The sequence below is a fragment of the Micromys minutus genome, assembly GCF_963924665.1.
Source record: "Micromys minutus genome assembly, chromosome: 28".
Taxonomy (NCBI): domain Eukaryota; kingdom Metazoa; phylum Chordata; class Mammalia; order Rodentia; family Muridae; genus Micromys; species Micromys minutus.
This window is the reverse complement of record NC_137963.1, coordinates 17,309,206-17,370,153: the sequence shown is the minus strand read 5'-3', so window position 1 is coordinate 17,370,153 and position 60,948 is coordinate 17,309,206. Positions and strand designations below refer to the sequence as shown.

The following is a 60,948-nucleotide window of genomic DNA, read 5'->3' as shown; positions in this document are numbered from 1 at the left end:
CTTTTGTAACAAATGGAAAGAGGAATCTGAGGGACCCAGGACATTAAACCTTTCAAGAGTAAGGAACACTTTAGACGCAGGGAAGAGATGTCATCTCATCACCAATAATTCTGTTACCAGACAAATATACAGACCATTCAGTAAAAGCAGCCAAGGGCCAATGCAGCATTTCATCTGTTTCTAGCTTTGTGAAACATCTGGAATTTACAAAGGCAAACTGGCTACTCACACCTCCTATGTAAGGACAGAGTTTTTGTACTTTTCTACCTGCTGTGTTTCTCAAGTCACTTAAGAGGCACTAATATTTGTTGAATAAATACATTCTTCTAGAATCGTTAAGAATCATTATCATAGGTCACGTGTCAATAGATGATGGTCAAGGTGATAAAAGAGTAAACAGCCACAAGTTAATAATAGTTTGACCGCCGCGGGTTAACGGTAATTAATACAAATTTTTAATTTGAAGATTTAATTTAGGGCTAGAAAGATGGTTCAGTGTTTAAGAACACTGACTGCTCTTCCAAAAGATCCAGGGTTCGACAAATAGGAGGGTACATGTCTTGTTCTTCTGAACTAGACTTTAGATAACAACCTCTTCAGCATCTTTTCCTACCGCTACAAAATACAAAACAATTTCCAGGGTATCTCAATTAGGTATAACTCCAAGAACGACACTGAATCCCAGAATCGACCTCATTCCAGCATTCATTCCAGGACTGAGGATCCCTCCTCCAAATTTGATTTCTGTGGCCCAGATATACGATGAATTCCTGTGGGAGACCTTTGCAAAAATCTCTTCTTCCAGAAGCTCACCGACCGTCTCCAGACGCTGGAGGTCAGGCTAAGTTCGGATTCAGTGGCAGCGAAAACGCGACGCTTACCGGCTTCTGCAAAGGCATTTTTCAGATGTCTGCAAGTATTCTTCGGAGCGAGAGCCTTGGCTCGGGGACAGATGGGGGGAAACGACGCCCAGCACCCTCAAGACAGTCCCCGGAGCGCCCCTCGATCCGCCATCCTGCTGGCCCGGAGCCGCCCACGCGCCGAACCTAGGCTGGCAAGGAAAAGCCTACGTAGTGCTGATGCCCTAGACACGCCAGTGGCCCACGGGAGAGACTGATTGTCACCGACAGACCCGGGAAAGGGGCGGGGCGGAGGAGTCTTCCAAAGCGCCTGCGCAGCGAGTCGGTTTCCCGGGTGTCGTTTGTGGAACTGCGGGAAGACCCGCCCAGAGCCTGGTGTGCGCAGGCTCACACCGTCTCGTAGGGTCTCCGTCTCGGGTAGGAGGGCGGGTTCCCGAGCGGGTCTTGGGGAGGGGCCGGGGGCGCGGCTAAATGCGGAGGGAAGGTTCTCCTGTCACTCACAGCTCGCGGCTGTTCCACTGCCACCGAGTTCTCTGAACTGCGAGGGACATGCTGCCCAACACCGGGTAAGAGGACCGGGCTGGGGTGGGGTCAAGGGCCAGTCGGCAGGTCGCCCGCGCTACCTAGAGCGCGCGGGGAGGATCGGTGAAGCCGCCGCGCGCTCTGGAACTCCGGTTCGCGAGAAGATAGCGTTCCGGGGACCTGCGCGTGCACGGGAAGCCAAAGTTGTGTACTACAGGGACTCCAAAGTTGTACACTACAGGGGGCAACGGTGTCAGATACCCCACAGGGAAGGGTCGCGAGGGTAGGTGTCCCCGACGCCCCAATGTGACCCCCTCCTTGTACTTAGCTTGGCCTGGTGACAATGTGGCTTTCAGCTTCTGGGTGAAAGGTCACTTGGGACAGTGACTTCAGATTTAATGTCTGTATGCTTGATTGTAGAATGATAAAAAGAGTGCTGTTTTCAGAATGCTTTTGAAGTTAATCGTGAGTTAGTGTTACAATACGAATATCTGGGGATGGGGTTTTTCTTTCTTTTTTGTATGTGTATGTATTGTGTATTTTGAAGTGTATGTACCCCTGCTTTTTTAATTCCAGCACTCGGAGGCAGGTTCAGAAGGATCTATTGAGTTCAAAGCTGTTCTGGTCTATATAGTGAGTGTGCTAGGTCAGAAAAGGCTACAGAGAGAGAACCTATCTACTTCCCCCATCTCCCCAAGTCCACTTACATATTGGCACGTTTGTGCAGCCAGTCGACGGGACTTTACAAGATCAAAACAAATACCCATTAAACAAACTTCTTCCCATTTCTTTTTGCTCTCAGTTCCTGCTAAACTCAGCTCGGTCCACTATGGTCTATAAAGTTTGAGTATCTTTAAACTGAGTGAGAAGCGAAGTAGCCATTCTGTGATTAGTTTGACACGTATAGACAGCTAAAACACATAAATAGCTCAAGAGGGTATAACCCAGTTTCTTTCTATTTGTATGTATTCTTTGCACTTATAAACATATTTAGTACACCTTACAGGGACAACCTCTTTTTAGAAACTAGTAGCAAACTCTGTTTTGGGCTTGCTGTTTTTACCTGACATGTTTTGAAGTATACTTAGGTTTTCAGAACATGCATCTTGTCCTTGTCCTCTCTTTATTTTGTTGTTTTTGGTTTTGTTGTTGTTTTGAGACAAGGTTTGTCTGTGCCCTAGCTGTCCTGGAACTCTAAACCAGGCTGGTCTTGAACTCAGGGAGTTCCTCCTGTGCTGGGATTAAAGGCATGGGCCTATCCTTGTCCTCTTTAATGGCTGCAAATTATTACTGAAGACTTAACCTGTTCCCTAGTGTTGGATATTTTTTTATTCCATCTTTGCTTCCATTATTATTCCTTTTTTTTGCTTTGGTTTGGTTTGAGTGTGACCCTGGCTGTCTTTGAACTTGTTATATAGACCAGGCTGGCCTTGAACTCACGGATATTTGCCCGCCTTTGCTCCCAGGTGCTGGGATTAAAGGTCTGTGCCACCATACCTCTATGTCTGTTTGCACAGTATCCCTCTATTGTCCCTCTACGTGTCTGTTTACACATAGATGCATGTCCGTACCATCTAGGATAAATTCTTGAAAGTGAAATTGCTAGAACCAAGGGAATATATTTTTTTTTAATTTTGATATTGCAAGACAGGTATTCACCACCAAAAGAATTGCGCCATCAATAGCGTGACTGAACTTAGTCTAGCCAGTCTCAAGTTCTAAAGCTTGAAAAACAAAAGACTCAAGAGTGGCTAGAAAGAAAGAAAGGGGGAAAAAAAACACAAACAAATGAAGTGAACTGGCTTTTCCAGATGTTAAAGTAGTTTATATAACAGGAGTAATTTAAAATAGTTCTAATACAGATTAAATAAATAAAGTATTTGGTAACACAGATCCGATGGCAGGGTGGGAGGCTCTTCATTATAGTTAAAATTTATATTATTTTCTCACTAGCGAAGGTGAGACAGTTTGGCCTCCAGAAGACATTTGACAGTATCTGAGAAGACTGAGTAAAGGGGGGATGCTAAGGGGTGGAGCCCCTAGATGGATGTAAACTACTTACAAGTCAACAAACTAACCCTGACAGTGGAGCTGTCCAGCCAAAGGGTCAGCTCTGTGGAGACTGAGAAAGGGAGGCTTAGAGCCTTTTTCTGTATCTTTTCACTGACCTGGTTTAACCAGGGAGGTGTTTTTGGCGTTGTGTTGTGAGACCTGGGACAGAATCCAGGGCCACGTGCATGTTTAGACAAGCGCCTTTCTAGTCTCTTGGTCCCAGCAGAGCTAGCACCACCAAGATTCTCCATCTCTAAGAACTTGCATATTTATTTGAGAAACTTTATCCTTTATCACGTTTCACACGTATGGCGATTGTATATACATATTTACTGTATTCGCCTTTTCTCATCTACCTGAGACTTATTTTGGCCTAGGAAGTGAGTTAGGAAGCCCACTTCATTTTGTTTAGATGGCTTCTCCACCCTCACAAGCACACTGACCTAACCATTGGGTCTCTTTTTCCTGTTTGTACCACTATTATAAATGAAGATTTTGCGTGCATAGGGATCTGTGTCTAGACTCTGTCCTATGTTACCTAGTCTGTCTACCCGTGTATTAGAATCAAGTCATTCAATTACTCTAGCTTTATAAACCTTTAAAGTCTAGAAAAGCCAAGTCTACGCTTTAGACTCTTCTTGTCTGTTCTTGGATATTTGGTTTTTGAAATTTGAGAGCTAGAGACTTGCTTATATATATTTTTAATTAAATTTTTAATGGTTTAATTTTTCATCACATTTCCTCTAATTTTGAGAGGATCTTAGTAAATCAAAGTATGGGTTGTCTCTGGTCACCTACCAGTGGCATTGAGAAGAATGCCCTTCCATTGTCATTCTGATCCTCACATTACAGGGCCTTCTTAGTAGGACAGATCTGGCTGCTGCTGCCACTCCTGCTTCCAATGCCCTGGACTCTGGGCGAGGAGGAGAACGCCCTTTATCCCACTGGGATTCAGTCCAGCTGTATACCAGGCAAAGGGACAAAGCCCTGCAAGTCGATAGTTGGCAGACATTTTCATGTGACTACTTACCATTAAAGACCTCTGTGTTTGCATTTTTTAAATTTTATTTTCATGTGTGTGTGTGTGTGTCGCAGGTGTTCAGTGCCCTTGGAGGCTGTAAGAGGGTGTCAGGTCCCCTGGAGCTAGAATAATGGATGATTATAAGCTGTCTGATTTGGTTGCCCAGTATTGAACTCTGGTCCTCTGCAAGAGCACAGAGCTCTCTTAAGCTCTGAACCATCTCTTTGGCTTCTAAACATCTCTTTAGTAGTGTGTGTGTGTAAATATATAAATAGATAGGTAGGTAGATAGAGATAGATCGATAGATAGATAAATTGATTGATTGATTCAGGGTCTCATTGCTAGCCTGGGACTCAATATGTCGGTGTGAGGTATGGGGAGATGGCTCAGACATGTACAGCGTGTTGAGGTCAAATGTGTAAACACGCTTCTCAGCACATGGTTTGCCACACACAGGCCTTGCACTTTAGCCCTGCAGCTACAGTGTCCAGCTTCTCGGAGAGAGGCGGTTGAGACCATTGCCATAGTTAAAGTTCCTGTTTCTCCAGACGGAAAGCTCCACAGTGCGGCCCATCACCGGGGGAGTCATAGGGCAGGAGCTGGAGAGGACTGCTGCTGTCTGGCTTGCCCTTCATGGTCCGCTCACCATGCTTTCTTATAGCGCTCTGGACCACCAGCCCAGAAGAGGGGGCACTTTCTCAACTGAGGTTTCCTCTTCCTAACTGACTGTACCTGGTGTCCAGTTGACTTACACCAGCCCCACGTCTGTCGACGTTGTGTCTTGTGTCTGAGAGTTGGATGGCACTTATGTCAGGGTCTTTGATCCACGACAGCTGGACAAGCCAGAATCCAGGGAGGAGAAGACACGCTCGTTTTCCCGATGGAAAGCGTGTCTCGGAATTTGTGGTCACCTTTGAGACTTTCGTTTGACCCATAACAGTGCCGTAGAAGCTCTGGTGGTTGACGTGTGAAGGAAGGATCATGTCAGCAGCACACTCCTCCCCTTTCCAAAGGCGGAGGGTGAACACGGGGTCCTGTGCATCTGAGGCAATCACCGCCATGGGCTGTGGGCAACCCGTCCCCCACCCCCACTTCAGTTATTTGATTGGATTTAGAATCACCTAGGCGGCATGCCTCTGGTGTGTCTGGAGGGGCTAAAGAAGGGCTTAACTGAAGATGGAGACGCACCATAGCACAGGCTGAGGCCTGAGCTAACAAAAGGGGGAAAGGAAGAGTCAAGCCAATTGGCAACAGTGTTTTCGTCTCTGCAGTCACACTGTGTGCAGTCACACTGTGACCATGGTGGTGGGAAAGTGTGGTCACACTTTCCCACCACCATGCGTTCCCTGCCATGAGTCTCCTCAAACTGGAAGCCGAAATAAAGTCTTCAATGATTTAAAACATTTTTAAATTTTTTATGTGCGTATAGCTGTGTTTCTATGCGACTGTGTCCCCACAGAGGCCAGAAGAGGGAGTAGGATCCTTTGAGCCTGGAGTTAAAGGCACTTATGAGCTTCCTGAAGTGAAGGTTTAGGGATCCAAATTCTAGTCCCCTGATAGAACACTCGGTGCTCTTAACTTCTGAGCCAACTCTCCAACACCCCTCATTGCTCTAGTTGCACCAATGAGACCAGAAACCAGTGTCTAATGAGGAGTTTCACTGGTGATGTGTTTTATAGATACCCTGACACGCGTGACTGGGAGACAGGTTTAGCAACACATGACGCCCCACTCCTCCTAAATAGTCGAATGGGTAACTTACAATGTGTTCATGTGTGGATTTTCTTGGACTGGTGAAAAATAAATATAGTTACTTGAATCAATGTAGGTAACTCTCAGCAGAACCACATACTTTATGAATCTATTATATAGAGTTCAAAATTAGGCAAAAACAAAACAAAACAAAAAAAAAAAATACCAACCCTAAACAGTGCATTGTTCAGTACATAGACAGGATTTTTCTGTAAAGGGCCAGCTAGTACATACTTGGTTTCATGAGCCAAAGGCACTGTGGAGAGGACCAGACCAAGATAAAAGACATAAAAATCAACCTCCATAAAATTTTTGTGGTGGGTATTCAAAATAATTTGGGCATGAGAAGTTTTGAGGGATTACTAGAGTAGTGTAACTCTCTAGGATATCAGAACAAAATACCACACGCTGGGGCTTAGGATCAATGTTTTCTGTCATTAAGTTGGTTACAAACAAATGTTTGTTTGTAAAGGTCATTCTTAGCTCTAGGTCTTCCCCCTACATTCATAGGTAATAATTTGGACTTGACTTGTGGGCTGTAATTGGCTGACCCTTAGTTAGACACAGACACACAGATACTATGAGTAATTTTAAAAGAATGATAATATTTAAGGTCATTTTTACTTTGTGGGGTAGGAAAAGGAAGCGTGTAGAATGGAGAATGCCTCAGTTATTCTTGCTTTGCTATGACCAAAAGACCTCTCAGAAACAAGGGAGGGAAGGTTTATTTTGACTCATAATTTCAGAGAATCTCAGTCCATCATGGGGGTTGGGGACAGCAGGGACATGTGAAGGTTCTGTATCATAGTGGGACAAAATGTAGAGAAAGGGGCAGGAAGTGGGGCCAGGTATAACCTTCAAGGGCCTGCCCCCAGTGACCTTTCTCTAGCCAGTCTCCTCCTAAAGGAGCACCCCCCAAAAACTCCACAGTTAGGAACAAGTGTTAAAAATGCAGGAATGTAGAGGACGTTTTGTTTTCAAACCATAGCAGAAGTGGGCTGTCGGCTTCTGGAGCATTTGTTCTCCCTCTCCCTCTCCCTCTCCCTCTCCCTCGACTTGGATAGTAAGCACATCATTGTTTTTATTTAAGCTGTATATGCTCATTTTACATGCTTTTTGCATGTTTACTATATTTTACTAAAAACCACTTTTCTGCCTCTTTCCCACGTCCCTATGTTGTCTCCTTCCCATCAAAGTGACAAAGCAGTGTCTCCATGAGCTCAGATGTCTGGCTCTTTGGTTCCCTGTTGCTAGTGCTGTCTGAGTAGGCTCAGATATGTGTCCGTAGTGGAAGAAGTGTGAAGCCTCAAAGCCAGGCCGCTGGTCCCCCTTTGAGCTCTCTGCTTCCTGCTCATAGCTAAGATTCCTGTTCACCAGGCCTGCCTGCCGCCTCTCCATCCCTTCTGGGATGGAGATGGAGTTTCTCTGGTACCACAAGACCAAATAAACCCTTTGTCTTCTATCAGTTGCTTTGGTCATGGTATTTTGTCACAGCAATAGAGAAGTAACTAAGACATGATTGTTCCTTATTTCTGCCTGCACCTGCGTTGATTGCCCTACTTCAGGGTAACCCTGGAGGGCCGGCAGGAATCTTCCATTCATTTGTTAACCAAGTCGCCTACCTACCTTATGATCATCTGACAGCAGTGTGGGTAGGAAATTTAAAGTTAAGATGGAAGGTGTAATAGTTAGGGTTTCTGTTGTGTGAAGAGACACCACGACCATGGCAACTCTTATAAAGGAAAACATTTAACTGGGCTTGGCTTATAGTTTCAGAGGTTTAGTCCATCGTGGGAAGGATGGCCACTTTGCAGGTAGACATGGTGCTGGAGGAGGAGCTGAGAGTTCTACATCTGGATTGGCAGGAAGAGAATGGGACACACTAGGCCTGGCTTGAGCATCTGAGACCTCAAAGCCCACCCACAGTGATACATTCTTCCTGCAAGGCCACACCTACCAACAGTGCCAGTCCCTCTGAGCCTGTGAGGCGTTTGCATTCCAACTACCACAGAGTGAAATGAGATGTAGAGATGGCAGGATCTTGGAATCAGCGCCATTTCTAGCTAGCCTATTCCTTTAGGCTTGTTTGGCAGCTTTACCCAGACGTAATTTGTACAGCAGTCAGTGGCTCTGAGTGTGCACAGAAAGTCCTGTCACCACACCCACCACACCCATAAAACCTTTTGCCTTTTTTTGTTGTTGTTTGGTTGGTTGGTTGGTTTTTCAAGACAGGGTTTCTCTCTGTAGCCTGGCAGACTTGGACCTCTGTAGGCCAGGCTGGCCTCAAATTTAGAGATTCATCTGCCTCCGCCTCCCGAGTGCTGGGATTCTTGCATTTTAAAACCTTTTCAGCCCAGAAAGAAGCTTCTACCTGAACTGTCAACTTCCAGACTCTCCCACTCCCTCTCCAGGGAGCCGCTGTCTCGAGTTTCTATGGGCTTGACTGTTCTGTCTGCGCCGTGTGATCTAGTCCTAATCATGTGGTCTGTGTGCCCGCTTTCTTCTTCTTAGAGCATTTATCCGTACTGTACCATGTCTTAGTAAGTCATCCCATTTCATTGCTGAACACTTTTTCCATTTTGAGGGTAAACCACATAAATTTATCCACTCGTTAGTTGATCCATACTTGGGATTTTTCCACTCCAGCTACTATTTTTAGAGACATTTTAAAAGATCAAGTGTTGTGTGTTTATTGCAGAAAATGCGAAATGTACAATAGAATGTGAAGGATAAGAAACATCCACATATAAGTCTGCTACTCAGAAACACACCTTACTAACAGACGCCGTGGTAAGTGCCTGTCATCCTAGCACTTGGAAGGCAGAAGCCGTAGGTTAGGGGATCGAGGCTGGCCTGTGCTGGCTTCTCTCCAAACAACAACAAATCCAAACTTCCAGGGCTGGGTCTCCAGCTCCACTGTAAGAAAAGCTAGATTATAGCTATGCTAACCTGTAACCCTGATAACCCTGTCGTGGGTAGAAGCAGAGGATCCCTAAGGTTACAGCTACAGCCTAGGTCACAGCTTAGCTCCAGGCTCATTAGACCCTGTCTCTGGAGGCTTGGGCCAGAGAGTGGTTAGCGAAGGGGACCTGGTCCTCTCTGCTCTCTGTGCATCTTAGGTACACCCCCCCCCCATACATCTTATATACCACAAAACCTTCTTAATACTTTTTCTGTGGAGAAAAAACTTACGTATCGTCACCTTAAGATTTACTTTGTGGGCTGGAAAGATAGCTCAGTGGTTAAGAGCACTGACTGCTCTTCCAGAGACCCTGAGTTCAAATCCCAGCAACCACGTGATGGCTGACAACCATCTGTAATGAGATCTGATGCCCTCTTCTGGTGTGTCTGAAGACAGTGGAGTCATATATAATAAATAAATAAACTTTCTTTTCTTTTTTTTTTAAGATTTATTTATTTATTATATATAGTGCACTGTACCCGTCTTCAAACACACAAGAAGAGGGCATCAAATCTTATTACAGATGGTTGTGAGCCACCATGTGGTTGCTGGGATTTGAACTCAGGACCTCTGGAAGAGCAGTCAGTGAGTGCTCTTAACCACTGAGCCATCTCTCCAGCCCATAAACTTTCTTTACTTTGCATTTGAGCAGATTCTGTTTTGTTAGATCTCGGTGAGATTGGCGAACTGCAGTTGTCAATAATTTATCGGTCATGTGCAGTGGCCGTATAGTGAGTGGAGGTCTAGAGGAAGCCATGGCGATGTGTGCGAGCTGGGATAAATAAAGCAGCGACGTTGCTAATAAGGCCACCTTTGCTGTGTTTAGGAAGCTCGCGGGATGCACAGTTTTCATCACAGGTGCAAGCCGGGGCATTGGCAAAGCAATTGCACTGAAAGCGGCAAAGGACGGGGCAAACATTGTCATTGCTGCGAAGACCGCCCAGAGACACCCAAAACTCCTTGGCACGATCTACACAGCTGCTGAAGAAAGTGAGTGTGGCCACCTCCGCCCGGTGGGCTGTCCTCACAGTGGTTTCAGTACGTAATTTGCCATAGAGTTAGGTTTAAGCTATTTGAAAGTTACTCTAAAAATAATTGCATTTATGGCCAGCGAGATGGCCCAGAAGGTAAAGAAAGGACCCTGCTGCCAAACCTGACAACCTGAGCGAGGTTCCTAAACCCTTACTGTAGAAAAAAAAAAGGCTTTTGCAAATTGTCCTCCAGCCTCAACATGCATGCTGTGGCATGTACTTGTACATTAAACTAAACTAAACAAATGGTGGCACACGTTTTTAATTCCAGCCCTCTGGAGGCAAGGGCAGGTGGACATCTGTGAGTCCCAGGCCAGCCTGGTTTACAGGGCGAGAGCCAGACCAACCAAGATTACATAGACCCTGTCTCAAAAAATAAAATATTGTACGTTTAAAGAAGTATTTATTTTGTTACTCGAGAGAGGGAGTTCGGACCATTTTTCGCCTCTAGTCTTTTGATCAATACGAGAGGTCCTAATTGAATCATATCTTACGGCTGGGACTGTAAGTTGCAGATATAAAGGCCCTGGGTTTCATTCCCAGCAGGAGAATTTCTTCTTTTCATTCCTGGCGTCAGAATGAAGGTGTAATTGTAAGCACTTGGTGCTTTCTGTTTGCTTCCCTTTAGTTGAAGCGGCTGGAGGGAAGGCCTTGCCGTGTGTGGTTGATGTGAGAGACGAGGAGCAAATCAGCAGTGCTGTGGAGAAGGCTGTGGAGAGATTCGGAGGTAGTCCCTTGATTCTGACAGTTACATATACATATACATGTAACAATGTAACAACTTCCAGCTGATGCCTGAAACTATGGCCAGCACCCAGCCCCAACCCTGCATCCCTGTGTAACTGTCACACAAACTAGGCTCCCGTTAGATCGGTACTGTGAGCAGTGGAGGGACGGTCACGTGACTGTGGCCTCTTCCTCTCTGTTGCCACCTACAGTGTGGGGTACATAACTCACTAGAGCACACTGGTTTGTAGCGAGTCACAAACAGCTGTTCCCGTCCTAGAGCTAATAGCTAGCCAGCAGTACTTGCACTCAGGTAGAGAAGGTTTACCTTCTCACTGTTTTCATTTAATCTTATTCTTGTGAAGCCTATAACTAAAAACGAGACATATTACATTTACATAGAAACTGGATAGAGTACACAGAAATCGGGATTAGGTTAGGCGTGTGTGTGTGTGCGTGTGTGCACGCGCATGTTTGTGTGTTATATACCTTTATGGCTTTATGTGTGTGTGTGTGTGTGTGTGTGTGTGTGTGTGTGTGTGTGTGTGTATTTGTGAATCAACTGAGGGGCCAACCATACCAAGGAAATGCTTTGTGCATGTGATAGGACGAGCGGGGAGGAGAGAAGGGGAGGGGGAGGGAGAGAGAACAGAGACAAAGATAGAAACTGTGACTTGCATTAAAATGGAGCGTTCCCTCTGGAAACAGGAATTGACATTTTGGTGAACAATGCCAGTGCCATCAGCTTGACCAACACGTTGGAAACTCCGACAAAGAGAGTGGACTTGATGATGAGTGTGAACACCAGGGGCACCTACCTCACGTGAGTCGCAGCAGGAGCTGTGCCCCAGAGAACCGGCTCCACAGAAACAGCAGTTGAAAGTCTACTTGGCACATTCACCTGTCCGATTAAGCTAATAATAGCGTCTGTCCTAGTTAGGGCCCCATTTCCGCTATGAAACACCATGACCAAAAGCAAGTTGGACCAAAAGAGTTTATTGGGCTTACACTTCCACATCATACTCCATCACTGAGGAAGTACAAGAACTCAAACAGGGCAAGAATGTGGAGGCAGGAAGTGATTCAGAGGCCATTTAAGGGTGTTGCTTACTGGCTTTCTCAGTCTCTGCTTTCTTATAGAACCAAGACCATCAGCCCAGGGGTGGCCCCACCCACAAAGAACTAGGTTCTTCCACACCAGTCACTAATTAAGAAAAGGCTCTATAGGCTTGCCTACCTCCTAATCTTGTGGAGGCATTTTTTTTTTTTAAACTTAGGTTCCCTCCTCTCAGATGACTTTAGCTTGTGTTAGGTTGACATAAAACTAGCCAGCACAATACCTAAGTGTTGTGCTGGGAGCGCTCAATACGATGTATAAGACAGCTTGTTTTTATGAAAAGTGGGATGGGGTTTGTAATGCTGATGGCCCAGCTCACTAGCAGAGTGCGCTGGCTAGGCCTTGTCCAGTAGGCCTCAGGAAAGCTGGTGCTTGCGCTGTGAGAGAGGGGACTTCCTTCCTCTGAGGGCAAACTTTGGTCTTATTGCCAGAAGAGACTCAGTTTCTCCTTTTGATTGGTTGAGGCAGTTTCGGTTTTAAGGTAAACCGGCTATGATATAGTTTGCCTGTCCTGATTTCATCCTGAAAGAGAAACACCTTTGGGAGAGAGAGACAGCTTACACAGAAACTCGGTTGTGGGGTTGACTATTTGATGTGTGGAGTTAAAATATGCTGAGGTGGCCAGGCATGGTGGCACTCCTTTAACCCCAGTACTCGGAAGGAAGAGGCAGGTGGATCGCTGAGTTCAGGGCAGCCTGGTCTACAGAGTAAGTCACAAAACAGCCATGGTGACACAGAAAAAAAAAAAAAACCTGTCTCAAAAAACCAAAAAGGAGAGATGTTAGAATTGGTAACAGTTTAGTATTTGGGAATAGTAATAATAATAATAATAATAATAATAATAATAATAATAACAACAATAATAATGATAATAATAATAATAATAGTAATAATAATAATAATAATAGTAATAGTAATAATAGTAATAATAATAATAATAGTAATAATAATGGAGTGATAGAGGCTGGAGAGATGGCTCAGTGGTTAGAGCTCTGACTGCTCTACCAGAGGTCCTGAGCTCAAATTCTAGCTACCACATGGTGGCTCACAACCATCTGCAATGGAATCTGATGCTTTCTTTCGGTGTCTGAAGACAGCTACAGTGTACTTATATACATAAAATAAACAATTATTTTATTATTGTTGTTATTAATATATCAATAGGTATATTTTTATTATTACTGATAATAATCAAACCTAAGAGAAGAATGGCTTAGTACATAATCCTCTTTTTTTTTTTACTCCAGCGCCGGGGCTCAACCCTTATGCTACGCGGCATAGTCAGATGTTCTGCTGCTGAAATATAGCCCCAACCTCAAAAAGTCTAATTCCCAGTAACCACATGGTGGCTCACAACCATCTGTAATGGGATCCAATGTCCTCTTCTGCTGTGTCTGAAGACAGTGACAGTGTGCTTATATATAATAAATAAATAAATCTTTAAAAAAGTAAACTAAACAATAAATAAATAAATATAAAATTAGCCATCACGGGGGCAGATAAGCACCGAGAACGCCCCACATTCAAGGCCAACTTGACCAATGTAGTAAGACTTTTGTCTCAAAAAAAGCAAAACAAAAGCGCAGTAACCAACAGCAAACCTCTAAGTTACTTACTGTTTTCAAAGGCATACTGCACTCTGTACTGATAAAATATCTAGTATGTTTGATGGTGTCCATAGCAACTTCTTATTTCATGGCCGTGCACAGTCTGAGCATCTCAACTAAAGCCTTGGATCAGCCCTAGACGGCAGTGGGTACCACCCATTTCACAGTAACAATCCTGAGAGCTAGGAGGCTATGACATACAAAGGGGCAGAAGCAGGATTTGAACCTGTGACTGCCTCACAAGTCTATTAACTGCTTCTGGAAATTATGAGTGTGTGTTGGGGTGGGAGAATTTGGGACAGTTATGGTTGAAGAGATTGTGATGGTTTGCATAGGGTTGGCCCAGGAAGTGGCACTATTAGAAGGTGTGTGTGGCCTTGCTGGAGGAAGTGTGTCACTGTGGGGGTGGGCTTGGAGACCCTCCTCCTAGCTGCCTGAGGATGCTGCCATGCTCCTGCCTTGGTGATGATAGACTGAATCTCTGAACCTGTAAGCCAGCCCCAATTAAGTGTGGTCCTTATAAGACTTGCCTTGGCCATGGTATCTGTTCACAGCAGTAAAACCGTAACCAAGACAGATGTCCTCAGTTGAACTTAAAGCTAATATAGAAAAAGATTTGATTTTTTTTTCCATCCAGCAGATCATGGGGTCAGGACATGAAACATGATTCCAAAGCATAAAAATTAGTTCCTTTTATTACCTTCGTTCTAGAAAACAAAAGCACTCCACAAACAAGTTATACCAGACAGATCACTGAGCAAGTTCCGTCCTCTGTAGAGGACCTTTATCACATAAGCTATTATAACTTGTGCTTCTTTTCTTTTCAGATCCAAAGCTTGTATTCCTTTTCTAAAGAAGAGCAAAGTAGCTCATATCCTCAACCTCAGCCCACCCTTGAACCTAAATCCACTGTGGTTCAAACAGCACTGTGGTAAGTGCTAGCCAGGGAGACATTTTGTCTGGCCTCAGTAGGAGAGGACACGCCTAGCCCTGCAGAGACTTAATGTACCGGGGTGGGGGGTGCCCAGGACTCCCCATGCTCTCAGAGGAGAAGGGGCTAGGGGAAGGATTGTGAGAGGGGTTGACTCTGGAGCGGGGCAGTGGGCAGGATGTAAAGTGAATAAAAAAATGTATCGGGGCAAAAACCCAAACAGAAAATGGGTTGTTTCTTCTCAAAAAATTAGTTTCTTAACGAGATTATTACTCTTTGTTGTCTCTTTTAGCTTATACCATAGCCAAATACGGCATGTCGATGTGCGTGCTCGGAATGGCAGAAGAATTTAGAGGTGAAATCGCAGTCAATGCCTTATGGCCTAGAACAGGTTTGTACTTAGAGGAATCACTTAGACCTGCCTTCCTTCTCCGTGCCACGCTCATACCCAGTGTCTTCGTCATGTTAGCCGAGCCCCCTACCAGTGAGCTCGTTCCCAGCCCTATCCTTGACCCCTGTGAAGTGTCACAGGTCACCTGAATCTTTTGGGGAACAAGGCCAACTGTTCACTGTGTAAGACAGCAGCCTTGCTGTCCGGCCCCCCCACCTTTACCTGGCCTAGTGGCTGACACTCTGGCAGCAGTCATGATGGGAGAGCATCACACTCGGACATACGGAGCGTCTCATGAAAGCCAACGGAAGTGTTTCCAGCAAGCTCTGTTGGATTTTTAGATTGAAAGGCTTCTTAAGGAAGTGGTCGCTGTAGGCGGGCATATGAACATGCCTGGAGACCCAGCCACACTGGAGGCTGAGGCAGAAGGATCAGTTGAGCGTGGGGGTTCATAGTACGGCAGAAGGTAGCAATGGCTGTAAAAACAAAGCAGAAATAAGAAAGTAGGATGTCTCTAACCCTGGAGAGAGAAGCTGCTAACGTTTGTTTATTTTTTAAGACAGAATCTCTTTATTATGTAGCTCTGGCTTTCCTAGGACACACTGCATAGATCAGGCTGTCCTCAAAGTCACAGAGATCCACCTGCCTCCGTCTCTGAGTGCTGGGCTTAAGGGGTGCACCACTGCACCCCGCCAGGTTTTAACGTCTAGTAGGGTAGAAAGGTCTTACCTTTTTTCGAATGTGGCTTCTGAGCAAGTGGTTGGAGCCCGCCTTGCTGCTGAGAGAAAAGTGTTCCAGGCTGCAGCCTGAGCCAAGACCGTGTGACTGGAAATGCCTGTGTCTGCATCCAGGATAAATAGTGGCGGTTGAGTGCGTAGTGTGCCTGCCTTCTGCCAGCTCTAACCTAGGCATTCTGCCTGAGCTTCTGTGATCGGTAGACTGACGGGAAGGGCGGAGGGGATTATCAGGATTGACGGGATTTGCCGAGGCCTTGCTTTGGCTCTGAGGTGTTTGTTTTAGGTGTTTTACCTGACACTTGGGAGCCAGTGGTATTATTAGGCCCCAGCCAGGATAATGAATTCACAGTTGAGTTTCTTACGATGTGAGGAATGGAGAGTTACGGACAGAGTGCTTCTGGAAGAGAGAGGACGGCCACGTAGCCCATGTGCAATTTGAAGTCTAAATAGAAATGTGATCTCCAGGGGGTTTGGGGGTTAGCAGGACGAAAGCTGGGCATGATATTGACGGGCAGCAGTGACATGCAGCACAGGAAACCTGTGTGTGTGGTGAACATCAGGAGACTGAGGAGGTATATGACAGTAGGGTCTTGGCTGCCATTTCCCACTACGTCTGGGCTTCGCTGGTACCTGAGCTTCAGATCCACTGAGTGTTGGGTGGAGGGCGCAGGGATTTGTGAACTCAGACTTCGGTCTTAATTTGCCAGAAGCAACCAGATTTTGTTCTCACTTTTTGGTGCAGGGGTTGGGACACAGGCCTCACGATGCTAGGCAAGTTCCTTCCCTAGACTGCCATCTTGAATTGTCGACTGCATTCAGTAGAGAGCGATTGAGGAGAGTGGTAAGAAGTAGAGGGGGAAACAGGAGCAGGAAAGCTGTACCGCGTTTATGTCGGACGTTTAATTGACACGTGGGTGAGTACAGAGACAGGAGGCGGGACCACGAGCCAGACTGCTGCATTCTTTCTGAGTGACACAGATTCAGGAGGGTAGCGGAGGCTCAAGGCAGGGGTAGGGTGGGGTGGTGATGAGGTGTTTGGTTTGGGTTTTTGGAGACAGGGTTTCTCTGTATAATAACCCTGGCTGTTCTGAATTCTCTTTGTACACCAGGCTGGCCTTGAACTCACAGAGCTCCACCTGGCTCTGCCTCCCCAGTGGTGGGATTTGCCTGACAGGAACATGCATTCCCTCCTGTGTAAAGACTGTGTACGTCAAAGCAGGAGGGATCTCCCTCTGTGACTGTCTTCAAAGGAAAAGGGGATCCTCCCCTAACTGATAGGGTGGCTGCTTGCCTCTGCTGGACCCCACGGTCTCTTCTTCACACAAGCAGCCGTGACCCCATGTTTTCATACTTGGGCTCTGATGGACTACACACAGTCAGAGACGGGATTGGGAGCAGGGAGTCCTTATTTTTCCCCCTTACAAGATCTTTTCACCGTTTCTGCTGAGCAGAGGGGGTGACTGCCTCCTCACTCCTGTCTGGTCTAGACCAGGGTGGGAATAGGAGAGTCCGCTTCGGAGCAGATTTTAGGCCTGCAGGGATGACACTGTCAGCTACTGATTTGGTAATGGCTGCGCAGAGGAGGGTCACCTCCAGCCTTGACCTTGCTCTAGACCCTGGGACTACTGTGATAATGGAGACCTAGCACCTGTGTTTTCTAGTGCAGAGAACAGAGACAAAAACAGTGGAAAGGGAACCTCACGTTTTGGGAACAGTTGCCAAAGTCATGGCCCAGTTAGCTTAAAAATCCCACTCACCCACCTTTCCACTCAGGGCTTTTTTGTTAGCCCATAACTGGCTTTTCAACCTGCAAGACGGCCGTACAAATTCTCGAGCATTCTGCAGCAGAAATGAAAGCATATTCAACGTGCTTCTCACGAAGGACCTCTGCACGTGTAGTCTGTTGACTAGCGGAGGAGTTTGCGTGCTGTCTTCCCGGTTCTGTGTTTGTTTCTGTTGCCCTCTTCGTCCCCGTTCTGTCTATAGGACATTCCGTCCCTTACTTTCCTTTATCACCTTGGTCATCTGACCCGTGGTACTGTTATCCGCATAGTTGTATGGACTTGTGTGTACGTTCTCTCTGCAGCCATACACACTGCCGCTATGGATATGCTGGGAGGAGCTGGTATTGAAAGCCAGTGTAGAAAAGTCGACATCATTGCGGATGCTGCCTATTCCATTTTCAAAAGGCCGAAAAGTTTTACTGGCAACTTTATTATTGATGAGAATATCTTAAAAGAAGAAGGAATAAAAAATTTTGATGTCTATGCAGTTACACCAGGTAATGCTTTTACGTGTTGAAAGTATTAATGTTTTCCCACATTTTATACACTGAACACTCCTGTTTGTGCAATCATTAAATGACTATAGTCTTTTACAAGCTGTTTTTCATCAAAGGGAAAACCTCACACCATCTCAATCTTAACAGATAAGAAGGGCTGGAGAGATGGATCAGCGGTTAAGAACACTGACTGCTCTTCCAGAGGTCCTGAGTTCAAGTCCCAGCAACCATATGGTGGCTCATAGCCTTCTGTAATGAGGTCTGATGCCCTCTTCTGGTGTGTCTGAAGACAGTGACAGTGGACTCATATGTATGAAATAAATAAATAAATAAATCTTTAAAAGAGAGATAAGAAACCAATAGAAATGGGGTTAGGGCTTCTAAAGTAATGTTGTGTCATGATGATGTTGAAGGTTGTTTCCGTTATTATCCACAGCCAAACTAGGAAACAGAATGTTTAAAAGTTAGTCTTAGAAATCAGAGTCAAAATTTTATTCAGATGTATAACAGTTGATATAGGACTAGAGTTCTTTGTTTTTTAACATTTATTTATTTATGTGTAGGAATGCTCTATTTGCCTGTATACCTGCATGACAGAATATGGGATCAGACAGAAGAGGGAATCAGATTCCAATACAGAAGGTTGTGAGCCACTATGTGGTTGCTAGGATTTGAACTTAGGACCCCTGGAAGACTGGAAGAGCAGCCAGTCCTCTTAACCACAGAGACATCTCTCCAGCCCTCTTTTTGATTGGTTGGTTGGTTTTCAAGATGGGGTCTCTCTGTAGCCCTGGCTGTCCTGGAATTCACTCTGTAGACCAGGCTGGCCTGGAACTCACAGAGATTCACCTGCCTCTGCCTCTTGAGTGCTGAGACTAAAGATTTGTTCTTTAAGAGCCATCTCTTAGACTAATGAATATACAGCTGTCTTATAACTAGTGGTCTGATTTGAGAATTTCCAGAATTCTCCAACATCCACCATTTACAAATAATTTCCTTTGAAATTATAGATGACTATGATAATTTTTTTCTCTATATGAAATATATTTATGCTAAGCAGATTGTAGTGGTCTCTACTATGCTTCCAGCTACTCAGGGATCCTATGTCCTTTTTTGCACATTGTGGGCACTCACATACATGTACAGACCCCCCCCCCCCACACACACACAGAGATACACACATACACACAGAAAATCTAGCTGGGCGTGGTAGAACCTGCCTTTAATCCCAGCACCCAGGAGACAGAGTTGGGCTGATCTCTGTGAGGTTAAGATCAGCCTGACCGCACAGTAAGACCCTGTCTGAAAAAAACAAAACAAAACAAAACAAAACAAAACATAAAACCCCAAAGATTAAAAAAAATTAAATGTAGAAAACATTTGGCAGGTCAGCTCAGATTGAGAATGCAACCCTGCTTCTTACCAGCTCAGTGGTGGTTAGGGTGCCACCTGCTTTCTCTGAGCCCCGATTTCCTTATTAAAATAAGAAAACAATCTTTTTTCTATGTGGGACTTAAGAACTATGTGCAAAAAATATAAAATGTTCTTGGCCGAGTACCTGGCACATGCAGTATCCAACAGTTAATATTGGCAAGTAGTAAAGCGAGTTTAAAGCTGTTCCAGGACTGTGCCTGTGGGTAGAAGACTAAGACACACTCCGGACCTCTCTGGGTTTGAAGCACTGTAATGATTCCTCTGGGGCTTCGCTGTATTTCCACCTCCTGGCTTGTGAGTCAGGGTCTCTCTCGGTACCTCACAATCCCCCGGGCGTGCTTCCTTGTTGAACTGCAGGTGTAGCACCATGCCTGGCTTGTCTTAGGCATGAGATATGATGCCATTGTATCGAGATTTTTAAGTTTGTGGCTGGGGATAGAAGCAGGAGGAGTACAAGTTTGAGGCCAGCTTCAGCTATACAGCAAAATTCTGTCTCTCCTCCCCCAACCCCCAAATCCTACCAAGGGACAAGAACTAAATATAATGAGGTACTGTGATTTGGGGATATTAAAAAAGTCAGTTTACTTTTCCGTAGGTTGGGGAGGAGAAGCCACAGTTCCGAAGGCTCTGTGACCCCCAGTTCCCTTGTACTTATATGCCTTATAGACGTCAGTTAATATTAAGAAAACATTTTGATAGTTAACTTACTTTCTAACCACAACTGTTAGCTGAAAAAGGGGGCCCAGAGAAAGAAAACAGCTTTGCTAGCTCTCATGATGGCAGACAGAGAAATGGAGAAAAGATCCGAACATGGGTGCTGAGAAGCAAGACCTTAATCAGGGCCCCCGCAGTCAGGGTCGAGGGAGAAGCTAATCTTAAGCACGTTGGAGGGATGTGGGGTGAAAAGGAAGATAAGGACCCAGGCTCCTGGGATTACAAATGACAGCTTTCATTTGTTTTGTCGTATAGTCAGTCTCAGCTAGAAGGTCGGTGAGTAACATGACAGAGGCTTAAACAATAAATGTACAGCCAGCTGAGATGGCGCACGCCTTGACTCCCAGCACCCAGGAGGCGGAGGCAGGCGGAGCTCTGTGAACTCGAGGCCAGCCCGGTCTGCATAGTGAGTCCCGAGATAGCCAAGGCTATGTAGAATGACCATGTCTCAAGATACCAAAGAGTAACAGCAGCAGCAGCAATAACGGTGACAGAAAGGGGTGACTTAAATGTGATGTTTTCCTGGCGTAGTCACTGCCCGCTCCTTCCCCCATTACTGTACCGCACCAAAATTCAGAGGGAAGCAGAAAGACCCCAAATAGCAGAGCAGTGCTGGAGAGATCAAAACACTTGACCTCCAACGATACCGTACAATGGTAGTGACAATGACATGGTGGTTCTGGCACAAAAGCTGACGTGGCCCAGGAGGCTAGAATTGAGGATCCCAGGATAAGTCCACATAGCTGCAGTTACCTAATTTTTGACAAAGGTTGTAAAAATTAGAAGGTGGAAAAAGAGCAGCCTCTTCATCAGATGGTGCTTAGAAAAGAATAAACACCCCCCTTCATTAACGGGCTAATGAACTGAATGGACAGTTTGATGAAGAGGAGACATTTAGTTTGTATAAATCATCTCCAGCCAGGATGGTGCTACATCTTCAGTTCCAGCATTTAGGAGGCAGTGAGTGAGTTCAAGGCCAGCCTGGCCTACACACTGAGATTCTGTTTCAAGAACCAAAAAGAAAAGAAAAAAAAAAGTAGATCTTCAAGGCTCTGGGGAAAGGGTTGACTGTAAAAATGCTCGCAGTGCAATCATGAAGACGTGAGTTTGGATCCCTATCCTCAGTGCAAAAGCTGAGTACGTTTTGTATATTTCTAATCCCAGAGCCGGGAGGCAGGGAGGCAGCGCTAGCTGGGTCATCAATCTGACTGATTCAGTGAGCTCCAGATCAATGAGAGACTCCTCGTCTAAAATCTAGGGTGGAGAGTGACAGGGGAGGGCATCTGGTGTCTTCTGGCCTCTACAAACACACACACAGGGTGTGCACAGCCACACATGCACGTAGACACACATGAATATATATATTCCTGTATACGAATAGATATCTGGTCACAGTTACATGGATTTGTAATACCAGTTCTTGGGAGGTAGAGGTAGGTTGCTGCAAGTTTCCTGACCTATATAGAGAGTTCTAGGCTAGATCAAAGTAGCAATGATCTGTCAGAAAACGAAATAGAAAATTAGATCTTAAGATGAAATCTGTCACAAAGGAAGAGGTAACTGATTTACATAAAAATAATCGAGTATGTTAGATCAAATAGTTTAACAGCTGCCTATGCGCATAGACACCAAAGGAGTTTTTAAAAAGAGATATGAATTTGATTAAAAGGCTCAGGGACCTTGGTGGGAGCTGGTGGAAGGACTAGAGGAGCAGAGGGGGGTTGCAACCCCATAGGAAGATCAATGTCAGCTGGCAGGACCACCCAATGCTTCCAGGGACTAGACCACCAACCAAGGAGTGTGCAGGGAGGGACCCATGGCTCCAGATACACATGTAGCAGAGAAGGGCCTTGTCTGACATCAGTGGGAGGGGAGGCACTTGGTCCTGTGGAGGTCTGATGCCCCAGTGTAGGGGGATGCTGGAGTGGCGGGGTATCAGTAGATAGGGGAGCACCCTCATAGAGGCAAAGGGGAGGGGGAAAAGAGCGGTTGGGATGGGGGAGGAATTTTTAAAATCATTATTCTATCATTATTGTAACTTGATTATTTGGGGGTTAATTTTCAGGTCACCCCTTGTTACCAGATTTCTTCTTAGATGAACACCCAGATGCAGTCATGGAGGAAAAAAAATCATATGGTAAGAATCTAGAGCATATTTTATTTTATTCTTTATTTTTATGTGTATGGGGATTTTGCCTGCATGTATGTCTCTGAGCCATTAGCATGTCTGATGCTGCAGAGACCAGAAGAAGGTGTTGGATTCCCAAGTGGACTGGAGTTAGAGATGGTTGTGAGTTGTCATGGGGATGCTAGAAACTGACACAGGGCACTCTGGGAAAATAACCAGTGTTCTTAACTGCTGAGCCACCTCTCCAGCACCAAGATTCTAGACATAGTATTTATTTATTTAGGAATGAAGTTTTACTATGTAACCCTGGCTGACCTCAAACTCTTAGAGATCCACCTGTCTCTGCCTTCTAAGTGCTGGGATTAAAGACATACCACCATGTCTAGGTAAATCATATTTTAAATAAGAAAATACAAATACTAACTTACCGATTCCTGTAAAACACAACCTTCCCAATGCTGGGACCCCTTAATACAGTTCCTCATGTTGTGGTGACCCCAGCCATAAAATTACTTTTGTTGCTACCTTATAACTGTAATTTTGTTGTTATGAATTATAATGTAAATATCCCATATGTGGATATCCATATGTAACCCCTGTGAAAGGGTTGTTTGCTATCCTACCCCCGCAAGGGGTCTTGACCAACAAGTTAGGAACCACTGCTCTAAACTATTCTGGAACTTACACACATTATGTAAAATTCTCAGTTAACTCTAAAAAAAGATGTTTTATGTTGGCAGATGTCCCATGTTTTTTTTTTTTTTTCCTTGACAGCTGTCTTTAAATATTTTCTGTTAGTATTTGGAGAAGACTGTCACATTAGAGTGTATCAATCACAGTCTGCATCATTTATTTGTCTTGCATGGCTACATTATTAAGGAAATTAATTTCAAAGGAAGTTTTGGGCATACCTAATTGTTCTTGGTTTGGGGTGTGTGTTACATTTTAATCTTTGCGATCTATTTAAAACAACACCTGTAGTTTACTGAAACACATTACACAAAACATTTTGTAATAAAAGTTCAAAAGTCTCTAGGAACAAATTTTTCTTGTTCTCTTTGATGTCTGCAGAACCTTAATGCATGTACAGGCAAACTTTATTTCCAGATTAATCATATCTTTTCTGTTATGCTTTATCTAAATTTTTGAAGAAGTTAAAAAACTAGATGATAGGATGTTTTTTGTATAATAAAAAAAGCTTTAGAAGAAGAGCAGTGAGGTCTATCCCCCAGAGAATGTGACATCCTTTTCTCCAAAGAGTTCTTCTAGAATAGCAGAGGTCACCCAGAACCCTTACATCCTCGAGTCTGATCTCTAAGGCAAGAGGCCCCAAGTCCTGTTTTTTGCCCAACACCCTAAGACTGGGTTTGTCATTTGGAGGGAGACCCATGACTTGAGTTTATCTAAGTCCCCAATTTCCAGTCAGAATCTTTTCGTTGGTCATCCTGTCTGCAGTGTGTGCCTCCGGCATGTCAGTGTTGTGGAAGCCTGTTTGTGTGCCTTGTTTCATACTGAAAGCCTTACCAGAGCTGCGGTCACAAAGCTGCTAAGCGGCAAAACCAGGATTTAGATTCACATTTTTCTGCTTCCAAAGCCTATGTCTTAACCAGTTCAATTATCAGTGTTCCTAAGGTCAAAATTCTTAAAAGTCCTTTAAGATGTTAAAAGTCCCCTAGTACTGCCATTTATTAATTTATAAGGAGGGGGTGTTACCTCGGGAACTAAATGGGTTCAGCACGTTCTCTCCCTTTTGGCATCATTAGCAAGGAACAGTTTCATAACGAGAAGGTCGTCTGTAGGTATGGAGCAGAGCAAGAGGGGTGAAGAGAGTGGAGTGTGGCACCCTGACATGAGGCTCTGATGGGTGGGTTTGACCCAAGCAGCTTCCATTACAGAAATGCTCGCGCTTCTCCCGGTGAGGTCATTACCTGTTCCTGTCATCAAGAGCAGTTATATCTGACACTTCCTGTGGGCCCGGCTGTGTACTTAAACAGGCCTGGGTGGAGCTTACCTTTGTCAGGTGGCTTTTCATGTGCACATCCAGATCCACTGTAGCTCCCTGTATATTTTAACTCAGAAGGCTCAGTATGTGGCCCTATTTCCTGGTGAGAGGTTCACATTTCTTTTGACTCCTCTACTGACAACAGCTCCTATTAACTGTTGGCTGTACCTCTTCTGGAATTTGTTTTATATATGTATATATTTATATGTATATAAAATACACACACGCACACACATACACATGTATGTATATGTGTGTGTGGGGTGGAATGTAAGCATTGTACACAGCTTTAAATGACTTGAGTTTTACTTTTTACCGTAAACGCTGCCATTTTGTTGTTGTCTCCTTATCTCTGCTCCCTGCTAGGACACAGGGGCCTACTTGGTCTTGTCTAGTTTATTTTTTATTTAGTTGTAGTTTGGGTTGCTTATGTGTGGGCTCAGGACTATGCATTCCTAGTCTGGCTTCCTTCCTCTCCCTTCCCCTCTAGTTAACACCACCCTTCATTATTTTTATCTTTTTGCATTTTTCTCCTGTAGCTGGGGGAAAGCTTGTCAAGTTTGTACTCAGTATTATAGAGAATAATCTGTCAAGATTCTCTGGTTTTATTTCTGGTCAGTTGTGTACATCAAGAACAGCGTCACAGCTGGGTGGTGGTGGTGGTTCACACCTTTACAGGACTGGGGAGGCAGACACAGGTGGGTCTTGAGTTCGAGGCCAGCCTGGTCTACAGAGTGAGTTACAGGACAGCCAGGGTTATGCAGAGAAACCCACCACCAATGTTTTGGCCGTGCTTGGTGTCTGCCCTCAGACCTGCGTTTGCACCTTTTCCTCTGCTTCCACCTAAGCTAGTGCATGCTTTCCAAGTGCCCATCCCTCAGACCGTAAGACCCGAAGCTTCAGAGCAGCCTCAGGCTCACAACAAAACCAGAGGAAGGTGACAGACAGCCCGCTATGCGCCTTGCCTGATGCAGCATCCCATCCTCCTCCACAGTGCTGTGCTTGTTGGCGCGTGAAAGAATTTTTGAGAAAAAAAATTTTTTTGAGAAATTGAGAAAATTCAAGAATTTTGAATTTTTGTATAAATACACTTTATTTATTTATTTATTTATTTATTTAGCATCATTTACTCCTGTCCAGTGTGAAGCTGTTTTCACAGGACTGGGTTCTTGTTCATCTGTTCTGCTACAGCTAGTGCAGTGAGACGGCAGGGACAGTGTTATCCCCTTTGCTCCGTCTGATGGAATCCTGTTCTCTGCTGGTTCTCAGCTAGGACCGTGGTACAGCACTGACACAGGCCCATCTTCATGTCTGCTAAGACAGTTCCTCTCCTTGCCTTTCCCGTTTATGGGTATGTTTTTACCTGCCTGCACATATACATGCCACATGTCTGCCTGGTGCTGCTGAGACCAGAAGAGGCATTTGATCCCCTAGAGCTTAAGCTGTCGGTGGTTTTAAGCCGAGCTGTGGCGTCTACTTTCCGTGAAGCACTACCACAGAATTCCTTCCCTCACTATAGCGTTCAGCATGGGGTTCCCCACCCAAGACTCTCCACTAGGCTTCGTCTCTCCCGGTCCTCCTCTGCTGTCTGCTCTTTTCCTTTGGGGGCTATAGACTTTGACCTTGGATTTAAAAGATGAGAAGAGGGACTAATGTTGAGTCATTCTTGAAAAGCAGCATCTGTGAAACAGAAGGATAAGCCCAGACTCTAATCCAGATCCTTAAATATGCTAGTGCCTTTTAAAAATAGGTTGAGCTGTTCCTGGCTTGAGACCCTTCATGAGCAAAGCACAAGCTGGCCTATGTTTATTATGCTAGATTTGTGTGCCATAGCTACTTCCTAGATTCATACAGTAGACTGTATGTGGGCCTGGGTAATATGTATGTGTGTACATGTGTATGCACATGCCTTTGTGTGTGTGTCCTGTGGTAGAGATTAAAGCCAAGGTCTTGTACATGCTAGGCAAATGTTCTAATGTGCTGAATCTGTGGCCCTCTTTTAGTACATTAGAAATTATTTGTTGGTGTGTGTATGTGCATGTGTGCATGAGCACAGGCACATGCAAACGTGCACACCTGGGTGTGCATATTGTGTGGTACACATGTGGAAGTAGAAGACCCCTGGGGAGATGGTTCTCTACTGTTACATGTAGGATTTGGAGGTGGAACTTAGGTTCTGGATGTCAGGGAAGGACTAGGTGAATACATTTTACTTACAAAGTGATATTCACTTGAGTACTAATCCAAGCCAACTTTTGCAGATCTCTGTCTTTCTTACCACGGTGTCTTTTTTTTTCTCATTTGACTTTATAGCTCAGATGGGCCACCCAAAAGGTGATTATTATCTCTCTAATTGCAGTTCCTTTGTGACCTGTTTGAAAAGCCAACTTTTGACTTAGGAGAGCGAGAGATAGCTTGTTAGCATTCACAGCTTTAACTGACAAGGTTGGCTGCTTCTCCCCTCGGTTACACTTGTGCTTTCAGATGCCACTGAATGCATTCAGAGTCATTTGGCTTCACACTGCCAGAACTTTAAGGCTCTTTATGTAAATCATGTTTTACAGACCCTGTGCCAGAAGTGAAAGAAGAGAAGCTGCAGCAGCAGGAGCAGCCACAGCTGCAGGAACGGCAGCAGGAACAGGCGCAGCAGCAGGAGCAGCCACGGCCCCTGGTGCAGTCAACGCTACCACCAAAACCGCATTTTGGAGCGGTAGAAGAAACATTTAGAATTGTTAGAGACTCCCTCAGTGATGAAATAGTTAGAGCCACACAAGCTGTCTATCAGTTTGAACTCTCAGGTGAAGACCGTGTTCCGTGATCTGCAGCTTTTAGGAAACCGTGGGATATTTTTGTTGGAAGAAAACCAGCTAGTACCTAGATAGTTAGCTATATCCAGGACTATTGGATATAGATACTCAAAAACAGCAAGTAATTATCGATCTTTATTTTTGAGTTAAATTTTGTTTATATGGAAACATATACAGAATATATTGTCACAGCATATACTTTCAGTTTTAAATAACTCCTTGGCATATATAATAGAGAAGACATCCTACGTAGATGGACAGGTGCTATACAGGTCATGTAGAGGTAAAACACAGTAATTTATCAGTTGTGGGTGTCTATTTCTATCTTTGAGTTAAGTCAGTATGAATTCAGTCTAAAACCTCTATGTACGAGCTGGGCGTGGTCTCACACCCCTTAAATCTTAGCATTTCTTGGTGTGGGGGAGGGGTCAGCAGAGGCAGGTAAATCTCTGTGAGTTTGAGGCGAGCTTTGTCTACAGAGTCAATAGCCTGGGCTATGTAGAGATACCCTGTCTCAAAAACAAACAAACTCACTCACTCACTCACTCACTCACTCCTCATGTTTTCCGATATGACGAAAGTAACAGACTAATGGTGGTTCTAAGAACGACTGTGTTCTGTTATGTGCAAACTTTGCCCTCCTTTATGCTGTTCCCCGCCTAATTGTAATCTTGTCTTCTTAGACAAGAAACAAAGCTGTGACATCAGCTGGACTGGCGGATTCCTTTATTATCCCTCTCCAAGCAGGGCTAAGGAGCACCTTAGACTTCTCTTTCGTTGGCATACTGCCACATTCCCCACAGCACATTGTTTTCAGAATCCTGCAAGTCGCAATGACTTCAGCTTCCTGCGTCAGACATAAACCAGCCATCAGAGGCCCTCCTCTTCCTCCCAGGCGGATGGAGCTTAGCTCCCAGCCGTGCCTCCCAAGCTTGATTAACTACACATAGACCCTTCCTCACAGGTAGAGTTTGATCCAGTCAGTCAGGGTGGATCTGACAGATGGTAACAATGAAGTCCATGGGTGACACTAGCCATACCCGAGTCACAGATGCCATCTCCTCTGGCCTCCTCAGGAACTGTTCTGCTAACTGTGCCTTTGCTTCAGCATGTGCACGTGCAGCCTCCACGTTCCCAACTATATCTTTAAAACCCCACACCATCTCCCTGTCTTTGTCTTTCAGAGCCACACTTACTTTTATCTGAAGCCCACTCTATTGAACATAGTTTTCTCCCTCCAGTTTCCTTTGTTCCCCAGGGTTTGTTTCCACAGTGGTCCTAGATGAGGGTTGAGCACCAGTGGGTTTGTCAACCCTCCCTGCAAGGTGGTCGGGCACTTCTTCCTTCTAGAAATGCCTCCTTTCCTTGGCCTCCTCTCTAATAGCCTCTGTTTTCTTCTCCACTGTCCGTCTGCAAACTGAGGTGTTGCACCTGAGAAAGTCGGGGGTGGGGGCAAGCACTGCTGTAACTTTGGTGTGAATGTTACTACTCCGGCTTTGCTGTCCCTCTTTCAACATACCCACATCACCTGTCTCCTCTTTGGAGAGGAGCCTGGCTTTTCTTTTTGTTACTGAGTGATCTTCAGAACCTAACACAGTACTTAGACCATAATAAGTGCTGAGTCTGATGGGGGCCCGAGGATTTTAGCCAGGACAGCATGTTAGTAGATTATTACAACTGTAGTAATGGCAATGCGGATTTCCACACATTTGTCTGTGCAGGTGAAGATGGCGGTACATGGTTTCTTGACCTGAAGAGCAAAGGCGGGAAGGTTGGACACGGAGAGCCCTCTGACCGGGCAGACGTGGTGATGAGTATGGCCACTGAGGACTTTGTCAAAATGTTTTCAGGTAAGTTTTCGACTCTCTTAGTTCACTTGTTTTAAGTGGAAACTTTTGGATCTTCTACTTGTTCCCTTTCTAGATAACCAAGGTTCAGAAAACATTCCCAACAGTAGGAGCACTCTGTGCTGAATGCATATGGTCCTGGGAGACTGTTCCTAGGCTGCCTCTGTCCCACCTCTACCTCATCTGACAAATAGAAAGTTGAGGTAGATCTTTCTTTTCTCATCACCAAGAAGCTAATGATGTAACACTGGAAACAAAGAATGATCCCGGAGGATAAGTAGGCTTCCTTCTACCTGAATTAACATACTGTGTTTTCAAAGTGCGGTCACTAGAGGCTGGAAGTCAGCAGTGCCTCACTCCAGCCTCGCTAGATGCTAGAAAGGAGACAGGAGACAGGACTCTCTTGTGCCCTAGTACCCTTTCTGTGGGATCTCTAGCCAAGGGGATCGTTTGCATGAGCTTATGTTCTGCCCAGTTAGCTCTAAAAGTGCCGAAATAATTTTAAGGGTGATTTGTTCTATTTTCTTCTATTAGAATACTATTCAAACTGGTAAGTTAACACAACTTCTGAAAAATTAGCAACAATACACTCAACTAAGGCGTTATAATATTGTAACCTAAAAATCTTACATGTAATGAATCATAAAGTATCACTCATATCTTTGTTAAATGGTAGTAAAGTATATTCTGTGCCCTCCAAGCCCCCTTTTCCAGTTCTAATAAGAGATGCTGGTGGCCTACACTGTACATGAGCTAGTTTATGTATGATGTCTCAAAAACTAAAATTGAACTAGTGTGTGTGTGTGCTCTCTCTCTCTCTCTCTGTGTTTTTTCTCTCTGTGTGTGTTTTCTCTCTATGTGTGTGCTCTCTCTATGTGTGTGCTCTCTCTGTGTGTGTTCTCTCTATGTGTGTGTGCTCTCTCTGTGTGTGCTCTCTCTGTGTGTGCTCTCTCTGTGTGTGCTCTCTGTGTGTGTGTGTGTGCTCTCTCTCTGTGTGCTCTCTCTGTGTGTGTTCTCTCTGTGTGTGTGTTCTCTCTATGTGTGTGTGCTCTCTCTATGTGTGTGTGTGCTCTCTGTGTGTGCTCTCTGTGTGTGCTCTCTCTGTGTGTGTTCTCTCTATGTGTGTGTGCTCTCTCTGTGTAAAAGGATAACCATCAGTTCATTTGGATTAGCATCTTACATGTGTATATTTATGTCCATGAATATATATATGTTTATAAAAACAAATATATATATCATTATTACATTTGATGATCTTTTCAAATTGTATATTATAGCATTTTGGTTAATTTTTGCCTCAGTCATTTAGTAGTTTGGAGTATCAAAAACTATTTTTTAAGCTGGGCAGTGGTGGCGCACGCCTTTAACCCCAGCACTCTGGCGGCTGAGGCAGGCACATCTCAGAGTTTGAGGCCATCTTGGCCTATAAAGCGAGTTCCAGGACAGCCAGGGCTAAACAGAGAAACCCTGACTTGAAAAACCAAACCAAACTAAAACAAGACCCTACTTTCTTATTAGAGATTAAACAGCATTTTGATACATTTAATAATGATCAGTAAATGTTTGTTTGTTTCTGTTTTTGTTTGTTGAGACAGGGTCTCTCTATGAATTCCTGGCTGTCCAGGATTTTGCTATGGAGACCAAGCTGGCCCTGAAGTAACAGACAGCAGTGCCTCCTAAGTACTAGGATTAATGGAGTGTACCCCCAAACTCAGCTGAAATGTTTGGTAAAAAGGAATCATAGATTTCTTTTTAAATTAAGGTCAGTTTCAATTAAAAATGTGTTATGCTGGTTAAGGTGGTACATGCTTATAATCCCGGCACTTGGGAGGCTAAGGCAGGGAGACTGAGTGAGTTCAAGGCTCTATGTAGTTTGAAGTCATTCAGAGCTATCTAATAAGATCCCGTTCCAATAAACAAAATGAGGCAAACAATTTATCTAAGAACTGTTGTGTGATTGCTTTGGTTTAAGAATGAATTTAGCTTGAGATAAAGTATTTTTCACTAGGGCTGGAGAGATGGCTCAGTGGTTTAAAGGACTGGCTGTTCTTTCAGAGGACAAATCTTGTGTCTAGCAAGTTTCTCTAACTCCAGTCCCAGGGGATTTGGTAACCCCCTTTTCTGGCCTTCGCAGGCACTAGATACACATGTTACACAGACATATATGTAGGCAAAAACCCATACCCATAAAATAAAAATAAGTAAAACTTAAATCATTTTCATCATTTTATAGAGATGGTGACTGAAAAACAGTTATACAAATTAAATTTAGTAATAATCCCAAGATCAGATATGGAGTGAGTAGATGTTGGAACGAGGATATGAATCTATATGTCTCCATAATTATTCTCTAAACTTAACTTACTGTTTATGCGTGGGGAGGTGGGTGGGTGATGGGAGTGTGAGGGAAGCATGTCCAGGCCACAGTGAACTGGTAGAGGTCAGGAGAATTTTGTAGAGTGAGCCCTGGGTGTCTACCTTGTGTTGTTGGGCTTGCGCTGCAAAGGCCTTTACCTGCTGAGCCATCTTGAAGGCCACTCTTGCTCTCGATTATTCTGCTGTTCTGACTGACCTTCTAATCAATGGGTTAGTGAATCGGCATCTCCCCTTGCATTACTTAGTACAGGAGCTCATGTAGTCTGAGATGTCCTGGAGAACTTGATCTGCCTTGTCTGCCTTCAGAGCTGGCCCCACCGCCCATGGCCCAGTGGCTGTCTGTCTGTCTGCCTTCAGAGCTGGCCCTGCTGCCCATGGCTCAGCGTCTGTCTGTAACTTTTTCTTATATGCATGAATAAGAGTGTGGGCTTCCTGTCTCTTTATGACTGTGCGCTTGCATTTGCTGGAGAGCTCCCCAAGTCGGGAGTTAGGGGAGGCACATTTTATAGCTGGAGTTTAGACTGGGAACATCCAGCCTTTGTCCTTTCATTGTATTTATGAATGCCTTCCTTAAAATGGGTACAGATTAGATCTTGGAGCCTAAGATGTCTCTTTTATTAGAGACCATAGCCATTTCTATGTCTGTTTATCTAGAAGCATACACTGTAAATAAAAAACTTAAAATAACAAATCTCTCTCTTTGCCCAGTAGAGGTCACTGCGGCAAACCAGGAAGTAATAAACGGTTGATAGGCTCAGTGGCGCATGCCTGCAATCCCAGTTTATTAGGGGGCTGAGGCAGGCTGATTGCTAGAAGTTTTTGGCCAGTCTGGTCAAGGTGAGGTCTCTATCACTTAAGGAAAAAGGAAAGAATACAAATTATTTAAGATTACCTCATCTGAGGTGGGGTACCTATGTGCATATTATTACATTGTGATTAGTAACTTTCTTTGAAAGTTTTTTTCTCTATCAATATTGTTTTGGTAATTTTTTTAAAAAATGGATTTTTTTCTTATTTTATGCGCATCTGTGTTTTGAATGCATGTATGTATGTGTGAAGATGTCAGATCCCCTGAAACTGGAGTTACAGACAGTTGAGAGCTGCCTGTTGGCGCTGGGAATTGGACCCAGGACCTCTGGAAGAGCAGCTAGTGCTTTGAATCACTGAGCCATCTCTCCAACCCCCTCACTTTGATAAAATGTTATACTATAAAATTTATTAAAATAAATGAACATGATTCTTAGTATATTTTGAGAGTTAGCCATCTACCAATCAGCTTGATGTTGACAATATTTCTGTTATTTTGGAAAATTCTCCTTATACCATCAGCTTCTATCTTCATCCAGTCCATGGCTAACAAAGCATTATCGCTTCCTGTTTTCCATTCATCTTTTGTAAATGGAGAAAAAGTGTGTCGTATCATGCATCTGGCTGTTTCCAGCGTAAGGCTTAAGAGTCATTCATGTATCTGTAGTTTTATTTATTATCCTTGTTGCATATTTAGTTGTAGGGCTATACCATATTGTTTTCTTCTTCAGACAGGTAGCCCAGGCTGTCCTCAAATTTGCTGTATAGCTGAGGTTGGCTTTTAACTCCTGAGCTTCCTGTCTCCGCCTCCACCGTGCTGGATTTCAGACGATGCTGTCACATCTCTCACAGCATGCTGTTTACACACAGCTGGCAGGCATTGTGGAGCCTGGGGACTGTTGTTTTGTTCTGGACTATTCTGTGGAGGTGCCATCTCCATTTCCCCAGGGAACATAAGGCTTTGTTGCTTAATTCTTGCCCTCGACAGCCCTGTTTTTTAGTTCTGTTGCTGTTTTTTTTTTTTTTTTTTTTTTTTTTTTTTTTTTTAAATGGCTACCATCCTACTAGAATCTTGGTTTTGGTTTGGATTTCCCCAAATTGCTAATGGTATTGAACCTTTAAGAAAAATGTGCTTATTGGTGTAATGTCTTAGAGAATGTTTATTCAGTCTTTCTTTTTACACGTTTTAGAATTATGTATATGGGTGTTTTGTTTGCATGTATGGTGCCCATGGAGACCAGAAAAGGGTGTCAGAGCCCTTTGAATTGGAGTTATTGGAGCTACAGACTGTGGTGAGCCCCCATGTGGATGCTGGGCAGCAAACTTAGGTTTTCTAGAAGAGCAGCAAGTGCTCTTGGCCACTGAGACATCTCTTTAGCTTCTTCCTTTAAATTGAATTGTTTTTTGCCCATGAATTTTAAGAATTATTTTATATTTCCAGGTATATTATATATAAATACTTATTTCTTTATTCGCTTACTTTCTTTTTAAAAAGGTTTATTTATTTACTTACTAATATATAAATGCTCTGTCTGCATGTATGTCCGTGTGCCATAAAGAGCACTAGCTTTCATTACAGATGGTTGTGAGCCACCTTGTGGATGCTGGGAATTGAACTCAGAACCTCTGGAAGAGCAGCCAGTGCTCTTAACCACTGAGCCATCTCTCTCATTCACTTTCCTGATGATGTATTTTGAAGTAGCATTTTTAAATTTTTTTGATAGGAGTATAGATTTTGCTGTTGCTCATACTTTTAGTGTCATATATAAGACTCCCTGCCAAACTTAAGGTTACAAACTTAAAGCTTTACCATTTGTTGTATTAGTTACTTTTCTGTTGATAAATGTGATACAATGCCATGACCAAGGCAACTTACACAACAAAGAGTTTATTTGCCTTATGGTTCCAGAGGAAGTGTCCACGGGGGAGGCATGGCAGCAGGTGCACGGAGCGGAGAGGGGGGACTGGGAGTGGTCAGGACTGTAAATCCTCTGAGCCTCCTTGGAATGGTATGCTTCCTCCAGCAAGCTTCACATCTGAGGATTTGGACCGTCATACGTAACTCTACAAAGTGGGACCCAGGTGTTCAAATACAGGAGCTTACAGGGGATGTCGCCATTCAACCCACCATACTCCCGTGTTAAGACTTTAAAATTTTACCTCAGACATTTAGGTCTAGATCCATTTTTGGTTTTATTTTACTGTGTGTGTATGTGAAAGAGAGAGAGGGGAGGGGAGAGGAGGGAGGAGAGGAGAGAGGATGAAGTGTGTGTGAGGTGTCTGTATGAGGTGGATGGGTGTGTATTCCATGGCACTTCTTTGGAGGTAGAAGACAACTTTGTAGATTCTGTTTGCTCCATGACCTTTATATAGTTCTGGATATTGAGCCCAGGTCACCATCTCTTCAGCCTCAGTATCGTTGTCTTTATTATTCCTACCAATTTCCAAAAGCATGGATTATTTTTGTTTTTTTTTTTCTTTGTTTTGAACCTACATATGTCACGGGGGGGGGGGGTCACTAATGTGCCGGACATATGTTGTTCCTTATAGGGAATATGAGCGGACATATGTTGTTCCTTATAGGGAATATGAGCAATGTCTAAACTGGCAGAATGTTAGAAGTCATAAATGATAGCTGGGCATTCCTGAAGCATTGTTCTAAGTGAGCTGTGTAGCTTTGGCCAGGTTAAAATCCTCTGTGAGCCTCGGTTTTCCTATTAACCTTGTGCTCCAGGTTGAATGGACACTGACTTAGTAGTAAAAAGAAAAAAGGAAGGTATTTTTCTCTACAGACCAATATCATTTATTAGTTGCTACAATTCTTTCTTTCTTTCTTCCTTCCTTTTTGGAGACAGGGTCTCCTCTGTGTAGCTCTGGTGTCTCAGAACTTGCTCTGTAGACCAGGCTAGCCTTAAAGTCAGAGATCCACCTGCTCCTGCTTCCCAAGTGTTGGGATTACATAGCTATGATTCTATTTATAATGCCTACATTTCTCTGGTTGAAAAGTACTAACATGAACTTTTGTGTTCATAGACTATACTTAAGAAATAATGTCTTAAATAGTGTGTATGTCTGTGTGTCTGTATATGGGCATGCCCATGTGTGTACAAGCATCCTCAGAGATCAGAAGCATCAGATGATCTGGAACTGGAGTGATGAGTATTTGTGGGCCACCGGACATAGATGCTAGGAAACAAACTCTTAACCACTGAGCCATATCTCCATCCCTACATACACTCACTGTGTTAAAGATAAAAATGTTAGTGTATGTGTGTGTGTTTAGTATGTGTGTGTTCTCATGTGTATATGAGCACACATATTCAGGTACCACTGTGCATACGTAGAGGTCAGAGACAGCCTTGGGTGTCATCCTCACTTTCTAGCTTTAGACAGGGTGCCTTTGTTGTTCATTACTGTATATGCCACGCTGGCTGTCCACAAGCTTCCATGTACTCTCCCGTCTCTGCCTCCCACCTCAAAGTTAGACACTAGGATTGCCGATGTGCCCTACAGTGCCCAGCTGTCCTTGGATTCTGGGGATTTGCAATGAGGTTCTAACACCTGTGCAACAAGCACTTTACCCACTGAGCCACCCCCCTAGCTCCTAACCACTATATATTTAATGGTCGTAGTTGTTTCTTGACACAATGTCACTGTCTAGCTCAGGCTGGCTTTGAACTTATGATGCACCTGACTCAGCCCCCAACTGCTGAGGTTACAAGATGTATGCTGCTATCCCGGCTTAATAATCATTTGTAAACATTCTGTGCATTTTTACACTATTTGATTTCTTCAGTTTAAACTTGAAACAGTTAAAGAGTTTAATGAGCTGAAACAGATTGGAAAATTAAATAACACAGTATTTGCCTACCAGAATTCACTGGGGGCTATGATTCTTTAGTAGTGTAGCCAGCATGTGTGTAAATGTAGCATCTTTAGCTTCTTGCCTTACCTTCTGCTGACTGTTTCTTAGGTTATCCTTTATATTGTAGGGTATTGCTGACATCAGGTCAGGAAGTGAGACGGGAGAATACATATTACTATCCCTAGATACTATGAAGTGCTGTGCAGACATCTCTGTAACTCTGGGAATTCTTCCTGGAGTGCAGGTGGCACACTGTTTGGGACACTGACACTGCTTTCTTTGTCTCATTTCTCATCTTAGGGAAGCTAAAACCAACCATGGCATTTATGTCAGGAAAGCTGAAGATTAAAGGAAACATCGCCCTAGCAATCAAACTGGAGAAGCTAATGACCCAAATGAATTCCAGGCTGTGAAGGACAAGAAGTAACAATGTTGACTCTTCTTAGAAAAGGCTCAGCAGTTATAAATCTGTTGTCTCCCCTACTGTCTTATAAGAACATATATGTTTGTTCTGCAAAAAAAAAAAAAAAAATTAGAATTTCTGTATCTATAAGACTTGAAATTATAACTAAACAACTAGCCAATCAAGTACAAGTTTAATTAAGTGACATCCTAATAATATATTGTGTTTTCCCCCCAATTTTCACCTCTATGCCTTTTTCATTGCCTTCTTGCAGAAAAGTATGTATCATGAACAACCAATTGGTAGCAAGTAATAAAATCAGCTGTTCACAAAACTTCTTATGTAAAATAAAGCTACTTTATCTTCACAGAGATAGTTGGATGAGGGACTGCAGTATCATTTCTTTCTGTAACTCTGACTGGCTTGGAACTAACCCTGTAGACCATGCTATCCTCGAACTCACAGAGACCTGCCTGCCTCTGCTTCCTGAGTGCTGGGATTAAATGTGTGCCCCACCAGCACCTGGAATTTTTTTCTTTTGCCCTGAAGTGCTTTATAGACTTCAGTGCATAATACTTGCAGGCAAAATTTTGTTTAACTTACCATAAGCATTTTATATTATTGATACTATTCTAGATATTAAAATTTTCAGCTCCACCCCTCCCCCCTTTTTAATGGGTTAACCCAACTGGCCTTAAACTCAGGTCAGTCCTCCTGCCTCAGCGTTCTTAGTGCTATTATTCTAGACAAGAGCCACAATACCAGGCTATATTGAGTTTTCAAGTGCTAACATACAAAGATATAATTAATCTTGTGAGCGTGCCTTATACCCTGCAGTAGTTAGATCTACTCATTACCTTTAGCAGCTTCTTAAGAACAGATCCTTATATTGTGTTATCTTCAAATAAAAATGAATTCATCTCTTTTTTTCATTCTATGTGTCTTTTATTTCTTTTTCTTGTCATATTGCACTGACCCACTAATGTAGTGGTGAATATTAACGGTAAGAATGGATACCCCAACCTGAAGAATAAAGTAAGATCTGTTTTAAAAAATTGAATAAGCAAAGCCAATTTTACCTAATACATAAATCACTATATAATTTATTCACTAAATGTATAGTACAATCTCTTCCCTCCAAGGTTAAGCAATTATCATCACAATGAGTTAGAACCTTTAAAAAATGACCCTTTCTTCCTCTTCTTCCATCCCTTCTTCCCTTTGTATCCTGTGTAAAGTAAGGGAACCACTTTTAGGGAGTCGGTTCTCACCCTCACCATGTGGGTCCTCTGGACTGAACTCTCACATCATCGAGCTTGGAGGCAAGTGCCCATACATACCGAACCATCTTGCAGCCAATCAGAATGTTTGATCACCCTCCCGCAAACATACACCTTAGTATATGTCTCCCATCAACAAAAGATCTCATTCCGATGCGACTTCCTCTTGCTCCTGACTGTTTTTGACGTGCGTGGAGAGTCACGCTTCACCACTTTGCTGATATGCTTCCTTTGCTTGGCATAATATTCTCAAGGTTTATTCATGCCATATAAATGTCAAATTTTGTTTGATACATTTGTTCTTTACATAAATTACTTGAAACCTTGTTGTGCCCTGTCACCTTTGGCAGACTCAAACTTTTCCTTCTCACCCAGGAATTCATGCCAGGAATAAATGACTCTGCTAAAGTTCTTCTACAGTGGTTTATGATATAGTCCTCTTGTTTTTCATACCCATGACTCAAACCAAACATACTTGATAGTTACTAACCACAGTTAGAAACAACAAACCTAATAGAACACCACCAATAGAGTCTTGGGGGGAAAATCTCTTTTGCTAATTTTTTAAAAACCACCTAATCTGTAACCTAGCAGTGGACCTAATAAACAAACACAGTACCAAAGATTTCACTTCTTTTAAAAAAATGATTTAATTTTATGTTTGTGAGTGCTGTGTGTGTGTGTGTGTGTGTGTGTGTGTACCCTGTGTGTTCTTGGTGACCACGGACAGGTTAGAAGAGGGCATCGGGTTCCAGGAGCAAGTTACAGATGGCTGTGAGTCACCATGTGGGTGCTTAACCAACTCTAGGTCTTTTGCAAGAACAAGAAGTGCTCTTCACTACTGAGCCATATATCCAGCCCCAATTTCATTTTTTTCGCTTTTTTTCTTGCCCACTAGTTAAGTGTCCTGCTCTCTCCGGATGTGTTAGCCTTCTGTCAGCACCGCGAACCTTGAGATCTGAGAAGATTCAGTTCATGCTTTATTCATTTTGTTTGTCCCTCGTATCTCTCCTCAATCTAACTTTTGGTCATAGCTCTAGAAAGTCACCATTGTGGGTTATAGTGAAAACAAACCCACACCAAAATCACAATGAACATTACTTTATTCCTTTTTACTGTCAACTGAATTATATATTAATCCCTTTACAGACTGATGGACATTTGAGTTTTTCCAAACTTGGGGTTATTATGAATAATACTGCCTGTGAATGTTCACTGAAATTATTTGTGCTGATATATTTTCATTTTTCTTGATTCTATACCTAGAAGTTCTTCAGCATTGTATGGTCATTTTACTTAACTTTTGGTAGAATTGCCATTTCCAAAGAGCACAGCACCCTTCAACCCCACTAGCACCAAATCACAAAGTGTTTCCCACCTTTGTCACATTCATCTTAGCAGATGCACACTTGGCATCTGTCTTAGGGATTTACTGCTGTGAACAGACACCATGACCAAGGCAACTCTTATAAAGACAACATTTAACTGGGGCTGGCTTACAGGTTCAGAGGTTCAGTCCACTATCACCAAGGTGGGAGCATGGCAGCATCCAGGCAGGCGTGGTGCAGGAGGAGCTGAGAGTTCTACATCTTCATCTGAAGGCTGCTAGGAGAAGACTGGCTTCCAGGCAGTGAGGACTAAAGTATTAAAACCCACAGTGACATACCTCTAACCCAGCAAGGCCCAGCATCTTCAAATGGTGCCACTCCCTGGGCCAAGCATCCTGTTGTGGTTTCGTTTTATACGTCCCCAGTGGGCTCTGTTTGATTATTTTAAAATCCTAATGTGCACTGAAATCCTCCATTCTGCCATGAATGTCTTGATCATGTTAATCACAGCTATTCTGAGGGTTCCAGCTAATGACTAGGACATCTGGGACATGTGTATATGTTTTGACAGCCCTCTTTTTCGTTTTGGCTTTTATTTTTTTTTCTTGTCATAAATGTGGTGCCAGATATTATGTATTAAAATTTTTTAAAAGCTCCACCACCAAGATTTATTTTTCACAGACAGAATATTGTAACTTCATCAACTAGGTATGGAAGTAGTTTAAGGCTGAATTGTAGGACCAGTTTGGTCTGATTTTTCTCAAGACAAGCTGGTTCATAAACAGCCTCAGTTTAACCAGGACTACCTTCCTATTTAATAACTCTTTCCACTAGAATCTCAGTTAGGGTTGCTATTGCTGTGATGAAACAGCAAAAGCAAGTTGTGGAGTAAAGCATGTATTTGGCTTACATTTCCACATCACAGTTTATCAGTAAAGGAAGTCAGGACAGGAACTCAAGCACGGCAGGAATCTGGAGGCAGGAGCTGATGCAGAGGCCATGGAGGGGTGCTGCTTTCTGGCTTGCTCCACATGGCTTGCTCAGACTGCTTTCCTCTAGAACCTGGGACCACCAGTCCAGGGATGGCACCACCACAGTAGGCTGGACCTTCCCACATCAATTACTAATTAAGAAAATATCTTACAAGCTTGCCAGTTATATGGAAGCATTATCTCAATTGACGCTACTTCGTCTTAGATGATCTTAGTTGTGTGAAGTTGACATACAACTATCCAGCACCACGAGACAGGTATCTCTTAATATTTTCTGAAGCAGTTTCTTCTTATTGCTTGGTTTCTTGTCCCTTGTTTTGCAGGTAAGAAATTCACAAGTTTTTTGGGGGGCAAATTGGCATATAGAATGACTGTGTGCTAAATATATTTTTTTAAAACAGTGTTTTTCTATGTAGCCCTGGCTGTCCTGGAACTCTGCCTCTCAAGTCCTGGGGTTAAAAGTGTACCACCACTGCCTAATTTATTTAAATCTGCATGCCACTGTCGGCAGAGCTATCTGACCTGTGGTAGCTGGGAATGCAGCCCAACAAAATGTAAACTCACTTAAAACAGTATGAGACGTAATTTTTATTAAAGATTTTTTTTATATTTCTTATCTATCTGTGTGTGTCTGCATATGTATGTTTTGGTGTGGTTGGGTGCCCACGGAGTCTAGAAAAGTGTCGGCTCTCTTGGAGTGGAGTTACAGGTGTTATGAGCCATAGGATGTAGGTGCTTAGAACTGAGCTTGGGTCTTCTGGAAGAATAGGAAGAATCTGTCACCACTACTCCCTCTCCTGCCCTGAGATTTACATTTGTAATATTTGTTTCCTTTATGGGATGCATGTGGAGGTCCGAGGTCAACTTCAAGGGATTGGATCTCTTCCTCCACCACGGGGGTTAGGGATTGACTTCAGGTTGCCAGGCTTTTAGGCGCACACCTTCACTCACTCTGCCTGAGGGCACATTATAAGATTTTTTAACGCCATATGTACCTATGTATGTACATGTGCACAGGCACATGCCCTTGCACACACAGACACACACTCAGTTGTACATTCTTGACATGGACTATGTAGGTGGTGGTGTGTTTCAATGTTAGTACTGACTCTGGCCGATAGTAGGATCTATTAGTTTCTATTTTGCCTTTCCCCATGACTTGGACAACATCAGCTATCTCAGGAACATGGGATCATTTAGAATTTGTCCATTTTTTTTTTTCTTTTTGTCGAGTCTGATATGGCTTTGGTAGGGACAGAATGACATGGTTCTGTTGTGCTGCATTCGAGAGTTAAAAAAAAAAGCAACCAGGTGCTGACTCTGGCGATGTAATCACATTAGGGTCTCTGTTGAGGTACAAATAAAGATTGGATCAGTGGCTACCAGTTCCTGCGAGCAAGGAGTCTCTGGCCACTGAGCTGGACTTAAGCACACCGGCTGCTTCTCAGCCACTCGGTCCACGAGCTGCCCTCTCCCGGCCATCTTTCTGCCCGCCGGGAACTTCGCTCACATTCTCCACAGCCCGGTAAAATCATGATTCAATAACCAATAATTTATCAGATTTATATGTTAAAGTCCCAATCCACAATCCATCCACACAATAAGCTTACAACCAGTTGACAAAGATATAATTGGCCCACCTAGATAAGACAAACTGACCTATAGAAACCCTTGAAAATATTCATATCTACCTATCTTTAATTAAGACCACCTGGATCTACATCCTCCTCCTCCGGCTCCATCTTGAGTCTCTTACCTTCCTCCCCTCTCCCACTTTACAACAACTCTGTCCCCGCCCCACTCTCTACTGTCCAATCATGTATCACCTTTACATCAACCTACAGGTCTCTTTATTACAAACTGGAATTTGGGCTTACTAATGGCCAGCCTACAGGACAGTTTGGTGAAACAGTCCCAAACTCTCATGGGGACAAGGTTTTATAGAAAACGGGAGCAAGTGAGGGGATGTCCATTCCGGTAAGCATCTAATTGAATGACTATTGTAAGCTAACAGGTGGGTGCTCTGAAGAAAGACTGTATACAATCAATCACAAAGGGTCTGAAAGTACATCTGAAACAATCAGACTAGTCTTTGATTAAATGTTGTTACGAAGTAGCTAGAGAGTAACTCTGGCCGAGGACAAGCCCTGGGGTCCTTCCTGGTTCTTGGGTGCAACTTGGGTTCAGCTGTGGGCCAAGTTCTCAGGCCTTTTTTTTTCTTTTAAGATGGAGGTTAGCGGCAAGATGGTTGGCCTCTCAGTTCATGACCCTGGGACAGGGCCAGCAAAGCAGGTGAGGGCCTCCACAAGCAGGCAAAGGTATGGCTAAATTCTCAGCAAAATAGTAAACACTTGGAACCTTCAGGACAGCTCTCAAGACTGTGGAAAAGAACTAAAGAGTCCGAAAAGATATAATTTCTCAACTATGCAAAAATAGAAGGACGCAATATGAATTGTATAAGGAGCTTCGCAGATATAAAGGAACAGAGGTAGCTGTGCTAAGGACAACACTTCAGAAAGATACTGAGGTGTGGGGCGCCGCCCTACATGCCATTGCAAGATGGCGCTGGTTTCCGTTAAGGAACAACGGTAAATAACCAGAGCATGCCCGCCTAAAGCCTAGCCACGCCCCTAGACCCGGGTGCTCGCTTCTGACATCACATCGCATGATTTGGCCCTAGCCCATCAGGAGGCGCCACGTCCGAGGCGAGACAAAACCCCTATATAAGGGGAGGGTTTGGTGCACTCAGGGTCTCTGCTTTGTATAGCTTTGGCTCTCCCTCTCAAGAGTTATTAAAGCTTGCTACGGAAGGATCCTGTGTGTGCCGCGTCGTTCTTGCGGGCGAGACGACTTGCGCGGGACACTGAGGGAGGAGATGAAGAGATTTAGGGAGTGACGATTGAAAGGCAAGAAGAAGATCACAGATGCAGGCAGATTCCTGAGTTGAGGATCAGCCCCAGACACAGCTAATCTAGGTCCAGGTGTGGTTGGAATGGTTCTCTCTGGACGAGGTCCCACCCACTAAATTTACAAAGGCTGGCAGATCTCTGAATTCTTTTGCAAAGTTAAAAAAGAAAAAAAAAATGTACTTATCCTTTTCCGAAGCATCAAGAGACAAAGGTCATACAATGCAGATTCGTGGGGCCATAAGGGAACATGGAGTAGATACTTGAATTGATATGTACATAAAATACTGGAATTTTGGTCTGCCAGAGAAGAGCTAACAAAGCAGTAACAGTTGTCTTTAGAGTGTTTTCTCTAGTCCAAGTTGAGCTAGGTGGAGACCTCTGAAGCGCAAACACAGTTCTTCAAGAATTTTTTTCTAACAAGATTTCTGATTTTAGTTGAAAAATGAATAGGTATTGGATACAACTTTTAGAATTTTCATATCTCTTTTACTTTTTCTTTTCTAACAGAATTTTGGTCAGAAATCCTAAGAATTACTTAGAGAGCCGCCAATGTTTAGAATGTTTTCCAAATAATGCTGTCTGAAGAGCAAATGCAGCTCCTTAAGAATTTTACTGGCTTTCTGATTTTGATCAGAAAGCCCAAGAATTACTTTTGGAATTATTCTAATAGGATATTTGACTTGGTCAGAAGAGCCAAGAATTTTTTAATAGTAGTTTTTCTGACTTTTTATCCAGAGAGCTTTTACAACTATTTACCACAAAGAGAAAGCAGGAAGCTAGCTGTCTCAACCAGAGAGGTTTGAATGGCAAGAAAAGCTATCTAGAGTTGAGCAGAGCACATAGAGAGAGAAAGGAGTCTGGAAAGCCATCTCAGCTGAACATAGGCCACCATCTTGGCCCCACAACTTGAATTTGAGTCATTTGCTTTCACTGTTTCTGATATAAAAAACAAAGTTCTTAGGGGCTCTGAGACTTTTCCAAAACACCCATTTTTGAGAAAGTAGACAAAGACAGAATTTACTAGAATGTGAGACCCTAAAGACACAGAGATGGCTGAAGTCAGACTCAGAGACTTTCCAGTCATCCCAAGGCTATGAGATCCCGCCTGTGCCTGACAAATAAAAACAATGGCCCAGAGTAATCCTCAGAAAAAGCACAGAATATACTGACTGATAGCCACCTGCCCTCTAGAAACCCTAGCTAGGGTCCTGACGCATGTCATAATTAGCTCATGCTCTAATCAACCAATTCTGAGAAACAAAACAAGGACAAAACCCCTCAAAGGATGGAAATATATAAACAAGGTTCTGAAAATGTAAAAACAAAGCTTTAGTGGACAGGTCAGGCTATACTGACCAAGCTGAGTTAAGACAAAACAAAAATGACTGCTTTAGGAACAGCTCCCCTACCCCTCCCTGTACTGAATTCCAAGGAGAATGCAAATTGTCAGCAACCTCACTGCCAAAGTTTCTCCCCCCTTCCTCTCCTCTTTCTAAGAATTATACTGCTGACCAATGGTGAAATAGTGGTTCACCCCCCTCACAAAAAAGTATAGAAGATGTGTGCATTTTGAGTTCGTGGTTGAGTCTCCCTGTGAGGATGAGCAACTCCGTGTACATGGAATAAAATCCTCTTGTTATTACAGCGGTCTATTGTCTAATTGTGTTCTGTGGGTCTCGTTCCTAAGCTAAGACTCCTCGGGGTCTTACAACATTTCCAGACACCCCTTGTCAGGAATTTGGACCTAACCCAGGCTGGTCCTTGGCACATTATTTATTTATTTATTGTAGCCTTGGATGTCCTTGGTCACTCTGTAGACCAGGTTGTCCTCAAACTCACAGAGCTTCACCTGCCTCTGCCTCCCGAGTGCTGGAAATACAGGTGTGCAGCATTTGTTAAAGGTTTATTTATTTATTTTATATATGTAGTACACTGTCGCTGTCTTCAGACACACCAGAAGAGGGCATCATATCTCATTACAGATGGTTGTGAGCCACCATGTGGTTGCTGGGAATTGAACTCAGGACCTCTGGAAGAGCAGTCAGTGCTCTAACCACTGAGCCGTCTCTCCAGCCTGGTGTGCAGCATTTGTAATAGGCTTATTTCGCTCAGAACAATGTCTTCCAGGTTCATGTTGTATTGAGGGACAAGATTTTCAACCGATAAATAATGTCTGCATTTTCATTATTCATATCTCTCAGTGGGAATTTGGGCTACTTCCACATCTTGGGATACTGTGATACTGACACCTCTTTAAGACTTTGCACATACCCAGAGGTGAGATCATTAGTTCATACACTTTAACTTTTTGTCTTTTGAGGATCTGCCATTTTGTTTGACACAGTGACTGTAGCCTCTTATATCAGCAACACATAAGGATTCCAATCTCTCCACAGGAGCTAGCACTTTTCAGGAAGATGTAGCAATTAACTATGTAAGGCATTTTGCTTTGCTTCATGTAGATTTCACTGAGTCAAAGCACTTATATATGTTGATAATGTACAGATTCAAGATTGTCATCAGCCTAGGGGCTGGGAAGGCGGTTCAGCAGTGGGGAGGGTTCAGCTTTGATTCCCAGCACCTACATGGGACCTCACAAAGGTCTCTCCAGTTCCAGTGCCTTTTCTGACCTCAGTGAGCTATCTTGCATATGGTATGCAGATATACACAGGCAAAATACATGTAAAATAAAATATTAAAAAAATATATATGGGGGCAGGGAATAGGGGACTGGAGAGATGTCTCAGTGGTTAAGTGCACTAACTGCTCGTCCAAAGGCCAATTCAATATCCAGCAACCACATGGTAGCTCACAACTATCAGTAATGGGATCTGATGCCCTTTTCTAGTGTGTCTGAAGACTGCTACAGTGTACTCACATACATAACATAAGTACATTAAAAAAAAGTATCAGCCTTAAACACCTCAGGATTGTGAGGGGCTGGTGGAGACTGTCCTGCAGGAAAGAACTGACTGGTGTGGCAGATGAAGTTATCTGATGTCCCGGATGACCCTGGAACCTTTCTTTACCACCCCTGTCACATTCTCACTCATCCCTCACCTACCCCAGAGGTAGGAATGACTGAGATTTCCTATCCCAGGAGGGGTGAAACCAAGATGTGACTAGTACCTAAGGCTAGTCAGGTTCTTTCTAAATAACTTCCTGCCATCGTAAAAGTTTTGGAAAGGGCTCAGTACTGTGAGGAGAAAAGGGATTCTGGAGTTGCTTTGGATGAAACTGGGCTCCAATAACAAACTATGTACTCAAGATTTCTTAGTTTCTCTGAGCCTCATCTTATGAACTGCAATATATCACTTCTCAGTATGTACCTGAAAATGTGGGGCTGGAGAGATGGCTCACTGGTTAGGTTCTCTAGTTGCTCTTCCAGGGGACCTGGGTTTGATTCCCAACACCCACAAGGGAGCTCAAAACCATCTCCAATTCCAGGGAATTTACACCCTCTACTGTTCTGGGAGGGCACGGAGGCCATTCCTGGTACAGATATATTCATGCAGGCAAATCACCCACATACATAAAAACAATGAAAACTTGTATCAAAATTTCCATAGAATAGCAATAGTAATAGTAGCCAGCTTTGCAGAGTTCTTAGGCTTAACTGAGTTAAGGACCCACTAAGTCTTGGCACAAATATATCAGGTAGGTGCTCTGAAAGGGTTTTTAAACTTGCAGCCTTGCCTCAGTACTGACATGTTGCGTAGGTAGCTTTCAGTCCCTTGTGTACCAGCGCACCCATCTGAGGGTTTTAGCTGCTACAAAGGCCCCACTCCGTGGGTGGGATGAGTGCGTAGAAGCACAAGTACTGCTCTGAGCTAGGTGAGCCTATTCTTGAGCCAAATATGAATGATGGTCCAGCAACATGGATCCAGATTGCTCTGAAAGATATGCTCCACGGTGGAAATAGTTATATTAGCTTTCTGTTTGTCTGTTTATTACAGAAGAAAGTCACAAAATCAAGGCATTTGCCATATGGCAGGGACTGCAGGTCGGTGGATTACAGCAAAGTGAGCCAAACTTACAGGTACTGGTGAGATTTGTAGCTTTGACTTGGGGGAAGCTAGCAGTCAGCTGACAATGCATTTCTTCTTATTATTAATGGTCACTTTGCCTTTTATTATTGCTGCTACTATTATAATTATTAGTCATTATGCCTGCATACATCTGTGCACCACTGTGTCAGTACTGAAGGGACTGAGCTCCAGACTGTTGTGAGCTACCACTGGGATTCAAACCTGGGTGTTCTAGAAGAACAGCCAGTGCTCTTAACCACTGAGCTGTTTCTCCACCCCTGCTAAAAAGACATATTAAAGGTTTTCCTAAAGCACGAGCGAATTAAGTTTTGATGGGTAGGCAATAAATGACTTCCAATGGAACAACAGCAACAAAACAGCCCAAGATAATTTGGCCCTGGTCCGCAACATTTTAACTTTTCATTCATGAAGTTAAATTATTAAGCCTTGCCGAATCTTTAACACCTTGCAACATTCTCGTCCCCCTTCTCCGGAGAATTTCAGTTTATTACAGGTGTGTGTGGGTGTGATGCGGAGGTCATTAGGACCCTATGGAGTAACTGCATTGTGGGTCCCAGGCCACCTGGCACAGCTCTGGCTGAGGTGTCACCCACCTCTAAAGCGATCAGGGTATGCTTCCTTCAAGTGTTTAGACTGAAGCGCGTGTAGACCGCGACAGCTCACACGCATGGAAAGTGGCAGAGACCGTGGGGCTCCGTACCTGTCGGAACAGCGGGGGCCGAGCTCGGCCGGCTCGGGGCTGCGCGCCTCGGTGGCAGGAGCTTGACCGGCGCCCCCTGAGGGTGGCGAGCGCCGCGGGTCGAGCGCCTTCCGCGGGCGTCGCTACACACTTCCTGTAGGTCCCGCCGCCCGCCGAGCGCTTCCGGTGCCGGCTTGAAGCCCGGGTCCGAGCCCCCGCCCCGCCCCTCTCCGGCCCCGCCCCGCGCGGCCCCGCCCCCGCGCTCCAAGCCGGGCGCGCGGAGCCCGGGGCGCACGGAGCAGCGCGCGCCGGTGGCCGAGCCAAGCTGGCGCCCGCGCCCCCACCGCGCTCCCGCCGCCACCCGCCGCGCAGCCCGCGGGGCGCCCTTCCCGCTTCACCGACTCCGGCCCCGGGGGCCTCGGGCCGTGGTACCGCGGCCCTCCGTCCCGCCGTCCCTCCCCGTCCAGCTCGGGCCGCCGGGCTCCCGCAGGCCCCACCGCCCGCGTTCCTATGGACAGACGCACAGACACCTGCAGGTGGGTGAGAGCCCGCGCGGGGCCGGGGAGCACGCGGGCGCGGGGCCTCTTTGTGTGTGGGCGGCCGCGCCGTGACCCTCAGAACCTTCCTTTTGTCTGCTCCGGGCCAGCGAGGCGGGAGGGCGCTAGGGGCGGAGGGGTCTGCGGGCGCAGAGACGGGCGCGCACGGGTTCGCGGCCCGCGGCGTCTTGGCGGGGACTGTCAGTGCGCCGGCGTCCCCGAGCCGGGCAGGAGGGCGGGACGGAGGAGGAACCGCCTGCCCAGCTAGTTGCAGAGTCTGAGGCGCCTCGGGGCTCTGCCGGACTGGCTGGGTTGTCGGGAGTTACCGGGAGATGCGAGTGGGGCGTGTAAAGGAACGTGCGGCGCTTTGCTTCTTTATTTATTGTTTCTAACGGAGGAGGGCTTTCTCCCAAAGGCTCCCCCCAATCTGAGGCTGCGCACAGTGATTTGTGTTTGTTATCAAATGCATCAAGAAACCTAGTGTCCTGGGGAGAGGAGGTTGAGCAACACCTCAGATCAAACAAACAAACAAACAAACAAAAATGTGGTTTTCTTACAGCTGTCTTTAATTTTAAGATTTAAAGGTAACTTAAATGGAGAAAACCGAACACGGTTGATTTAAGAAAAACACAATCGTATTTGTTTTTGTTTTGAAGTTTTAGAGTGAATTTTTTTTTTCTCTCGTGGTCGTTAGGATTATCACTGATAAGAGTGGTCTACATATTAAACAGTTAACCGGAGTGTCTTGTGACGGCGATTACGGTAGGGCTTGCATTAGAGAGTAAAATATAACGAAGAGCCTTTTCATGCAGGCTAAGAAATCTTTGTTTTGTGTCTTAAGATAGGAGTTTTTTTTTTTTTTTTTTCATAGCATATGAAGAGAACGTGATGTTAGAAGTGATTTTTCCCACCGGTATTTATTTAACCTGATGCGTTTATGTACTCCGTGCACACAAACCGAGGATTGGGTGGTTGTGTGTTAGATACAGTGTTTTGAAAAGGTGTCAAGTAGTAGTTCTGAGTTTTCTTATTTGATTACCTGGCTCACTTCGTGAACAGCTGCTGTATGTTCATAGATGATCAAATAATAAATGAAGTCCAGTAAGCATTCATCAAACTCATTTCAGAGTCTCATTTCTATGTCGGTGTGGGGGCATGCTCTATTTTAATCTGTTTCTCACTTTTAGAAACTATTTCTAGTGTGAGAATTCATATTCGCATACGTAAGTCTGTTTCCTGGAAGTATTTTTTTTTGGTTTTGTTTTTAATAGTTTTGAGGCGCCCTAAACAGCCATTTGGAGAAAGTGGAAGATGTCTTTAAAAAAAAAAAAAATCTAAATTTGAAGGGAAAAATACCGTGGTATGAAAGCTCCTTAAATTTCTATTGGGTTGTTAAGAATTCAAGAAAAAAAATACAGTTCAATATACTTTTATTCAAGTACCCTATTTTTATCATAAAAGAATTTAATATGCTTTAAAAAGTGACTTTTTTGTGAGAGAAAAATTTACCCTAGATTCCTGCCCCAGTTACATTAGATTAATGATATTGTATACTGAGTTTTTATAAGTTATCAGACTGTACATTTATACATGCTTAATGTCTAGGGGCAGCTACGTCTGCCTTAGTTGATCAGGTTTTGTTGTGTCTTCCGGTCTAGATTAGGTGAATTTAAACTACACAAAGGGACAGCTTAGTGAGTGTGTTGCTCTGGTCCACCCTGACCTAAATCTTTCCTCCCTCTCTTATAGATAAGGTTAAAGAGGAGCCTTGAATTGGGTCTGGCATTATCAGGAACTGGGAGTTAGTTCTAGAACAGCATTGGAGTCACAGCTCTTTGGGACCGAAGAAGACCGGCTAGCAGCCTGGGTTGTTGTTTATTTATTAGATCGTCGGTGGCAGTGATAAGACTGTAACAAAGCATCTCTGAAATGGGGGAGAAGTCGGCAGTGCCGGTGCCTTTATCTGTGCTGGTGGAGAGATAATACCTCGCCTGCTCATTTCTTTCTGACTGCTGAGCTGATGTTAATTTTTCTTCCTGTATAACTAGCAGTGGTGTAATCAGAAGCATTCCAGATATATATATATTTTTTACTTTGTTTTTCTTTTTTAACCTTAGAAATAATAAATGCTCCTTGCAAAAAACCGTCAGTTGGTCTTTAAATGAAGTTTGCCTTTTAGCTGTTTTTTTTTTTTTCTTTTCTTTCTTCTAAGCAACACTAAGCTGTCCTCAGTTAAATCTGGAAGACTTGAAAGTCTACAGGCTTTTCCAACACTTTCCTATGCTTGGTTCTAGTGTAATAAAATAGAAAACGGGGAGGTTTGCTCTTTCGAGACCTGTGACCTTTCGTCTTGTCCTTTCCTATGGGGACTTTTGGTAGTGATTGTGTCCCTGTCCTGCCTTTATTGTCCCTAGCAACCCCCACCCGCACCCCCAGTCCTCTGTGGCCTGGTGAGAAGGGTGACAGCAACTGCTCATGGCAGGACCTGTCATTTTGCACTGAGAGCACAAGCCCATGCCGCTTGCTGATACGCAGAATTCATTCTTGGATTAATGTCCTAGTACCAGATGTATGAGGCTGGCTCTGAAGAAGCTTTCCCTCCTAAATACTGTCAAATAAAGAAGCTGAAGATTGGAGGGAAGCCATTTATTTGGAACAGTTTATTTTATGACAGTTTGTGTTTATAAAGAAACCTGCTCATAATATTTACTTGAGGGAGCTACGTATTACCCCAAGTATCCCCACAGGTTTCTTACCCCCTCCCCCCTTTTAAGTTTCCAGAGCTTAGCTGTTCTTTGATACTTCTTGAGTTTGCTTCTGATTAGTTGATTTATGGACTTTATTTACCAGCATGATTGGAGAATTCTTTGGCTAGTCTGAAATTGCACCCTGTCTGTGCTCTGGTCGGTTTCCTAGGAAACAAATGTACTGCATAGATTCCATAATGAGGACTGTGGTTGGCTAGTGACTGTGTAAATTCTGTTGTTTGGTAAAGCTTAGTCTCAAATCCAAATAAAGGTCAAGAAAGCAAAAGTAGTGAAAATGCAAATTCGGGGATTTTATTTTGTATCCAGTGCCAACCAGGCTTTCACAGGCTTCTCTGGAGAAAGGCAGGCTCCCTGACTGTGCTCATTTGTTTTGCAAAGTCTTACACTTGAAGCAGTTGGGAGATCTTTGTATCCCATACTAAAGATGCTGCAGGTAGCCTACTTTGTTGCCAAAGTGGCAACAGCAGTGTATTTCAGAAACGTGTCCTCACACTCGTAAATCATGTGGAGAACAAAGGGGCAGGGTGTAGAGAACCAGAAATATTTTTATACCTAGAAGAAAGTAACATGTATATTTAAAAAAAAATATTATGCGACTTCATTATGAAATAGAACTTTAAGAACTTAGAAGTATTAGAGAAACTACTAGAAAAATAATTAAAATCAGATCATACACTCATGTATTTATAATCCAGGTTTTTTTTTTTTTCTACTGATCTATCTGAACTTAGGCCCAGAACTGCAAGTTAGAGACTGACTTTCCTCTCTTCTTACTCCCCTCTGGATCTCTGGCTTTTGTGGCTCTAGATACAGAATGAAAAGGCAAAGACAGGGCAGCTGCTGGTAGGCAGAGGAAAGACAAGAAGCTTACAGAGAGCCAGACCTCCACTGAAACCACTGCCAATGTCTTTTTTCTTTTCTTGACAAGCGACCCCCTAAACCTCTTTTTCCATTGTGGACTTGCTGTGTTTAAGTCACAGTCAAGGACGTTTGTGAAATGTCCTTCTGTTAGGACATGGCCTCCCTCCCTCTGCAGCTTTCTTAACAGCATCACACTGTTCGGCTTAAACAAGGGTGTACTGATAATCCTTCATGGTAGAAGCATGCTTGGGTTCTTCTGAGAGTTCCTTGGATTGGTTTCCCTCTGCCTGTCTGTGTCTTAATTTTATTTTGTAAAGACGTCAGTCATTCGAAGGATTATATGGATTAAACTACCTATACGACTTCATTTCACCTTAATTACTTTTGAAGGCCTTAGCTCCAAAGTTACTTTACTAAGGTGCTGGTGGTTAGGCCTTGGAAGGTGAATCTGAGGATACAATGTACCCATAGCACAGCCTGTACTTATATTTACTGGGAGCCCTACGCACACACCCACTTTATTCTGTTCAGTGATCTTTAGTGACTTGTTTTTATTTTATATGATGATGTGTACCACATGTGTGCAGAGCCCATGGAGGCCAGAGAGGTAGTTGGATTCCCTAAAATTGGGGTTAAAGATAGTTGGGAGCCTCCATGTGAGTACTAGGAATTAAACACTAGTCCTCTATCAGAGCAGCAGGTGCTCCTAACCACTGAGCCATCTCTCTAGCTCCTGAGTTTACCTTAAAGGAATGGGGGTGGGGTGCATGTGCTTCTGTAAGTGTGTGATACGTGCATGCACACACATGTGTGGTTTATATATATTTGTGTGTGTGTGTGTGTGTGTGTGAATGTATGCATGCAGGTGGACATGAATGTGTGTGTACACCTGTACGTGTGGAGGCCAGAGAGTAATAAAGCTTGCCCTCCTCTGTTACTTTGAATCCTTACTTTTTGAGATAGGATTTCTTGCTGAACCTAGAGCTTACTGATTCAGTTTGGCTGGCAGGGTGGTGTGCTCCGAGATCTTACTGTCTGCCTCGTCCCAGGGATCGGCATTACAGCCGTGTTCTGTTGCACCTGACTTTTACATGAATGCTCGGACTCTGAGCCCAGGTCCTCATGTTTACACTGTCTCCCAGTCTAAGGAAGGGATTTCGAGAGGGGGAAAATATAAGACAGGAGTGTGGGATAGAAAATAAATATAGATGTAAGATGTTTTACTAGTTTTTATAATAAACTAGCACAGCACAGTCCCTTTATAAAACACAGAGGTTTCCCATAGCAAGGTTTAGCTGGTTTAGCCTCTTTTGTGTGGGGTTTGACTGTAGGCTTTACATTTGAATGAATCACTGAGTGTGTGGCATAGCCTGTGCTTTTATCAGATTTCAACAGAGGAATGGACAGTTGGCCCAGGTAGAAGCTGATGAAGTGTTTGGTTATTTTTGTGCTATCAGAGTTGCTCCCTGGGACTCACTGCCAGGGAGACTGTACTTCTTCTTGTCAGATCTCTGTGTTGTGACTGCAGTGTTCTTTTCTTGTTTGTTTGCTGGCACTTTGGATCCTATATTGTACACGGCCACCTAAGCTGTGGGTTGAGTCTTTTAAATCTGTTGATTTGTCACTGGTTAACAGGCTCAGATGAGGAGCAATGTGTCAGCTCTCTGCTATTAAAAATAGTGTAGGTAAAGGCTTTATTTTATTCACATTTTTCACATTTGTTATTAATGGTTAAATTAGAAACTATAGGAATACCGGAGGATTGTGTGACCAAATTCAGTGGAATTGTGAATGCTGCTGATGTGTGACTTCTGAGGACACGTTTCCTTTGGTGGGTACTACTGTGCTGCTTTCTAGGGAGTTATGCACCGTCCTGTGGTTAGTCGTCTAATTTAAACAGGAGTTTAGGAGGTGATTTTTCTGCATCCTCAGTCCTATCTTCTGAACATAATCAAGTCTCTAGACTCATCAGTTACGGTTTCCAAGTTTCTGCAGTTGTTCAAGTCTAGAGTTGAACACCTACAGGGCGGGAGGTGTAGCTAGTGATGGAACACACCTGTATCATGCACGCACGCACCCACACACACACACACACACACACACACACACACACACACACACATACATACAGGCCCTTAGACAGCACGGTAGTTAGAAGTTCATCTTTATAGACGACTCATGTGAAAGATAAGTTTTTTGCTTTTTATAAGTATAACTGTTTATGGATTTATACTTTAAAGCTATAGTTTGAATACAGTTTCTTGTATTTGACTCCCGTTTTTTTGTTCAAGTATCTTTAAAATAACATTACTTTACTACAGAGGCGGGAGAACTTGTGTGAAAGGTCAGCTAGTGACCACCTTAGGTTTTCAGGTCATAATTCTGAGTTATAGTTATTAACTGAGCATCTCAGAAGCAGGCAGGGGAATATGTAATGCACACACTAGCACTGTGTGTGCTGTTAGAGAGCTTTGATTGGTAAGCCAGACTGTGAATTGCAACTGGTTACAAGTCATAGTTTACAAAATCTCACTCCATTGTATCCTGGTAAATTGGACTATTGTCATAGGAGGACAGAGGCTTGAACCCAGCGCCTCATGTACTGTGTGGGCAGTGTGCCATGGAACTCTATCTCCAGTTTGGATTTTCTTACAGGCAACTTTATCTCTGCCTAGATACCTAAAGGGCATTTTCTGCACTCTGAAAGAGTAATGCTTTTACTGGAATATGCCAGAGCAGTTACTGCCTTTTGTTAATTTTCCCAGGTGTAGAATGTGTTTTATTATATTGTCTCAAATATGTCAGTCTATTATAACTGTTAGCATTAATTGTGTTTCATTGTTCTCATTTTCTTTGGGGAGCCCCTGTGTTACACGTGCTGGATCATCCTTGCTTATCTTTTATACATACACCTTTTCTGTGTTTTTTGTTTTTCTTTTTTAAAGCAGTGTGTCAGTATGTAGCCAAAGCTACCCCGGAACTTGCTATGTTGGCCAGGTTGGCCTCCAAATCACAGGTCTATCTGAGCAGAGATTGAATATGCTGTAATATCTGGGCAATTACGTTTTTAAAAATAATTGTCTTCATACTTGCTTACTTATAAAAAAAATACACTTTTTATTTAAGTGTGAAGTACTCCTTTACATGTAGAGGTCAGAGGACAGCTTTCTGGGGTAGGTTCTCCTGCTGTAGGATTGAACTCAGTTCCCACCCACTGAGTCACCTTGCCAGCCATAGTTTACTGGGTTTTTTTTGTTTGTTTGTTTGTTTTTAAGATTTATTTATTTATTGTGAGTACACTGTAGCTGTCTTCAGACACACCAGAAGAGGGCATCAGATCCCATTACAGATGGTTGTGAGCCACCATGTGGGTGCTGGGAATTGAACTCAGGACCTCTGGAAGAGCAGTCAGTGCTCTTAACCGCTGAGCCATCTCTCCAGCTCTACTTTTTGTTTTAAAATATTTATTTATGTACTTGTTTATTTGTGTGTGTGTGTGTGTGTGTGTGTGTGTGTGTGTGTGTGTGTGTGTGTATCGTGTGTGAGGGTACCCTCAAGGACCGAGGAGGGAGTTGGCTCTCTTGAGCTCTGTGGTTATACACAGTTATAAGCAGTCTGGCATGGGTACTGGGACTTGAACTCAGGTCCTCCAGAAGAGCAGCAGGTGCATTTGACTGTGGTGCCATCTCTTTACCCCCACCCCACTTTACTTTAAAAGTAAATAGGTTATTCTTGAATGCATGCATGATCATGCATGTGTGAGCAACACTGAGCCTATGAAGGTCAGGTTCCCATCGCTGCTGAATGCTGGGATAGCAGGTTTGTGCCGCTGTGCCCAGCTGTTCCATCCTTTAGTCCCTTTTCTCAAGTGACATCCATTTCCTGAGCTTTAGTGTTCCTTTCAGGGTTCCTGGTCTTTGTCCTTTTCCTTCTTAGTCTATCCTGAATTTTCTTTGTCATCTAGACAGTGTATGTTTTTAGCTTTTTTGTGTCTCTCTCTCACCACGCCCTACCCCAGCTGTGCTGTTCTTTCTGCCTCTGTGTCTTTCTGGTCTCTTGTAGCCCAGACTGTACAGATTGAAGTACTGGGCTACGGTGCATCTGCGTCATACCATTATTTGCTTCTTGTTCAGTATCTTCATGCTGCCTTTCATGGGATAGCTTCTCAAGTCTGTATTAAATAAGATACCTATACCTTTATTTTAGGATGAGCTTGCTGTGCTAGGGATGGGAAGTTGTCTTAGATTCATGGTTCAAGATTTTTTTTTTTCCTTTTAGCTCTTGCGAAGTACCTTTAAATATGGCCACTCAGAAGTCAAAGTGAAATACTATTGCATACTCATTAGAAGGAAAAAAAATGAAAATTTAGCAAGTGTGAGAAAATTCTGTATTGCTATAGGAATTATACAATGGTATGAGAATGAAAATTGGAAGGAACTAATTGGAAAGCTGTTTGGCAGTATCTACTAAAACTAAACACTTGCATACGGTTCAGCAATTTCACTTGGAGATACATATACCAAAGTAATGTACTAGAAAGAATGTCATAGCATGATTTATAATATCCCCAAATGGATTTCCACAGTGACCATCACTACAGTATATGGTAAAGTGTTACATTGATATAACCAAAAAAAATCACATCTCTGTATTGATATCTTTGCCTCCTTCCTTAGTAATCAGCTTTGGTCAACTGGATATTAGGAAGCTTACTGCCATAGCGGCTTCATAAATGCTTAGACATTAAGGAGAATATTGTCTTGTATAGCTAGAGCCCTAGGCCAAAGGCTAGCCCCACCCCAACCCCCTTGCTCACTCTGTGAGTGTGTCTGTGTGACTACCTAGGGGTGAGAAATGGGGCTCCTTGATTGCAAGGAATGTTCCATGGTCTGGTTGTAGGCTCTGTTATAAAAAGCTGTGAAATGGTAGGAAGATATTTACTCATGTTCCGATTGCTTATGATGTTAGAACACAGAGGGCGATACACTGAGCCTTTCATGTAGCCTCCTCCCTGTTACGGTTCGAGGTTGGCCTTCCCTGGTATCGGTGTCTCCTGTGTGCCACCCAGACCTCTTTGGCTGGTTGACTCTTGTATTAACAGTTTTCTTCCCATGGTCTCTTAAGTCAGTGTTAGGGTTGGAGCATGAAGCGTCTGCTTTACGGTGTGTTTAGTGTGTGGTTCTTAGCTGATGGTGCTGTTTGGAAGTTCTGGGAACTTTAGAGGCGAAGCCAGCTGGAGACCATGAATCACTGGGGGTGTGGTTTTGCTCTGGCCTCTTCCTTTGTTCCTTCTCTCTGCTCCCTGGTTGCTTCGAAGTGTGCTGCTCTGCTCTGCCGAATCCTCTCCATCCTGATGGACAGACCCCTGAACCGAGCCAAAATAAATCCTCCCCGCCTTGTTGTTTCTCTCAGATCCAGGCAGCAGCAGAACTAGACAGGGAATGTGGGTGCTTTGTGATGGCCTGGAAGCGTGAGCAACATGTTGGGTTCTTTGTGGATGCAGTTTTACTTAAAGAGGGCTACCTTTCTGTCTCTTAACATTAGCAGAACTGAACTCTCATACACATACACACTTTCGACCCCGCCTAGATGATAAGTTTTTCTATTTATCTAAATAGATATCTGAATAGTGAAGATTAACATTGTGGGAAAAGTTCACTATTGTAACTTTTTTGTGAACCTGTTTTCTCAATGAGTTTAAGTAAAAGCAATCATGCCTGTATTTGCCTTTGGAAATGTAGGTTAACAAGCGGAAACGTTTAAAATCATCTTTCTTTCTCTGGACTGTATCTTACCTTTGAAGTTTTGTATCTTTAGCCCTGTTTTCTGCAGCCAGTTCCGGAAAGCATCGATCAGTCCTACTGACAAGTCCACTAAAGTGGCTGATTTACTCTTATTTGACTGGCTTTGAAGATATACCGGTGAAATGTTAGCCGAGCGCTCCCTGTGCTGCTTCCTGCATAGCAGCCCTTGAAAGAGAAGCTTAGTCTGATGGCTCTGTCTTGCAAGCATCTTCTCTCTTGAACATAAGGAAAGACACGTAGTCTTATAAATAGCATTTTGCCTATGAATATATTGTACTTGTGAACATATTTGATATATGAATTTTTGATTTGTATGTATCATGCTTAAATTACATCTTATCCAACTGGCTATATTCTTTCTGGCAGTCAAAAGTCTTACCACAAAGTATGTTTCCTATATACACTTCTTTAATGATGTACACATTGTTATAAAGCCTCTACCTTCCGTAAAGGAGTTGATTTTCATATTAAAAATTAGTTTTAAAGCTGGGTGTGGTGGGACATGCCTGTAATCTCAGCATCAGTGACATCGAGGCAGGGGGATTTCTAGCTGGAAACCAGCTTAGGGACTACATAAGGAGATCCTGCCTTAAAAAAATGTAGTGATTTTATAAATTTACCCTATTGCTTTCCTTTTTTAGGTGATTTTTGCTGTTAAACATTCAAGTGTGTGCTTTGCGTGTGTTTTACACTGGGAGAGTTCCACGGTGATGCATGTGCATGTTGGAGATCAGAGGATAACTCTGGGAGTCGTGTCTTAAGTACCATACACCACCTTTTCCTTCTTGTTTTGAGAAGGGGTCACTCAGTGCCTTGCAAGAAGACTAGACTGGCTGGCCAACCATACCGGGAAATGGTCCCGTAAGCTCGTGTAGTTTGGGTGTGGCCTTGTAGGAGTAGGTATAGCCATGTTGGAAGAAGTGTGTCACTGCCGGTGGGGCTTTGAGGTTTCAAAAGCCCGTGCTAAGTCCAGTCTCCATTTCTCATCCTGCTGCCTGCAGAGCTGGATGTAGAACTCTTGGCTACTTCTCCATCACCATGTCTGCATACGATCATGCTCCGCACCATGATGATACAGACTAACCCTCTGAAACAGCAAGCAAACCCACAGTTAACTGCTTTCCTTTATAAGAGTTGTCTCGGTCATGGTGTCTCTTCACAGCAGAACAGTGACCAAGACACAGGTTGGTACCAGGGAACGGGGTATCAATGTCTATGCCATTTGTTGGCAGAACATTGAAGACTTTGAGACTTGGGGCTTGCTTTCTTTCAGAAGAGTTGCCTTGGTCATGGTGTCGTCAGGGTGACTAATATAAGATGCAAATGTCCCCTGCCTGTCTATGCCTATGCACAGGGCCCCGGGGGGGGGGGGGCAGCATACTGCCAAGCCCAGCATTTCCTTCTCTTCTTTCTTCCCTCCCCCTGCCTCTCTTTCTTTCTTTTAGACAGTCTTACTATGTAGGTCAGATGGTCCCAAACTCAGAGACATCCACCACATTCTCCCAGTTTTTTGCTTGTTTATTAAAATGTGATTTCTGGGGCTCAAACTCAGGTCCTTCTGAAGTGCACAGCTGGTACTTTACCAACTGAACCATCTCCCCAACCCATGCTTGTCTTCTTAAGAATATACTAGTGATCTGAGGAATATTTTCTTACCTATAATAAGCAACAATATGGGGTTCTAGATAATAGTTTTGGGGAAGGTTCACCAGTAAAAAGATCAGTTTGACCAAATACTTAAACTTTTCTGTTGTAAGAAAACAGTTGCATCTGGGGGTTTAGCTCAGTGGGGAAGAGTATTCCCTATTCTGCACAAGGCCTCTCTTTGTCATTCCTAGCACTGCAGACACACACACACACACACACACACACACACACACACACATATACATGCACACACATACAGGCATACATATACACACATATATACATGCACACACACAGACATACATACACACACATATACATGTACACACATACAGGCATACATATACACACATATATACATGCACACACACACACACACATACGTACATACCCATCCATTCAATTTTAAAGAAGGAACAAACAAAAAAATGATGCAATGATCTGATAAAGGATTGATGTCTTTTTGGTGGTGGGGGGTTGAGAGAATTTCTCTGTGTAGCTCTGGCTGTCCTGGAGCTCGCTCTGTAGACCTGGCTGGCCTCGAACTCATAGAGATCCCCCTGCCTCTACCTCCTCAGTGCTGGGATTAAAGGTGTGCACCACCACCACCCGGCCAAGAGTTGATGTCTTTAGACATTGTGTTGCTTATTTAATTTTTAATTTAATTTGTTTTGTATGTGGTGTGTGTGTGGAGGGGTGAGTGTGTATCTGTATCTCTGTGTGTATCTACCTCCTGTGGATCCTACCAGTTCTCCAAGTTTTATAGTTCACATCCCACAAGGAGGTTCTAGTTGCTGTATTCCTTGTTTGTCCTTTGGAAAGCGATTTGACAGTGTATAAACTGAGAGTTTTGGCACCAGATGTATAAACTAAGGACATGATTGCTCTAAGATATGTTTGAGGGAGAGTACAGCTAGAGACGTTTGGAAGAGTTCAAAGCGGAGAGAAAATAGTAACCTGAACATGGCAAACAGAATAGACAGGGCCGTGGGGCGTGGTTGTAGAGCAGGAGAGGAAAAGAGCATATAGCTGAAGTCATGGGAGTATAAGGGAATGAGAAACAGAAGCCTGTGAGCTGGAGAAGCTCTTAGGGTGATGGGGTGAGAAGAGCCACAGGTATGGAAAGAGACTGGGTGAGCCTGGAGGCCAGCATGCTCTTTGGCGTGCTAATGGGCTCCACAGATGGCCGTCTGACAGAGAGAAGAAAATGGCTCCTTTGCTGGAGGAGAGTAGGTCCCAGATACTGGGGCAGTGGAGTTTCCTCAGGACTTGATAGGGATAGACAAAGGTGCACATAGAAAGCTGACACCCCAAACCAGCTGTTGTCTGTGGTTACTTGTTTGAGTCTTGTTCCTTAGTCCAGGGTAGACTTTGTTAAGTAGTTCACACTGGCTTAGCGTTCATATTCTTCCTGTCTCCACTTTCCAAATCCTGGGATTACAGTGTGCCGCCATGCCCCACACTGTGCTACTGTGCAGAATCCAGTCGTTATGGTAGAACCCTTGAGAACAGGAAATATTTATTAGCCAGTTGATTTGTGTTGGGTACTTTCCTTGGTCCTATGAAGTTAGTAAAGATAAAACCATCTGCCTTTGCAAAAATTTTAATTTGAGTAGGGCAGAGAGACCAAACAAGATAAAAGGCTGTAAGAGATAGGTATTTAGGAGAAAATATCAGAGAAGAGGGATAGGAGATATTTCGGGCTTAGGGCTTGACATTTGA

General features: G+C 43.8%; 1 protein-coding gene across 2 annotated transcripts; it reads left to right on the top strand.

Annotated features, from left to right (window-relative positions):
- Positions 1-1,271: 1,271 nt before the first annotated feature.
- Positions 1,272-37,305, top strand: HSDL2 (hydroxysteroid dehydrogenase like 2). Of its 2 annotated transcripts, XM_080940007.1 has the most exons (11): positions 1,272-1,426; positions 9,996-10,159; positions 10,829-10,927; positions 11,635-11,749; positions 14,478-14,581; positions 14,874-14,972; positions 17,796-17,990; positions 22,204-22,275; positions 26,833-27,066; positions 28,797-28,925; positions 36,271-37,305. In XM_080940007.1, exons 1-11 carry the CDS (start codon positions 1,410-1,412, stop codon positions 36,381-36,383), a joined length of 1,341 nt encoding a protein of 446 aa, XP_080796133.1. In that variant the 5' UTR covers positions 1,272-1,409; the 3' UTR covers positions 36,384-37,305. The 2 variants fall into 2 exon arrangements, with proteins under 2 accessions (XP_080796133.1, XP_080796134.1); XM_080940008.1 differs by lacking the exon at positions 10,829-10,927.
- The last annotated feature ends 23,643 nt before the right edge of the window (positions 37,306-60,948 follow it).

Bases quoted from the DNA above. Each gene is read 5' to 3' on its own strand.
- HSDL2 (XM_080940007.1), top strand. The intron at 10,928-11,634 runs GTAGTCCCTTGA...CTCTGGAAACAG, and splicing joins GGCTGTGGAGAGATTCGGAG to GAATTGACATTTTGGTGAAC. The intron at 27,067-28,796 runs GTGAAGACCGTG...TTGTCTGTGCAG, and splicing joins CTATCAGTTTGAACTCTCAG to GTGAAGATGGCGGTACATGG.